The 72,089-nt window shown below is 42.3% G+C and overlaps 1 long non-coding RNA gene across 1 annotated transcript; it reads left to right on the forward strand.

Moving 5' to 3' along the window:
* The first annotated feature begins 22,677 nt into the window (after positions 1-22,677).
* LOC121832185 (uncharacterized) lies at positions 22,678-57,698 on the forward strand. The gene is made up of 3 exons (XR_006075716.2): positions 22,678-22,801; positions 51,622-51,861; positions 57,410-57,698. It is a non-coding gene; the product is annotated as an uncharacterized LOC121832185 (long non-coding RNA).
* Positions 57,699-72,089: the final 14,391 nt, after the last annotated feature.

Genomic DNA, 72,089 nt, shown 5'->3' on the forward strand with positions numbered 1-72,089 from the left:
GCAGTCACCTAATGTTTCTCAGCATTGTTGGTGCATTCAAATTGGCTACAGGCCTAGAGTATCTGACAGACCATTTTCATAAGCAGGAATTCTGAAAGACCATCTTACCCTGTCTTGGCAGAGTACAGTGGTGGCTTTCCTTGTGTCTCGTTTGTCCAGAAAGGACAGCATTATATTCGTACTGTCAGCTGTCAAGGCAAGGGCAGTTCTTTGCCAATAGGCCATTTTGTGCCAAGAAGACAAACTTACAAATGGAAATGTCTTAGAAGCCCAACATTCTCTCGGGATCAAATTGGTGCAGCCAGGAGCAATTGTGTCTCACGTCAACAGAATTCTAAGTTATTTAAATGCCATATCCTCTAGGTCTATGAAGTGCTTGAAGATTACCTATCTATCTGAAATATATCTATGTATACCTAGAATACTTAACTAACATGGCTACAAATATGATTATCATAGATGACTAATTATTAATCTATTTTTAATTATCCATTACAATTTTAAATGAGTTAAACATAATACCTCAAACAAGAATATATATATATATATATATATATATATATATATATATATATATACAGTATAACAAAATTAACTTCAAGTTTGTATCAATAAACTAAAAATTATACCAATGTAAAACATTTTAAACATCAACTAAAATCTATACCAATGTAAAACATTTTAAACAAGTTGTTCTTCAAAAGTAGGTTCATTAATCTACCCTTTTATTTTATCATCTCTATATCCTCCTATATATCTATATCATATCCCCTTTTGTTTTTTAGAAAGAGATCACATTTATAATCAACCTGTTTTAAATACAAATATTGGTTTTTTTCTGTCCCACACCAGAGGGCTCTTCTGATTTGGGACACAAGAATCTCTTAACCATTTTTTTTTAAAGCAGTATGTCTGGGTTTAGAGGGGGAGTGAGCCAATTCTACCTCTAAAGCCAGGTTGGTATATTTGGGAATTTAGGCATAGTATCTCTTACTACTTCCTGCTGGAGGGGGGCGCTGTATCTTATGGGGTCGCAAAGAAAATTTTAGGCCTATGGGGTAGTCCGTGAGGCTGTATTGTGTGAACCAGTTGTCTTGAAACCGCTCTGGATGTTGGATCATCTGGGCCATGGTGTCATCGGAGACCTTTCAGGGGTTCTTGGCTGGTGAAACCTGATGTATCTTAATCTGGAACAAGTCCACAGCCTCTGGCTTTCTGTGGAAACAAAAGCAGAACCTCTTTTCCAAATCTAAATTTTGAAGTCAAGGTACCTTTAAAAAATACATATTAGTTTAATTCAACATCTTTTTCCATCAAATGTTTTTTTGCAGTTAAAAATCCCAAAGACAACACAATCCAGATTGTCTGTGTAATATTCATCTTTACATGGCTTTTTTATATTAATTTATCTTTTTTTGTCTCTTTTAAGTCTACGTATTGTGAATCTATTGCTTTAAACTGCAGTATTCTAAGACTGAAATGGCGCTGTGGCTGCTGGCTCCGCCCATTTCAGCTTCCCAACATGGTGTTTTCTGCCAGTTCTGTGAGTCATCAAGTCTCAGAAATAGTGGGTCTAAGCTTTTATTAAAGCAGCGTGTAGCCCAGAAACTTTTTTTTAATACTAGTAAAGACTAAATCTACCACACAGCGTAATGTGCTGCTGGCAGACACCTCATTAGCGCCATACTGCCGGTCAAACGCAAACGCCAGGAACCCGCCAGTGTTCAAACCTGTGTTTTAAGGTGTCTAGCTGCCTGTATGAGACATGAAGCAGGAACCTGGTCTTGGCTCTGTTTAGAATTGGTTATTAAATATTCTCAGGTTTAAGGTGGAAACTCGAGCCGTTGGGCACCATTTGTTGCTGGAGGGCTTCTCTCCAGGTTCCACCAAGCCCCACAGTCCCATAATCCATGTATAAAATAATCACTCAGATGCTTATATTACTTATAAACTGTATGGCCATGGCAGGCTTCTTGCTAACTGTTCTTATATCTTAAATTAACCCATTTCTATAAATCTATACCTTGCCACGTGGCTGGTGGCTTACCGGCATCTTGACATGCTGCTTATCCTGGCGGTGGCTGCAGTGTCTCTTCCCTTCTTCCTGTTTCCCCAATTCTCCTCTCTCCTTGTCCCGCCTATACTTCCTGTCTGGTCACTGGCCATCAGTGTTTTATTTATATAGAGCATTATCCACAGCATTTATAGACTTATATCATACTTGGAGGGTCTTAGTCACAAGTGCCAACTCTCTTTTTCTGTTTCCTGGTGCCAGGATCTGGGCAGTTTTCCTCACTGCTTCTGCCATGTGACTGTCTTTCCTCTGCAACCTCAGCAACCTGGCAAGTGTGCAGCACATACATCTTTTCTCCTCCAAGTTGATTTTTTCAGGCATTTTGTCAGACTGACAGGAAGCTGACTAACACAGAAGCACATCATAATCACTGAAGATAACCCTTAATGGAATGTCATATCCAGAATAATGCAATCTCAAAAGACCTAGTCTCTAAAGTCCACAATGCAGAAAGATAGAAAACTTCAACGCTGATGTCTTAAAATCCAAAATCTTGAAAATCACAATTCCCATTTTAAAAAAGATACATGATAGGTAGAAAACTGGATTTTAGTGAAGAGGTCAGTTAATATATATTATAACATGGAAGCTGATGGTGAGGTCTGGGAAGGAAAAGGGAGAGCAGCATGGCTGGGAATCTGACCAAAGAAATACTATCACCCAGGTTTGGAGCCTCTGAGCTGCATGGGCATGAAAGACCTTACCATACTGCCAAAGCATGCAAGGCTTGTTGAAAGAGGCTGCTTAGAATCTGTATTATTTATGAATCTTTGTCACAGGCTTGTCTTGAGAGTGGCTCAGGCAGCAGTGGCATTACCTAGGAAGGTAGCTCAGAATCTGTACCTTACTCACCCTCTGGATGGTCTATGTGCACTGTAAAGTGAGTGTCTCAAGATTTAAGAAGATTAGTCATGGAATTATGTTCAGGAATAGTACCCCAGCCATAATACTGAGGAGAGACTATAGGGATCAGCAGTGGGTCTAAAACAACTGAAGAAGCCACTGAATGGTCCTACTTAAGAGACCACAGCCATGGTCGCAGTGTGAGTGGGTTCCATGTTCCCATTGTGAGTGGGTTCCATATTTCCAGTGTGAGTGGGTTCTATGGTCCCAGTGTGAGTGGGTTCCATGGTCCCAGTGTGAGTGGGTTCCATGGTCCCAGTGTGAGTGGCTACCATGGTCCCAGTGTGAGTGGGTTCCATGGTCCAAGTGTGAGTGGATACCATGGTCCCAGTGTGAGTGTGATAAACCAGCTTGATTACATCTTAAAATCATTAGTTATCTTGTTACAAGGTCAAAATAAGTTTGTTTCTGTTTTCTATAAAACTTAAGTTTCTATGTCTTAAAAATTGACCTGATCATACTTTGAACCGTGCTGGAATTTGACTTGGTCCATACCTGGCTGAATCTTGACTTACACTTACCCTCATAAGATAAGGTATACTGCCAAGTACTTTTCAGATGTTCTGCCAAGTTCCCACATAACCAAAATTCCTCTGGAAATCCCTCAATCCTTGGAAAGCCCTAGTTTGCAGTTTTTGAGCAATATAAACCACATTTTCTTGTGTGTTCAATAATGCCCTCTCAAATCCCTTATTTAGGGAGAGACAGTTGCCTGGCTAGCTATAGTGTAACATATAATAAAGATGGCTATAAATTTGGCTGCACCTTCACTCCTGGAATCCAGAGTGCACCCAGGAGGTGCACACCCTGAGGATGTTCCAAGGCTCTGGGGATTGCTTTCAGTCTGGTGGATTTTTGGAGTGAACTGCTACACTAAAAAAGAAACCAGCAAGCATCTGTCTGAGGAACCTTCCATCAATAAGTCATAGAAAGTGTCTCCTTCTATTACATCTGGTACTGGTTCTGGTGGGATCCCATCTGGGGACAGCAAGGTATCTGAGGAGGTACATGAACTCCTGTCCAGGGAACTAGCAAAACACTGCACTGTTGATCTTGTTTTTTGATGCATGATTCTTGGCACCATGTGTTTTGTTCATTTCTTGCTCAGGGCACTAGTGAGAAGCTGCACTGCCCATCTGGTTCTTGGATACTGAGGGCTGAGACAGAAATCAGTCAGGCTCAGTTAAATGTATGACTGAAGGTGGCCACCTCAAGTTTTGTTTTTTGACTGGTCTCTTCTGACTGTGTGACTGTTCTGTGGTCTATGCTTATTGGTTTTATTTTTGTTGTCTCTTTCCTTTTAAATCCTCAGCTTGCATTCCCCCTCAACCCCATCTTGGTCTGTTCCAAGGTCGGATGCTAGGCAGTAGCTGGGATGAAGCATAGGCAGTGGCCAGCCCAGGGCAAATGAGCACACAAAGGTGTGTGTGTGGGACACAGTGGGGGAAGATCAGCCAGTGAGGTGGCCACTTTGGCCACTTGCCATGGCTGCTTTAATAACCAGGGCTTGGACTTTCTATCTCTGAGCCTTCTCTATTCCAAGGGTGCTCTGGGCCCTCCTGCTGACCGCTGGTTTGAATTTTTAGTTACGGATAATACTGAAATATTGCTTTATACTGTTCTACTTATTGAAAGGCTGGCTCTGGAGTTGCATATGGCTTCTCCCACTCTAAACTCAAGGATGTTTGTTTAAAAAACCTCTGTTCTATGTTAGGCGAGTCACCTAATTGTGTTACCTACCCTCTGTCAGGAGAAAATCTCCTAGCTGAAAGTCTTAATACGAATCAAAAGATACGGCTGGATTATCCAACAAAGATTTTCAAAAGTATGGGCAGAAAGCAAACCCCAGGGAATGGCCCAACACCAAGTTCCTGTAATTGTTCAGCTAACCAGTTTAGTTACCTCTGTCCATACTCAACAATATTTAATAAAATACCAAAACTGCACCTCCACATGTTTATATACAAGAATGTACCTCATGCTGGCAGCTGAACTTTGAAATGTAAGAGTCACCCAGGTGGTACTGGTTTTAAAAGCATGAAGGGCTCATGGAGAAGAGCTGAGACTTGGCACTGTATGGCAGGACTGGAGTTCCTGAAGGGAGCCCAGGAGAGGCTAGTGATTAAAATGCTGCCCCTTTGCAACAAGGGACCCCAGCAGTTTTTGAGATGCCAGTGCTGTAGGATACCAGCCATGACAATGAGGTGGAGCCAACTAGAGACCAGGGGACTATTGTGGGGCTTTCATGAGAGAAGCTGCTGGGACATGGATTAAGCCAATAGAAAGTCTTTATTAGCTGACTGGTGACTGCACTGGGTGTTCATACTGAGCCTTTCTCAGGGTGAGCTTTTAAGCACAAAAAACATATCCTGGGTTGACATACTTCAGTTAATAAGAACACTTAGCCAGAATTAGAACTACAGAAGCCAAAAAGCAAGGTTATTACTTTCAGAGACTTTCCCAGAACTATGATCTTTGATGGATTAGGCCTTTGTTTTAGTTTTGGCAGGTGGTGCTATCTATGTGTTGAATTTTATGTCATGAATGGTACTTCCACCATGGAGTTAGTTGTGCTAAGTTCTCAGGACTTACTAAGATCTGGGGTCCTGTAACCTAAACAGGCTATATATGTTACAAAGAACAGAGCCAGAGAGGTGACCCAGGCCCCTTGGAGGAACCACAAGGGATCATGAATGAATTTCAGATAGTGAGCATTGAATTGTTTACCCTGTTGGTATTATGTCTTCTCTTGACCAGATTATGATTGTGACATGTTTTTTTTTTCCCTTCTTGATAGATATAATGGGGCCCACAAACCTTAACACAACTGATTCCATGATGGAAGTACCATTCAGGCAATAAAACTCAGCACATAGCCAGCCAAAATGAAAACAAAAAGCTGAATAATTAGGACCATAGCTATGAGCCCCAAACACTAAACACTAGAAGCTGGGAATTAACTAGTAGATACCATGCATGGTGATATTTTATTTGTACTGAAATGTGATTTTATTTGTATGTTAATAAATAAAGTTGCCTGGAGGTCAGAGCTAATAGTAAGCCATAGTGGAGCTGGGCATTTGTGGTGCATGCTTTTAATCCCAGCACTTGTTAGGCAGAGCTAGGCAGATCTCTGTGTGTTCAAGGATACAGCCAGCATTGGAGACACATGCCTTTAATCTCAATACCAACCATAGAAGACCCGGAGGTCTATACAGACAGGCAGTGACGAGGCAGTCATGTGGTTGGGTTTATAACCAATGAGAAGGCAGAACAGAAAGACTATATAAAGACAAACACACACACAGGAAGTAGCTCTCTCTTGGCTGAAGAGGCTAGCTGCAGCAGACGGGTAAGGCTCTTAGCTCTGATCTCTTGGCTTTCTTCTTTGCATTAGTTCTGTGTTTCTTATTTAAGACGATTGGTTACATCTACAACCATGGTCCTAGTATAAGGGGTACCATGATCCAAGTGTGAGAAGCTGGCCACCACCCAGGGCCAGGCCTTTGGCAATGTGCAATCTTGCTGTCAGGCAGAACTTGAACTTTAAGAACTGTCACCATTTGCCTTTTGATTTACTCAGAAAATTCATTTTTCTCATCCTTGAGTTTCCTAAGGATCAAATGAAACTATATATGAAGAACCTAACACATAAAATGCCAGTCATGGAAAAGCACTCACCAAATACAAAGATTTTATATGTTAGAATCAACAAAGGTTTTTCTTTTCTTTGTGTGGCTTACATACAAGGAGCCTCTTGAATCAGCATTTTCAGTGGTTATTAGGCAATAGATGCAGTAATTAAGAGAATACATGTTTTCAAGATCCACCCTGGATGGATTCACATGATTGCCTATGCAACTCAGTTTAGTTAAGCCAATTAACCATTGTGAAACCCTTTTACGGTATAACATGCCATAAAGTGCCCACAATTTGATTTAGTTTTTATTATTGCATGAACAGTTGGGCTACTGACACCCCATTTTCTACAACAGTAGGTGAAGACTGAGAAACATTCAGCTTTTTGCTTGAGATCATACCGTTAGTGGAAGATACAAGTGGCATTTGAGTCAGAGTAGGTGTGATTTCAAAGCTTGCATGTGATTCAGAACTCCACCCCACTAATTCTTCAACATGTTGCACTGACAAGTTATCTTTGCATCTGGCTTCAGTTTTCAAGCCTGTGATGCTGTGTGACTTCTTTCCAAAAGACTGGGGAAAGGATGAATGTAAACTGCTGACAGCTGGCATTGTCTACTTTATTCTCTGTGTCTGGATTAGTATTAGAGTAGCTGAGTAGTGTTTAATGCATGTTTGCCAAAAGAATATGCAAATGTGCTATAAAGCATAATACCCCTGGTGTGTTTGGGACATAGTTTCATTTAATATGGGGATAATAATTTTTCATGTTAGTTTGCAATTGTGGTTAATTTGTGGGTTGATTTTTGTTGTTTCTAGTAGGAATTAGTATTTTATTATAAAGCTTTTAACATTGGGTAAAATTGACTCCAGAATGAGAAAGCAATTGTATTCATGGAGACAGTGCTTGTTAAAGTGTTTATCTATAGATAAATATGAGGTGATGTTTAATCATTATTGCTGTTTATCTACAGATAAATACGAGGTGATATTCAATCATTATTGCTGTTTATCTACAGATAAATACAAGGTTATATTCAATCAATATTGCTGTTTATCTACAGATAAATACGAGGTGATATTCAATTATTATTGCTGGTGAAGGGGATCAGAACATGCCACCCTAAACCTTGCCACTTTTGGAATATAAGCAGTTTTGAGCTAAAAGCTGATGAGAATCAACAGATGCAGAAAGGCTTTTGAGCATCCCTTTATCTACTAAGAGTAAACACTTGTGAGAGATAAATACTGCTCTCTAGGGGAGAGTTTTATGGCTGTGAAGGCTATTTTGGGTTGCTAACTTGACCACACCTGAAATTAACTGTAACCCAAGTGGCCAAGTACACCTGTGAGGAATTTTCTTAATTAAACATTTGAAGTTTGACTACCAACCTTTAATCTGGGCCACAGCTTCTGGCGGCAGCCTATATAAATGATATGGAAGAAAAAAGGTTTTGCTCTTTGCCTGCTTGCCCTCATTCTTACTACTAAGTCCATTCCTCCACTGGCATTAGAATGCACTTCTATGGGATTCCAAAGTATACTGAAGACCAGCGGAGATATCCAGCCTCGTGGACTGAACACTACTGGATTCTTGGACCTTCTGTTAGTAGACAGCCACAAGCCACAAGACAAGCTGTGGACCACAGCTTGTGAGCCATTCTAATAAATCCCATATACATAACACAAACATAATATATTATATAAAATGCATAATATAACATGTATCATATGTTATATATGAGATATATTAGGATATATAACACATACAGAATATCTATATATGTGTTATATACCATGTGTCATATTATATAATAATTACATAATATAATATATATTATGAACACACACATATATTCACTCTCTAAGTTCTGTTCTTTAGAGAACCCTGGCTAATACAATGGCCATATAGAAGATGGAAATTCAGTACCAAAACAGGCTTGCATAAGTAAGTTTACTTAATAATCTTTCTCTTCAACAACTCTCTCATTTTACTTACCTTCCCCAATCTACCACTTCTAGACATGCTTCCTTTGGTTCATTATTTCCCACAAATTTATTATCTTTTGTAAAATGGTATATAAACTTCCAGTTCTGCTTGCTCCCTTTGAGTTTTCACTTTATTTCTGTGAGGCTCCCCATATGTGAATGAAAGACCGTTTTCTACTATGAATCTGCCTATTGTCATTTTAATTTGTGGGCCCTATACAAACATAAAAGGGTACAGAGTAGAGGAAACTTTTAAAGCAACATAGGTGTCCCTTACCATAATTGTTGGCATCATGAAACTGAATGAATTAAGATGAGAAAAATGCAGAAGATATTTAAAGGTATGTTTAATAGAACACAGTTCCTTTTATAATCTCATTTTAATTTATATTAGTCATTATCAATTTGGATTGTACTGCTATCCAATTGCCTTCCTGAATTTCTTTTTTTTTTTGAAACAGAATCTTACTGTGTAGTTGATCTAACTTTGAACTCACAATCCTCCTGCCTCAGCCCCCTTCCTGATAAACATGTACTACCATGTATAACTTGCCTCCTGTTTTCTGGTTTGAGTTATTCTCTCTCCCTCTTACCATGGTAGCAGAGATTTTTTTGTTTTTGCCCCCTGTAAGTCCCTAAAGTGCCAGCTCTGGGGCGCTCAAGAGTATTTCTTCTTATCCTCATCTCCTTCCACCGTCTTTTGTTCTTCTAGTGAACAAAGAACCAGGGCTGGTGATCCCGCTTCATAGCAGAGTGCTTCTGCACCACAGAGTTTTCTTATTGAAAGCTTTGTGATGCTTTAATCCAATGTGTCAATCAACTTTTCATTGCTTTGAAATATGTGAAAGAAACTATCTCTATCACCATTAATACTGATTGTCAACTTGGTAGACTCTGGAATCAGGCTGAAGAGAAATCTCTGGGCATGTCTGTGAGGGAGCTTTTAAAACTGAGTTAACTGAGGTGGAAAGACCCACCCAAACTGCACAGCAACATTTCATGGATTGGAGTTCTGGACTAAATAGAAAAAGGAGAAAGCTAGCTGAGTACCAGCATGCACCGCTCTCTGCTTCCTGACTGCAGATGCCATGTGACCAGCTGCCCCAAGCTCCTGCCGCCATGGCTTCTCCACGATGGGTTATACTCATGAACTGTGATCCTAAATAAAGCCATCCTTCTTTAGGTGGCTCTTGTCAGGTGTTTTGCCTGGCAGTGAGAAAGTGACAATACAAATTTAAAGAGGTCAAATTTATTTTGGCTTATGGATCCAGAGGCTTCAGCCCATGGCTGTTGGTCTTATGGAAAGGCAGAATTATCAAGGCAAAAGGACATGACAGGGCAGAGCTGCTTATTTCATGGAGGCCAGAAAGCAGACAAAGAGAGGAAGTGACTGGGTAACAAGGCACACTTCACTATCTACTTCTTGTATCTAGGCCCCCTCTCATAATAACCAACTCATCTATGAACATCTGAGCAGTGCCATCAAGGAAGTGGCTAGCCCATTGCTTTTATTATATCCCATTGACCAGGAGAAAGTCACAGATTCAGCAGTTGCTATGGTGTAGGGATTATGCATGGTTATGTCAGCCCCAGTTTGCCCTCTGGTCTCCAGGGATTAACATCTCTCCCAAATGTAAATGCCTGAGTGTTCCCTTTTTGTTGTTTTACTTTCTAGGGTTTCAGTTACCTACAATCAACCACTGACATTAAATAGAAAATTCCAGGGACAAATAATTCATGTGCTCCAAATTGCATGATGTATTGAGAAGTGTGACAGAAATCCTAGGCCATCTGACCCCTTGCCAACTGGGATATGAATCATCATATGTTCCAAGTGTTTCATGTTTCAATAATTCTCTGCCTGCTAGTCACTTAGTGCCCATGTCTGTTGTCCCATTGATTGTTGTGATACCAGGTGCTTATATTCATGTGACCCTTCTTTTACTTAATAATGGCACCAAACCCAACAGTGGAGATGGCAATAATTTCATTAAGTTTATTATTATAGTTATTGTGTTTTATTATTGGTTTATTAATTTCCTTTTGTGCTTAATTCATAAATTAAACTTTACTATAGGTCTGTATGTATAGAAAACACAGTATATGTAGGGGTCAGTATTATTTATGGTTTCAGATGACCACTGGAAATCTTCAGTGTGTTACATATGAATAAAAGGGGACTGGTGTAAGTTGATTCCATCTCATGATCCCTAAAGTCCCATTACATATCCTCTTTATGTCTCTCTCCATGTCTCCTCTTCAACAGAGTTGGTTTTATGCTTTATGCTATGGGTGATGCCGTTACAGACAAATCTGTACAGACCTGGGTTTCCTTAGTCACTCATGAGGACAATTTAGGAATACCATGCATTCACCTCTAATCAAATGCACATTGAAGTGAATTCATAGATTATACAGAGGGCTTTGCAAGGAGTCTATTCCACTGTGCATGTGAAAAGTTATTCCTCTATTCTCTTTTGATTCCTCAGCTCCAGTCCAAATGTCTTATGCCTTGGAAACACCGATAATTGCTAACTTTCTACTCCATCTCTTCTATCACTGACTTCTGTCTTCTCTCCTCTATTTCCAGCCCTTTCTTAGCCACACATACACAGTCTCCTCCTCACATCTGGGTCCTCCTTTCCAGATCTCCTTTTCCTTATTTCAATTTCTCCTTTCCTCTTCCATCATTTGCAACCCCACTTTTAATACTGATTCAGCAAAATCAAAGGTCCTTCTCAGTACTTACTGTTTTTGGAAGTCAGAGTTTTCAAATGCCTACCAAAGAATCATTTTCCCTTATCAGAATAACACCTTCCACATCTTTCTCCCTTACTGCTACATACTAGATTCACATATTATTGAATGACTTAATGAGTATCACAAGATTTTATGTGGACAATTTAACCCCCCTAAGTCTATACTTTGGCTTTACTTGCTTTGCCTTTATCCTGAACTAACAAATCTGTAGTGTAAATTGACCATTTGCTACAGTTAGCATCACGGTGTACCCTGGAATCTGACTGGGGAAGAACTTGTCAGAAGCATTTACTCTGATGCTTGAACCCCCCATTTCACCATCCTCATTTGGTTCTCTCTCTGTTACGGACAAGTCACTATTTCCCTCCAAATGACTTTAGGCAGAGCATGTGAAAACATGGAAAGGACCACTGTGGTGGGAAAAATGCTGTTCACTCTGGGCATGTAGTAGAAAGGTGCTTCCTTCCTGCCAAAGATCATGTGGGGCCATTTGACTTGGACCAAGGAGAAGCCAGTAGGAAGTGATGTATGACACCACCTGCAAGAGCTTGAGCAGTTGTGCATGACCTCCATGTCTGATTTTCCCTTTTCGAGAAGTATGTGTGGAGAGGAATTCATTTTTAGCCTGCACCCTGGGGAAACTCCACCTCTCCCTGCTGCTCCTCTCCCACCCTCCATTAGACAAGTAGAGTGAGTGAGAAATGCATGCTTGCACTCTGCACTGAGCCAGGGGAATAGCACTCTTGTTATTCTGACTGATATAGTAACTAAAATTGGCTTTACCGGGGTGAATACCTTTCAACTCATCTGCTGAGTAATTTGATAGAATCACATTTTCAAATCTTCTGAGGCATATACAAATATGTTGGAGAGAGCATTTTCCAACACGTTCCCGGCTGACCTGAAAGCTTTTGTTTACAAAGAATAAATTTGCTTTTTGCTTTCTTTATTTTTTTTCTCCTTATGTGATCTTTTCTCAGGAAACAGTGACTCTGGAAGCCCAGGGAGGGTGGTCTCTGGACATAGGATGAGATTTGGAGAAAAAGCACAGGACCCAGTCCTGCCCCCTCCTTCACACAGGTGTGATTTCTGTTTCTGTCTGTTCAACATCCCTTCAGATGAAAAGTCTCAACTCTCCTCTGCATATTCACCCAGGCTTCTCTGTAAATGTGATTGGAGGTTCTGCACTTGAGTACTGAACTATAACATCTTCCTTGTGAATAATGCCTTTCACCCATGTTTTAGGTAGTTGCTTGTGTTGAGGTATGTGGTTGAAGATTTACTATCTATGGTACCCATCAAAGCTTCCATTTGGAGAGCAGCAGAGCCCAATGCTGAAGTTGATAGAAGTGATGAGAAGCTCTGAAACCCTGTGCTTTACCCGTTTAGTAATGTCAGAGGCCAGAGGAGGAATAGCAGTTAATCTATCTGGTAATCTGGTTGTTAGTCTTTAAAACAAGATAGGGAGGAAATCACAAATAACACTACTTCCACTGCCTAGGTATTAACTATAAGCACATTTGCAGACACCAGCAAGCAACTGTATTATTTATTTCTTTAAAAATATCCTGGAGAGAGTAAGCTTACTGAAATAGAAATGACATATTGAAAAGTTTAAAAACATATTATCATTATTATTTTGAAATGGGATCTTGCTGTGTAGCCCAGGCTGTTTCACAACTGAGATCCCCCTGCCTCATCTTCCTCAGTGCTGGGATTACAAATGTATGCCACCACAGCTGGCTCAAGATGTCTTTTTAAAGTGGGTTTTAAAATGTTTTATAAACACCATTCATTCATTTAAATGAGTATGTTAAATACCTGTTATGTAGTGAGTACTTTGAAAGAACTTGGAAAATAATGAGTGAATGAGTTGATTTAGCCTCATTAAGATATTTACTCAATCTGGGGGACCACACACAGACAGGTAAATCGGATGCCAAGACTGTGACTTTGAGCAGTGTGTTTGCACAACATTCTGCTGGAAAGAACTGTAAGCACTTAACCCAGACTGATGCATCAGAGGTGGTGTTTCCTCACCTGAATTTTAAACAGAGCAATTAGGACTTATGTAAACAGGAAGGAGGGGGTATGGAAAGATCTAGAAGTAAGTGACAATGTGGTGGATTGTAAAACCAGGGCAGAGTGAACATTTGAGATAAAGAGTTATGAGAGGTCTGGTAGGAAGTGGCTATGAAAGGCTTGAGGGCTCTGTTGGACACCCAAATAAAAACAGGGGGCATAAACTTATGCATCCATATTTAGATATACATACAACATACGTGCGTGCACATATATTGAGTTCCAAAGAGAGTTTTCATCTGTATAAATATGCATTTACACAATTATCATATAGAACCAGGATAAGATCATTTAAATAATGAGTGCAGATAAAAGCAAATAGAAGGAGAGTTATTAAAGAGCGAGGAAGTGATTCTTTATATTCAGACTAACTCTTTGTTACTATATGTATATATGTATATAATATATTACTACATATTCATATATCCCTCAAAAGTTTACATTTTTGGAAACTTAATTCTTGGATTCATATGTTAATGGTGTTTAAAAGTGGGGCCTTTGAGGGGAATTTAGGGTTACGTAGGGCAGTCAGGATAGGGCCCCATGACTGCATCGATGTTTTATAAGAAGACGAGGGAGATCTGAGCGAGTACAGTTGCTCTTCTGACCTGGTGATGCCCTCAGGCCAGATGCTATAGGATGCAGCATGAGGCCCTCATCTGGGGCTGAGCAGCTCCTGGCCATCCTCTTGGATTTCTTAGTCTCCAGAATCACAAACAAAATAAACTTCTGTTCTTTATAAATTATCCAGTATATAGCATTCAGGTATAGCAACAGAAAACAACCATAGCACCATTCTGCTGAAAACAATGTGAAATACTAGGTAAATTTCATAGTAAAAAAGATCATTGCCAATTTGGTAGCACTGAAGCCTTTAAATGATGGTTCACCATGAGGAAGGAGGCTTGAAGTTAGAAAGATAGTTTATCATCATTTGGTCCTGATGCTTTGCACATATGGTGGCTTTATGTGTGAGTGCATGATGGAGGAAGCCTGCTTATCTCACAGTAGCCAGGAAGCAGGAAGAAAGAATAGGAAGAGAAAGCCAGAGTTTCCCTGCTACCTTTAGGGAGCATGCCCATAATGTTTTCAGATCCTCCACTCATTAAGTCATTCAATAATATGTGAATGATCTCATCTCTTAAGGGTTCCATCACTTACCAATAATTGCATGGTTGGGCGATATTCTAGATACAAAGTGCACCCATGGGAATCTCCTCAGGGGACAGAGAAATGGGAAACCGTAGAAGGAGACTTGGGATTTAAAAATACATGTTTTTAAAAATGGGATAATTAAAAGCATTTGTAGGTTTACTTGATTTTATAAACTTTATTATAAAAACTTGCAAACATATACATATACCACACATCAAAATTAACTGTACTAAAAGTCAATACACCTCAGTGAACTTCTATATAGTTAGAATAGGCCCTTGGGACAGGAACAGCATAGCTTCACAATGAATTTTATGCTTTCAGTGTTAAATACATTTTATGCACTTATCCACCACCAAATCCCAAAAGTCCATGCTAGAATTAGAACTAGAAAAACAATTAGCTATATATTATCTTCTATAACGCATGTATGTTGATAACAATTATGAATAGAAATTGAGAAACTGACAACTCAGGATAGAGAAGGCTGTCCTTGAGTTAGCAAGAGGGTGAAAGATTAAGCAGAAGCAAGAGCTTGAGAGATAGGTGAGGACAATGTATCCATAGTAACAGGTGGAGCAGATTGTAAACACAGTGCTAGAATACTATGGGAACGTTATTATTATTATTATTTTTTTATGTTTTGTCAGAGAACAGAAACAAGCTGATAGAGGGTTTGCCAAGGTAAGAGGAGGTATAAAATGGCTTCATGGAATAATGGGGTAGAGAAATGTGGTAGGTTCACTTTAGCTAAGAATCTGAATTCAGGTCAGTTTGTGTGTATGTCTCTAGCACTGGCTAGCTGTGTGAGTGCAAGTACAGAGAATATACAGAACCAGATTCAGTTCAGGATTGTTTTTGCCAGGCAAATAGTAGAGTGAGAGACACAAAGATGGACTGTGTGAAGGAGGAAGGAAAGGAATACAAATTTAAGTTGAATAGGTAAGGGAACTCATTTGGGAGCTAGGCATGGTGACCATGGGATGGGTCAGTGGACTGAAATTCTTAGCAGGATAAGGGATTCTGAGGCATGAGGTACTGTGGCTTTCCTGGGTAGACCACAGCTCTCAGCATTGTTTGAGCATTTCCAATGTGGATGCATCTGACAACGGGGATGGTACTTGCTGTGGCCTGCTAGAGTTCCCTACAAGACCTGCTTTTCACATCTCCCCAAATCTCCAGCTCTCTTTTCTAGTGCTTGCTCAATAGTCCTCTGTGCCCTGCTAGGTCACCTGCTTCCCTTGAACAGCCTAGTCAAGCTTGAGCCTTTACATTTGATGCTTGATCTTTCATAAACAACCTTCTTCCACACATCAGCCTGGCTCAATCTTGTCTCAAGTGTTTGCTCAGGTACCTTCTGTGCCTGGCCACCATTATTAAAGAAGATGACGGTCCCAATACTTCCTAACCTCCTTCATGAGCTTATTTTTCCCTGAAGCACTCACTTATAATACATTAATTACATGAAGTATAAGCAGACCATATGCCCTAATTTATAGACTAGGACTGTAAAATAAAATCTTTTGTACACTGCTTAGAGGAAATATATCTCAGATCCCAAGATATTAAAAAGATAGGAAGACATTAAAATAATCATGTGACATTAACTGTAGGTGACATACAAAGGAATATAATTTCTACTAAGACTCTCTTGTTAACATTGACTTTGGTTAAGTAGGTATATGAATAATTTTAATCCATTAACAAAATTCAGCATTTTGAAAACCATTTTAAGAACTCTTGAAGGATGAGCAATGCCTGTCATATAATGATCTGTTTAAAGAGTGAGGATGTAGGCCATGTGAGCCTTTTGAAGGTTATACCTGGTCCCTGGGCAGAGCCCTTCCTCCCTCTCTGCTTGTCTGATATGAGGCAAGCCACCTTGCTCTGTCACAAGCTCCCTGCCATGAAACTCTGCCTCACCCCACTCAAGCCCAGAAAGAGTGGAGTCAAGTGACCAAGGACCGAGATCCTTGAAACTGGGAGCTGGAAGAAGCCCTTCTCTTGTAAACTGCTACAGAAATTCTGAATGTAAGAGCAGGATTAGAGAGTGACAAGTGGTTGCTGCAGTTGACACAGATGAGCTCACTGGCGTGATGGTGGCTTGTCCAACGCTGTGGGTCTTCTGGGTTTGGTACACAGGGACAAGATAGGAAATTAGTTTAGGATTGGCACCAGAGAGCAAGGAGGATCTTTATCCCATTGCCAGGCCCAGTGGTAGGAAGCATGGCTGTGAGAATCACTAGCCCTGGACAGTCACAGGAAAAATGTGTTTTCAAGGAATAAAAGTTTTAATAAAGCTTTTATAAGTAAAATGATTTTCAGGAAAATAAAAGGATATTGAAATAGAGATATTTTTGTTTTGTTTTTCCCCCAACAACACCTTATAAGTGTGACTCTATAGGCCACAGAGAACAGCTATCTGGAGCTAGGGCAAAATTAGGGCTCAGGAGAGCTTTGAGAAGGGGGAAACCTGGATGTGAGGAATGAGGGAGATTTGGGATTGCTAGAGGCACCTCTTCATTCTGTAATATTCACACAGCTTCCCAGGGGGATTACTTTGAGGTCACCATTGTTCTTAATTCCTGTTGGGGAGAAATAAACTGAGATATAGAAGGTTTAGGAACTTTCCTCATTACGGGGAATATTCTAGAACTCAAGTTAAAGCACCAACCCACTTTGATAGCACAAGCTCGTGCCTGGACTACAGTGGGCTCAAGAAAATGTGGTGTACCAGTGTTTATGATTGCGTCTCTGTGTCACCAAAATGAAATCTTACAGACAAGAGAAGAAAGTTTATTTACTGAGCAAAGAATAGGACTTCAATATTTATTAATTACATGTAACTGAAAATTTCGCCTCTCTCTGTCTCTGTCCATCTCTCCATCTTTCTGTTTCTCTTTCCCCCTTCCTCACTCACCCCTGCTCTCTCTGTGTGTGTCTGTGTGCTTGTCTTGTTCTTTTGGAAGCATTTCAGCTAGATGAGCTGGTCAGCAAGCTCCTGGGATCCACCTGTGTCTGCTCCATCAGCGCTGGGATTACTGGTGCTAGCCTTACTTCATGCAGTCTTTACATGGGTGCTGGGAAATCTGAATTCAGGAATTCATGCTTGTACAATAAACATGTTACCACTGAATCATCTCCCCCAGTCCCTTCATGGCCCTAAAAAATTGCTCCCTGAACAAGTTTATGCTGTGAGTATTCTTAGTCCTGTTCACATGGATGAGGATGGAGACATTCAGAGAAGAGAACATATGACTTAAAACCTATACTGTTTTTTATCATACCAACCAGTAGCATTGTGGGTACTATCACCCTGGGATAGCTGTATTCACTATGTAGCATGTAGAGGCCAGGTGAATGTTAAGGGTATTTACTATGAGAAGGTACATTAGTTCCAAAACAGAATTCTGGGACAGGATTGAGAATACACTCATTGCTTTTAAGATGGCGACATTGAATGGTGAATTGTTTTACTTTTTATATACTAAAACTATTTGTTCTTGTGGCTTCATTTCACATGATTCTATTTACAGTGCTGTTCACAGGTTGCTATGTCTGGAAAGGCCATCTCTTAATGCTTCCTTTCCCACTTAGCAATTAGTTCAATGCTTTATGTTTGAAAAGTAATGGCATATGCCAGTTACTTTGAGTCAGTCTGTTTGTTCTCCCTAAAACTCTTCTTACTCTGCACTTAGAGTCTCAGAAAACTTGTTGCGGTCCCTTCTTACACCATGCACTTTCACTTCTTCAGCGTTGACATGCATGGGCAAGGTCTTTATCATACTAGTGAATTATATTAGGACACACTTATTTGCTTTGCATTTTAAAACCATCCAAGGAGACCGCAAAGTGAGTGTTTGGTTATTTAGTATAGTCCCGATGTAGTTTCTACTTCAGCATTCTGTCTTTGCTGACTGCACCTTCACCTAGCTCTCAGCTCGACTCCACAGAGGGCTGTTTGGCTTCTTGAACTATCTGCCCATCAAACCAGAAGCCAGGAGCCAGAGCCCAGGCCCAGTGCTGTCCAGAAGATGTCTCTGTTTAGTAATTCTCTAGCAGATGATTCATTCTGCCATGGGTAGCGGCTCCAATAGAGCGTTTACTTCAGATAGTGAAACAGCACCGACCCTTAACTCCGTGGAACTGAAAGCTGAATTTTTGGGCTGCTTCACTCTAGATGATATTATATTCACAAGTCACTGGTTCCATTACTGATGTAGGAAGTGATATTGCTCAGCATCGGGACACCAGGTCTATTGAGAGGCCAGCCCTGACTACAACTGTCAGGCTCCCTAGCGGCAGCCTGTTCCTACTGGAACATTTTGCTTATTGCTTAACAAAGCCTAGTGAAAGCTAAGCAACCTCCAGGTTAGGATTAGCATGGGGGGGGGGGCGCTAAGGTTAGGGTTGGGGGGTTATGGTTATGGTTTGGGGGATTAGGGTTGTTAGGGTTAGGCTTGGGGAGTTAGTGTTAGTGTGAAGACAAGACTTACTTTGAGCTTTGATTGGAGAAGCCTTTCTTTGCAGTGAATTATAGTGAATGCAGATTCTCATGGCTGCTCAAGTGTTAAGAGTGAATGGTGATACTAGTTGAGTATAGTTCTAAATAAGACATTAATACCCCCCTTTCTAAGGCTCTCAAGACATCTCTAAAGTGGAGCGAAAGAATGTTAAGAGCATGAGGGTGGAGAGAAGGTCTATGAAATGCTATCTTTTGGGCATTACAAGGATGTTGTAATCATGCGCTCACAGCAGCTGTGGTTACCAGCACTGGGCCTGTTTGACTGAGTCTGTCTGCAGTCACTCCTAGATGGGAAAGGGACTCATGAGGCTCTATATCTCCTTGTTGAACTATTGGACACTGGAAGATCCAGGGAGTTGGAAAGCTATTGTCTTCACTTGTGTACCCTAGTAAGTCTGCTAGACTGCAATGCATAGTGCCAAACCCGCAGACACACAGACAGTCCTGGTTGAACTAAGTGAATCCTAATACAATACAAGAAGACATGATTGTACGAAAGGGATTAGTAGGGAGGTACAAGATTTGATATGGGTGGGAGGGAGGTAAGAGATGGTGGGGGTTGAAGTAATCAGAATGCATTATATGTGTGCATTAAATTGTCAAAAACAAATTTAATTTATAGATAATCAACTGAGGTAAAATTCACCTGTTATCAATTATATGCACTTAGATTGTACAGTACCATCCAAGGATGCTTTTCTTTTCTGACAAACACATACACCCATGAGACATTGCTTCAATGAGCACAAACAACACTGTTTTCCACCCTAAAGATTTCTGCATGCCATGTTTCAGCCCAGCAGCTGTCTCCACCTCCCCAGCGAACTGGACTGCTTTCTGTCTTCACAGGTTAATTAGCATTTTCTAGACGGGTATATAAGGGGACCCTGCAGTGTTCACTCCTCTGTATCTGGCTTATTTAATGTAGGACAATGATGCTGGGATGGCATATGTACTTTATGATACATATTATATGTATTCCTTCTTCTCGTGTCTTATTCCTTTGTTCCTCCTTTACTTCTCTTTTGGGTCATTTGAATGTGTTATTTAGAATTCTCTTTGTATCTATCTTCTGGTGTTTATGCACTATATCTGTGTTACTTTTTGGTAATATCCCTAGGTACTAGATTCTACCTTTGAGTACTTTATCAGTTTACTGCCTCTCACTTCCAAGCCAGCCTGCCTTCCTTCCTTCCTTCCTTCCTTCCTCCCTCCCTCCCTCCATCCCTCCCTCCCTCCATCTATCCCTCTCTCCCTTCATTTATTATCTATTTATTTATTGCTGTGAATTCTGTCATCCTTATTGGAGCTGGAACCACTAAGCAGTCCTTTGGCTGGCTCAGGTAGACTTGGCCAATAGAGGGCACTAGAGGGTTGCAGTCTGTGGCAAAGGCAAAGACCTCTTTTTCTGGCTCTTGAGTTCTTCCTTCTGTGTGGTTGCCAGCATAACAGCATGCAAAAGGTTCAGAGGCCCCCAGCCTCAGAGGACATTTCTGTCCAGGGCTTTCCCTGCTGCCTAGCTCAGGCCCTCTGGCGTCCTGGCGGGCCACGTCCTGTGCACCAGCTGTAACTAGCTTACATACTTTGCTGAATTTCTTAGCCCTCCGGAGGCTTTCTCCACAGACCACCGTATTCCACACATGCCAGCCAATTTCTTTGCTTCTGGAAGGCTATGTGTTCCTGCGGTGGCTCCAGTGCCTCTAAAGAGGTCTTAATCTCAGCCTCAGAGGGAGAAGGGTTCTTCTGAGTTCTTACCAATTACTTGTGTGATCTCCTACGTTGGCTGTAACTTAAAGCCCACCTCTGGGCATTTACAAAGTTAAACACATTTTACCGATTAGTAACTTTTTTCTATTACATTTTCTCTGTTTCGATAACTAGCATCTACCATTTGTCTAGACCTTAACTGACACAGTATACTTAGCTGTTTACAAGAAAAGGTAGTATTTAACAGAGTGTACAACCACCCCTCTTTATATTATTCTTGTCACATGTGTTGGGAAGAAGGCAACATTGTATCTACTTCATTGAAGGAGCACTTTCCATTTACTTACACTTTTACTGTGTCTCTTCATTCCTCAGTTTCCCGCAGCACCACTTCTTTAAAGCTAGGAGGTTGCTTTGCATTTCTCAGCATGCAGGTGTGTTTCTGTCCCATGCCCCTAGATCTTTATTTGCTGTCTGTACTTGTCTTGATGCTGCCTTCGTCCTAGAAGGATATTTTCAATAGGTATAGAACTCGGTTGCTGTGGCCTGTGGTTTTGGACAAGAGGTTTAAAGTCATTTGAGGGTTGATGAGATGGCTCAGCAGGTAGAGGACCTTTCACCAAGCATGATGACCTGTGTTCAATCCACAGGAACCATAGGGTGAAAGGAGAAAACTGACTCCCACAAGTGTCTTCTGACTTCCATGCATGTGCACACACATGCACACAAAATAAATAAATAAATGAATAAATAATCTTTTTAGCAGTTTTATTATACACCGCCCAAGTACATTTTTCTTATCATCTTTAATAGGGGTTTTCTCCCAAGAATTGTGTGCATTAATAGCTGTATTTGAGTAAGAATTCTATACAAATACAATTGTTCCAATAAGGAAATGAAGGAAGAAATGTTTTATGATACACAGACCATTTACGTGATTCGATCAAGTTACTCCTTTGGCCAGATATTTATGTTTACGACTATTAAAATGCTGAAGTCAGTGCATATGCTAGCCACCACACCAGTCTGTCATTCAGTCATTTGACACACATCTGTTTCCAAGGGAAAATGTGACATAGCGTTAGGGTCATAGGAGCTATGTTATATGAAGTTATGGGTTTCCTGGCTCTTGCTTAAAGTCTCAGCTAACACTAATACTGCCAGTACTTTCGATTGCTGGTGTTTTGAACATTTGCTATTTTGGGTTCATTATGGCTGATAACTGAATGCACTTGCATTTCTGAGGGTGCCATAGCCAACTCAATGTCCTGCCTAGTTGTAAACATCACTCAAATGGCTCTTTTGAGTCCTCTTTCTCCATGGCATCTAACTCTGATTGGAAGTGCTAATTGTGTCTTGGCCATGGCTATCAGCTGCTACACAGACAATTACATCTGTGTTTGAGTTGAAACATCTCCATTGTGGCCTGATGCTTGCCTGTCCCCCTAAGTACCAAACTTGGAATTAAGATTTTTATAAGTCACCATCTCTACATTAGATCCAGTAGTAACAATAGTTGTAATGACTTCTGCTACATGGAACCCAGCACCCAACATGTAATCCCCATATCAAATCCTCATTTCTCTGTTTCTACAGAGACTGGAAAAAAAAAAACTTCAGAGAAAGCCATATACATGATAAACCATCGGTCCTCCCAGGTGAACCCCAGAGACAGTTCAGGCACCACCACCTCCTGTCACCCTAGCCTCCAGTCTGAGGTGGTCTCCTTGAAAGTCTGCTCAGCCACTGGCTTCCATGTCACACTTGCTTGCTTAGTTTTGTTTGTATTTGTAATGCTTAGAGTTTGCTGAACTTCTTGAATGTGTAAATTTTTTTGTCTTCCAGGCTACCCTAGTCCCCAGTCCCCTCAGAAGTGGGACAGAAACGGGAAAAATGCTCATTGGACATGATGCCAGCCACCAAGACTTAAATATTTCCATGCTGCCCCTTTCATCCTGTTTCTGAAGGTAAATTAGACTGCGCTTGTCTCACAAACCCATTGGCTCTTGATCTCCTTTCTTGATCTTTTATGTCATTGCTTTTCAAATTGGATACTTTTCTTCTTTATGGTCATTGACTCTTTTATTTGACTTATTTTGATAATAAGCTCATCCAAAAGATTAGCTATTTTCACATACATACTAGTTTTCATTCTAACATTCCTATTTGGTTCTTTTTGTGTTTTCTGTTCTTTGGTGACACATTCCTTCACTGGGAGACCATTTCCTTCACTTCATTGATTGTAGTTTCAATAGCTGGGCTCAAGTCCCAATCTCAGTCCTGTTTCCAGCCCTTCCTTTCAAAGTGAAATGTTAGTGGTTGGTCCTGCTAGTTGTGGCCGCAAAGTATCAGTGACTGGACAGAGCTCCACAGAAAGGCAGGTCCCTCTCTTTTCATTTCCATGTCTTTTGGAATGCCCTTTCAACCTCCACTAGATTTGAAGGCATTAGTTCCTTTTTTCCTCTGAACAAAGAAATGACAGGTTTTCTCTCAGTAGTCACCAGATGCCAAGGACACTCTTACAGCTCACCCCTGGACCAAAGCCACAAAGGTAGAGAGTGCACTTGGCATCAAACCCACCTCACAAGTTCTAGCCTCCTTGTGAATTCTGGGACTTTCAAACCTCTCTACAGAGCTTTCAGTTAATGTTTTAATATTATGGGCAAGGTTTATAGTGGTCATTTTCTAGAGGTTCAGTCTGAAAGGAGATTGTGCCTCCTGTCTCAGAGGAAAACTCTCTTATCCACTACTTGTCATTATCTGGCTAGAAGGTATGACTCTCAGTCCATAAAAGCAGTTAGACAGAAACCCGAGTATCCATCTTCGGTAATTTTTTTTTCTACATGATACTCCCAACCTCAGGCTAGTTTTGCAGTTCAGGGTCATGTGACACTCCATAAACATTAATCCAGATGGACCACTGTGGAGTCATCTCTTGTCGATGTGTATGTGGCCCTATCAAATCATTTGGCTTTCTGCTACTCCTACCTGCACTGGTATGGCTACCTAACTTCCAGATGCCGAGACAGACAAGCTGCCATTTCTTCTCCAGGGTCTCCAGCTCCCTAGTGGTACCACAGAGAGGGACAGCTGGGCCCTTCCTCTCTCCAGACTTCCAGATATCTCTCTTCCCATGTCTTTCTCTGAGTGGTACTTCCTTGGTTCAGGCTTGAACAAATTCTTCCTTCAAGTCTCTTAGTGACAGACTATTGTTTTCCTGCAATGTCTGAAGTTTTCTTAAGAAGTTATGGTTCTGGAGCATCATAGCCAGAAAGATATAAGAGCTGCTTTTGTTTCTACTAGGTCAAATGTTTCCCCTGATGTTATGAGTTCAGAGCTGACCAATAGCTTGCATAAAGCAGAAGGAGAAAGGCCAGACAAAGAGAAAACATGAGCAGAGGAAAAAAAATCCTATAGTTTGATATCATAGACTATGATTCAGAGAAGAAAATATTTTATTCATCTCTAGGTCCCTAGTATGTATCCTAGTGTCTGGCATATGGTGATTTTCTAATAAATGGCTATTAAATGAATGAGCTAATTTTCCATATAACATGGGGAAACCTCATGACATATAACCTCTGTCCTCTGAGCTAGAAAATAGAGATAATAATGCTGATGGTGTTGTCCAAGATTAAATGGCAGTATGCCCACTTTGTGAAGATGGTTCTAATTGGAATGTGTTGTTGCTGTTGTTATGAATGTTTGCTGAGCTGAGCTAGAGCCTGGCATCTTTGTCTAAACCCCTGTGAATCCTCAGGTTCAGTCAACTGGAAACATGTATTCATCCCCGCCCTCCACCCCACATCCAGAGAAAATGTACCAATTCAATGTATTTCTGATGCTCTCCGAATTACTTACCCTCCTGATGACAGCTTTTATGTCAGTTTGCTTGATGGTCACTGGATGCTGTGAATCGATTTTAGATTAGATTTCACTCTGTATAGAATGACTAACAAGCCCTGGGCAAGTGGTGATAATATTGTGCCTCACCTTTAAAAAATAATTTGGCTATTTTCATATTTTACTTAGAATTGAAAGTGAGTTCTGATTACACATGGTAAGTACTTTTTGAGTGTTTATAGCAGGTTTTGTTTGTTTGTTTGTTTTTGCAGAACACCTGATGTAAAGTGAATGAGCTTATGTGTCTGTTGAAACTTTTATAAATGGTGTCTTAGTCAATGTTCTACCGCTGTGAAGAGACAACATGACCCCAGCAGCCCTTATAAAGGAAAACATTTAAATGGGTGGGAATCACAGTGGCATGTAGGCAGACGTGGTGCTGGAGAAGGAGCTGGGAGTTCTACATCCAGTCAGCAGGCAGCAGGAAGAGCCAGCCACTGGGCTTGGCGTCAGCATTTGGAACCCTAAAGCCCACCCCCAGTGACACATTTCCTCCATTAAGACCACACCTCCCTATGAGCCTATGGGACCACTTTCATTCAAACAACCACATTCTACTTCCTGTCTCCCGTGGGCTTGTATCCATATCATAATTCAGCTCAACTTCAGCAGTCCCCATCCATCACATTTTCAACTCTGTTTAAAAGTCCAAATTCAATCTCTTCTGAGATTCATGGTGATCTCTTTATTGTAACTCCCTGTAAAGCAGACCACATACTTCCAATATACACAATGGCACAGGGTATCCATTACCATTCCAAAGGGGTGGAAAGGGAGCCTAGTGAGGAAATACTGGACCAATGTAAGATCAAAAACAAGCTGGTCTGCATCTCCATGTCTGATGTCAAAGTGCTCTTCAGATCTTCAATTACTTTCAGCTTTGTTGATCACAACACTTTTTTCTCTCTTGGGCTGGTTCCACTCTCTGTTAGCAGCTTTCCTCAGCAGGTATCCCACAGTTCTGGCATCTCCAACATCTTGGGGTCTCCAAGGCAATCCAGGCTTCATCTTCACAGCTTCATACAATAGCCTCTCTAGGCCTTCATGCAGGGACACTTCTGACACATGTCTGGGCTCAGTGGCTTTCCTTAGTTGGAGAGGCAAATTCCGTAGCCCCTTTCTTGTATCTTTGACTCTAAAACCAGAACCACATGGCAAAAGCTGTCAAATTCTGCTAGGTGGGGCTGCAACATGGCCTCCTCACTCAAATACATTTTCACCAGCTTTCTGTTTTCCATGGTTTCTTTTACAGCCTAAACTTGGCTGTCCTGGAACTTGCTCTGTAGACCTGACTGGCCTTAAACTCAAAGATCTACCTGCCTCTGGCTTCCAGGTGCTAGGATTAAAGGCATACACCACCACACCCAGCTCTAAGCTTTTCTTTAATTTCTTTTTACAAGTTGGAAGCTAGATGAGTTGAGTCTTGCTCTGACATCATTACCCCCTTTATTCCATCTAGCATCAGGCTTTTCAAATTTTTTATTTTTTTATGCACTGGACTTCTTAGCTCCATTATACTTTCCAGTGCTCCTTCTCTCTTCAAACTACATTTCATATTTTTCTATGCTCAGCTTGCTCCTTTTCATTATATAACTGTGCCAGACTGGCCACTAATAACCAAGCAACACAGTTAATACTAGGCTGTTTTGAAATCTCCTCTACCAACACCATTAATTCAAAATTCTTCACTTTAGCCTCAGGCAGACTTTTTGAACAAGGGCCAAAATATCAGAAGAACAAGCTCTAGGGAACATCTTCTTCTCTGAAACCTCTTGAACTGGACCCCCACAGTTTAAATCACTCTCAGCACCATTGTCTTCCATGTTGCTACTAGCATGGCTGATAAAACCCCATTTAAAATGTTCAATAACTTTTCTAGTTCAAAATCCCAAAGTGTTCCATATTCCTCCAAACAAAAGCATGGTCAGGCCTATCACAGCAATACTCCAGTTCCTGGCAACATCTTCTATCTTAGTCAGTGTTCTCGTGTGGTGACGGGACACCATGACTATGGCAACTCTTATAAAGGAAAACATTTAACTGGAACTGGCTCACAGGTTCAGAGGTTTAGTCTATTATAATCATGGTGGGAAACATATGGGTGTGCAGGCAGGCATGGTGCTGGAGAGGTAGCTGAAGAGTTCTATATCTGGATTGTCAGGTGGCAGGAAGAGAGAGCCACTGGGCCTGGCTTGAACGTTTATAACCCCAAGGCCCACCCCCAGTGACACAGTTCCTCAATCAAGGCCACACCTACTCCAATAAGGCCTTACCTCCTAATCCCTGTCAAGTAGTGCCACTCCCTAATGACTAAGCATTCAAATATATGCGCCTATGGGGACCATTCCTATTCAAATACCACAGTGGCAAGTTACTTATTAATAATTTCTAATTTTTGATGTTTTTTTTTGTATAGGGAAAAAGCATTACTCATTTCTAGCAAATTTAGCTATAGGAAGGACTAGCCTAAACCTTAGTATCTCCCAGGAAGCTCCTCAAACATGACAGATTGCACATGAAGAATCTTGTATCATTTGTAAGCCACTTTTGGCAAATGGACGGACCTAGAAAAGAGTATATTGAGTGTGGTAACTCATACCTTGAAAGAAAAACACTGCATGATCTCTCTTATTTGAGGTTCATAGGCCCAAATCTTCAGATATATGTTTAGCTACCACCCCTCATCAGGGAACCTTCTCTTCACAACAAATAGAGATCATCACAGAAAACCACAGTTAAATGCAATGCAGAGATTAATGGATCATGGAGAGCCCAACCGCAACGGGTACATCTATACCACAGCTCCTGCATCTATAGCTCAGGGGACGTTAGAAGAGGATGTGGTGTAGATGTAACCAACCGTCTATTAAATAAGAAACACAGAAACAATGTAAAAGAGAAAGCCGAGAAGTCAGAGCTCAGAGCTAAAATCTCACCCTTCCTCCTGCTGTCCCAGCTTCGCGAAAAGAGACCTACTTCCTGTCGGTTCGTTTTTTTATAGTATGTTGTTCTGCCTTCTCATTGGTTGTAAACCCAAACACATGACTGCCTCGTCACTGTCTGAATGTACAGCCCCCTAGGTCTTAAAGGCATATGTCTCCAATGCTGACTGTATCCCTGAACACACAGAGATCTTATGGGATTAAAGGCGTGTGCCACCACCGCCACACTCTTGCTATGGCTCTACTAGCTCTGACCCCCGGACAACTTTATTTATTAACATACAATCAAAATAATAATTCAGTACAATTAGATTACCACCACAATGTGGAAAGATGTAAGAGCCAGAATACCAGCAGTCTGCTGTTAAACAGTTTCTTCTAGAAATTATTAACATAAGCAAGACTGGAACAGAGACAATATCAATAGGCATGCTAATACAAAGAGGAAAATATCATAGGGTCCTACCCCTAGACAAATGAGCTATGGGCAACTAATGACTACTGAGAGAGAGAGAGAGAGAGAGAGAGAGAGAGAGAGAGAGAGAGAGAGAGAGAGAGAGAGAGAGAGAGAGCCTCTTCCTAGGAATGAGTCTCTAATTGGTTTTCCAATACATGGTAGTTATCCTGAAACCATATACACACAACAAAAGCAGACCCAGAAGTTTGTATTATATTATCTGTGCATTCTTATACATCCACATATATGTAACACTAATCATCAAAGAAAAAGAGGCTATCAGTTCGAAAGTGGGAGCATTGAAGGAGTTGGAGGGAATGGATTTGAGAGGAGATGGAGGAGGAAAGGGTAGGGGGAAAGCGATGTAATTATGTGTTAATTAAAGTGTATTAACGACTTGTACCATGGCACACAGTATCTCAGACTTAAGATTCCGGTTCAACCATGGAAGCGAGGCTGTGAGGAGGACTTCAGAGAAGGCTAATGGCTTGTGAATTTTATATAATGTCTATCAAAGGGTTGACACAGGCTATGAGGGTTAGCAGGCAAGTTGCAAAGCAAGTCCCAGATCTCAGTGGTCTCTCCATGGAGAGATGGGGGTAAAGAGTGGTAGAAGGGAGAGTATGAGGGGACATTTATGTTGGGGGGTTCCATGTGCATAGCATGGAGATCAAGATCTACAGGTTAGAGATGCTGAGGAGTTGAACCTTGACTTCATGAGGATGCCTAGCCTTTGGGCAAGAAGTTTTAGTCAATAAAGAACTTTTCAGGAGCTTCCTTTATGTAAGACCTTGTACAAAATGCTAAGATTTCACATACACCTTCCAAAGTATTTTTAAAGTTCTCCCTCCACCTCTCTCTCTCTCTCTCTCTCTCTCTCTCTCTCTCTCTCTCTCTCTCTCTCTCTCTCTCTCTCTCTTACACACACACACACACACACACACACACACACACACACACACACACACCCCAACTCAGACGTTTTAAAAAGGAGAGCCTTCCTGTAGATTATATAGAATGGATTTTGAAGGTACAGTTTGATGTTGAAAGCTGTGCTTTCTTTGGAAAATTATTTAACTTTTCTGTGCTTCAGTCACATTATCAGTAAAAATAAAATGATGTTATGGCAAGTGTGAGGATGAAAAACGAGTGCTTTTGTGCTCAGTTTTAGAATGGTAGTTATGTTCTCAGTAGCTGCTGTCTATTTACTGTTATTTTGTGGAATTGGGAATATTGGGAGCCAGCTGTTTGCAAGGCTAGTAATGAGTGCTTATGAGTAATTTTGCTGAGATAAATACACTTGAATTCAGTGACAAGAGAAACAGAGGGGAGTGAGTCAGTGGGAAAGCTGGGTTTGGATTTAAAAGGAGGCTCAGAACTAATGAGATGTCAAAGGTCTCGATCTGGAGAGGAAGCACAGTTGGGCACCCCCGTGAGAAAGCCTACACAGGGCTTAAATATGGGATCAGAATGCCCCATGGAGTCTAGCACCTGAAGATGGTTATCTGATACCTGAAGTAAATAGAGACCTGCTACTAAACAACTTGGTGTTGGGTCCTTGGGACAGCAGCTTCTGTTTTACTTGCCTGTCATCAAGCCTTAGGTATGTCCTGCAGTTTGCCTGTGCTAAGATTGGTCATTGAAACCTGAGTTTGACTAGTAACAGCAATCCTGTAGCTGCTCCTGTTCCTATTAATGATAGTATCTACTGAGTGCATGAGTCAAGTTTATAACATGCTTTATTTGCACAAATCCCACGAGGGACCACCTTATTTCCATTTTCCAGATGAGAACTTTAAGCACCAAGAAATTGTTTTGAGAGATGACAGGTTGGAAAGAGAGATGGTTAAATCTCTGCTCTTCACAGGTCTTCAAAAATCTGGAAGAACAGAGCTCTTAAATAAGAGAGAGAGAGAGAGAGAGAGACAGAGAGAGAGACAGAGAGAGAGACAGAGAGAGAGAGACAGAGAGAGAGAGACAGAGAGAGACAGAGAGAGAGACAGAGAGACAGAGACAGAGAGACAGAGACAGACAGAGAGACAAAGACAGAGAGACAGAAAGACAGAGACCAAAGTAGTTCAATTCTAGGAAACAAGTTGTTATCTAGCAGACAGAGGGCAGGAGGAAGGGGATGGAGAGAAAGAAAACTGAGAGCAGAACTGTGTATCTAGCCCAGTGTTCCACTCAGCAGATGTTGAATGTAAGTGACCATGAGATAGAGAAGAGGAGCCAGGGTCAGTACCATAAACTCAGCTGCTGACTCTCTTGCGCTGAGAACTATCCTGGAAATTAAACCCACAGTTTCCCCACTGTGTGGTCTTGTGCAGCTGTGTTGGATCACCTTCATATTCAAGGAATGAAACCCATCTCCTGTAGGGCTGATGAGGTTGGCTTGGTTGGAACTACTGGGAAGTGGTCTGTAGATCTCCAACTTTAAACTTACCTAGGAAATTGACAAGAAAGCGCTGATCATAAATAATCCTTCTTGATGAAGACACTGTCTGGTTAAAGGAAGCTCCTTATTTCTTATCCCACTGAGGAGCGGCAGAGAAAGCCTGAACAACTTAATACACTCAAAGTTCAGAACATGAGTATGAGCCATTGTGGTTTCTTCCTTCAACATAGGTTAGCCCTTGATATCTGAGGTTCCTACTTCTTCAGATTTAACCAAACACAGACCATAGATATTCAAGTGTACTGAAGATGTACATACATGTTCTCATTATTATTCCCCAAACTATAGCCCAATAACCAGTCATAAGTAATTTACATTGTATCTGGCATTATAAATAATCTAGAGGGGGTTTAAAATCTACCAAAGGCAGGACACAAATGATCTGCAAATACTATGCCATGTTACATAAGCAACTTGTGCAACCCTGAATTTTGGTGTCCCAGGGGGTCCTGGAACCAACCCACCATGGATATTGAGGAACAGTTCTATTTGAGAGTGGAGTTGATTAGATTGCTGCTGAAATCTTTTATTGTTTAGATTGCAGATTTTCTGCTTGTATTTTGCTGTGCCTGTCACAAGCTTTATTTAATTTCAATGTTTTTTTCCAAAGTGAATTTTCCCTATACACCAAAGAAACAGAAGGTGAAAAGCAGCTGAAATGCCCTCAGAACTCTCCCAGCATTGTTCAATGATTAGATAAGAGGAGAGGTCCCTGAGATTTCCATTTCAATCAAGTTTTCCATTAATGAAGAGATTGACTTATTCCCTAGTTTAAGCTCTTACAGACAGCAGCAGGTTGCTATGTTATGGGGAGCAATAAGCAATTTGTCCTATGACAATAGACAACCCTCACCAATTTTAAAGTCAATATCTTTGTAGAGGTCTAGTGACAGGAAGGTAAAGACCACCTCAGGCAGTATCTGGGCTCTGGTAGTCCAGGAGTCATGAGAGTTTTGTTGTAACCAGTTAAGACAATGTCCATCAGGAATGGGACAGTTTTCCCTTTGGGCACTGGAATATTTCTGCTGAAACTGTTTTGGGGAAGTCTTTCAGAGGACAATAGTTGAACCCAAACCTGTGGTTCTGACTGCTTCTCAGGGCTTAGCTTTCCCTGAATTTTGTCAAACTGATTTCTGACTTTTTTGGCCTGAATTAGGATAGGATGGCCAGTGTGAATTTTAAGGGATTGTTCTAAATGTCAGTAGATTTGAGAGAAACACATTTGGATTGCTCTGTAATGTTAACTGGTGGAAGCGAGGAGGAGATTAGACACAGGGAATTGGGGTGTGAATGTTCAGCAAGGTAGTGTGGTTCTTGTGACCTTCAGCTCTTTGTAGCTGTGTTATTCTAAAAGACCACGGGTCCTAGTGGCCTCTTCTGATGTCTGGTACAGAAATATCCACACACATGCATGAAAAACTTTGCACCTCCTATTCCAAACGTGTAGAGTGGCACATCTTTCTGAATAATTATGGGTAACCATAACCAAAAAATAAAGCTACGTCCAAAGACAATTTGGACAGATGTCTCAGGGCAAAACAAGGGTCATGAAAAACTTGCCTCTGTTGTTTGAATCTTAGATGGTCTTTTTAATAAAAAAAAAACCCAGAGCCAGATATCAGGGTGGAAGCTGAAAGATCAGAGAAGCAGAGCAGCCAGCCACTAGTTCTTACCTCTACAAAATCCTCAGCTTAAAGAGAGTGAGCTTTCTTATGCCTTATATACCTTCCTCTTCCCAGACATTACTTACTGGGATTAAGACATGTGTTCTTCCCAGTACTGAGATTCAAGGTGTGTGCCACCACTTCCTGGCTCTGTTTCTAGTGTGGCCTGGAATTCATAGAGATCTAGAGGATCTCTGCCTCTGAGTGATAGGATTAAGTGTGTGCCACCATTGTCTGACCTCTATGTCTAATCTAGTGCTTGGCTCTGTCCTCTGATGCTCAGGCAAGTTTATTAGGGTACACAATATATCACCACACAAGGGTCCTGGAAACTTGCCTCTGTGGTGTTATAATTTCCCTGCTCATCCCCTGTAGTTTCAATACTTACCTCCTAGAATTTACAGGCTCAAATTTATAGCCCTATACATGGTTATGGTGTTGGAAGTTGGGGAATTTTGGGGGGTAATTAGGGTTTGATAGAGTCATGAAAATGGGGTTTCTATGGTAGCATTTTATAAGGAAGAGGTAGATATTTGAGCTCTTCTTAACTTGTGATGCCCTCTGCCATGTTATAATACAGCAAGAGGCCCTCATTAAGTGCCTGTACCATAGCACATAGACTTTTACGTGAAATAAACCTATGTTCTTTATAAGTTACTTGATCTCAGGTATTTTGTTAAAGGAACCAAAAATGGGCCAAGACAGTATCACAATCTCCTGTGTTGATTCATCAAGGCTAGTGACCCATGCTATTCTTGCTGCCTAAAATCTAGACATTGGTGAACTTCCAACCCAAGTTCTTGATTAGGCCTGATTAGAAGATCATAGGACATTTGAGAAGAGAAGTGGCTGTTAGCTGTACCACTTCCTCTGCTGTGCATTGGATTCTCAAGAGGAAAAGGAGTTTGGGGATATTTGTACAGTGTGTGAAGGTGCATTTCTGTGATAGGTGTCATAAAGAGCTAAATGGCCAATAGTTAGGCAGGAGGTATAGGTGGGACTTCTGAGCAGAGAGAAAGGAAGAGGAGGAGGAATCTAGGTGTATGGGAGATCCCAGAGGAAACAGGTAGTACAAGATGGAAGGGAGGTAACACCATGTGATAGAACACAGATTAATATAAATGGGTTAATTTAAGGTATACAAGCTGGTTAGGAACAAGTCTAAGTTATAGGCTGAGCTTTCATAATTAATAAGAAGTCTCCATGTCATTATTTGGGAGCTGACTGGTGGTACAGACTCATTACAAGAAGGTGTTTGACATTCTCATCAAGCCCCCATGGCCCAGGCCCACTGAACTTGCCCCACTGAACTCCTGCTTCTTAGACACATAAAACTTTGTGCCCTGCGATAGAAATTTTATCAGAATTATCCAGGAATTAAAGAGGAAGAGTCTTGACAGTGTTTTCAATATTTCCTGGGCTGATTCTATGGGAAAATCCTGATAATATGCTCTGTGATTGGGCTTCCTTTTGGGCTGAAGAGAAGCCCCCAAAATCCAGAGTCAGCACTAAAGATAGGGAGGCTCCTTCTCTCACTCCACATGGATTCAAATACATACTTCTTTCATGTTATAGACACTATCCCCACACCCTTACCAAAATGCAATGAGTGCAATTTAAGGCTCCATTCCAGGGAAGTTAAAGAACACAATCTCAAACTGTTAATCAAAGGGAAGAAATATAGAGAATCACAGCAAACCTTTTGGGGAGAAGAATGTGGGTGACAGAGATAAGGCCAAGAACAGAGCTAGCAAGATGGAAGAGGAGCGTGATGCTGAGGACTCAGCAGGAAAAGAGAAATCCAGAGGGCAGACCAAGTGATGGGTGCTCTGCAGCTCTGAACAGTGCCTCTCTGAGCTGCTTCCTTTAGGCACAGTTTTCTGTTTATTTAAATGGTGGGATTTGAGCTCTGGAACACTAACAAACTGATTAACCAGAATCAGTTCTATAATTGCCATTTATTCTTAATCCTTTGAATGGGAAAATGTTCACCTGGCCAGATGGGAAAATGCTGATAGCTGGAGAGGCCACTGTGTGGCAACTTGATCACCTTATTATGAGGGGGAGGAAAAGGGGGTCATATTTCTTGAGTGCCTACTTGTTAGGGACAGTTATATTTATTTGAATAATTTTTAATAATAACAGGCATTCTATGAGTTTGCAAGAAAGGTTCGAGGGAACATGTATTCATTAAGTGGCTGGGAAGGTCTTGTACAAATATCCAAACACTTCATGGTCTCATGTATTCTCTCTAAGATGGCTGTGGACATAAACTCAAAGAATGCTTATTGCGGGAAACATTAAATGCTGAAAATTGTGAGAGAGGAGATGAAATCTCAACTGTCCAACCATCCTGATTCTTCACTAGTAGAATAATTTTTTTATTTTGTTAGATTTCCTTAGATGTTACTGTATTTAAAACAACTTTCTTCTCAGTATAATATTATTAAAATTTATGTTTATCTTAAAACATGGCAACAAGAAACATAAATTATTTTAGTGCATAATGAAAATCATAAAACAAACACAATTTGGAGCCAGAAGGCTCAACTGTATGAATGTCACTTCAGAAACTGTATGTGCAACACAGTTGACCCCAATACAAAACATAGCTTCATGTTTTGAAAAGATTTATTTATTTGTTATGTATGCAGTGTTCTGTCTGCATGTCTGCCTGCATGCTAGAAGAGGGCACCAGACCAGATATCATTATAGATGATTGTGAACCACCATGTGGTTGCTGGGACTTGAACTCAGGACCTCTGGAAGAGCAGCCAGTGCTCTTAACCTCTGAGCCATCTCTTCAGACCCCCTTTTTAACATAACTTATTTATTGATTCTTTGAGAGTTTCACATCATGCACCCCAATTCCACTTATTTCCCAGTCCCTCCATATCTGCCCTTCACCCCTGCAGTGTCTCACCAAAAGAAAATAAAAGTTTAAAATAAAAACAAGACATAACAAAACAAACAAGTGAAACAAAACAAAAAACCTTTTCCCTCCTTTGTCTTTCCCACTTTTCCAACACCTCTTCATTCTTCCTGGTGGCACTGGGATCAGAGGTGAGTCACAGAGTATACCCTTTCGTCCAATCATCTTTACTTGCAAATGTTCATTGCAATTAGTCCTTGATCTGGCTCAAAGCCTCTGGCTTCTGGCATAACATCATCACTGGACCCTCACTGAAACTCCTCTCAGATATCCTGTGGCCACTCCGTGTCATGGAGATGCTTCTGGTATTGTACCACAGGACCAATCCCTTCACACATTCCAATAGGTCATAGATGGGGTAGATGTTAGGGTGGGCCAATCCAGGGCCCTGGATATGGGCCTGGGTGGTAGTTGAACTGGTCAGTCCAGGCCACTGGGGCCACCCCCATCAGATGAGGGGTGGTACCATCGTTCCTGAGCGCAGGGGGCTCAGCTGTCCTGTGGGGGTTGCGGCCAGTTCTCTTGCTGCAGTGTCCGGTGAGGATCAGGGACAGCAAAGGGCAGGGATGGCTAAGCAAGGCCCTTTGATTTCATCACTCATGGTTCCTATGGACTCGTGAGGTGATATGGGCCCCAGACATCAACACAGACCTCAGCTGCATCAGGACTAGGGACCCAGACATGGTAATTGGCAGTAACTTGGGCCTGGACAAATCATGACCCCACTCTGATCTATATGACCCTGGCTGCATCATGGCCTTCAGACTTCAACAAGGCCACAGGTTGTGACCCAGACCCTGGGTTTCCATGTGGCCTTTGTTGGCAACATAGGCCATGGACTTTAACACAGACCCTGGATGTGGTAGGACCATAGACCCAGACATGGTCCTCAGCAGCAGCCTGGGCTTGGATGTCACCACAGCCTCAGGTGACAGTGCAGGCCACTCAAATTGGCATGGCCCTAGTGGCAGTGTGGGCCCTTGGACACCAACATGCCCCTAGGTGGCAGCTCAGACCCCAGGCATCTGCATGGCCTTTGATGGCAATAGGAAACTTGGATATCAATGGGGACCCTATCTGCTATAGAGCCACAGACCTGGATGACACTAGGGCCCAGGCGGCAGCATAGGCCACTCAGATCCATGTGGCTCTGGTGGTGGCACAGCCCTTGGACACCAACAAAGCCACAGGTTGTGGCCCAGACCTGGGGCTTCTATGTGGCCTTTGGTGGCCCATGGATATTAACACAGACCCTGGCCTTCAGCAGCATCCTTGGCATGGGGTGGGGTGGGGTGTCACCATGGCTCCAGGTTGCAGAGCAGGCCACTCAGATCAGCATGGCACACCTACAGCATAGCTCATGGACACCAACATGGTCTCAGATGTCAGGCCAGATCCTGGGCATCTGCATGGCCTTTGATGGCAACAGGAACCTCAGATATCAACAAAGACTCTGGCTATGGCAGGCACAAGGACCCAGACATAGCTCCAGCTGCAGTCTGGGCCTGTATGATGCTATGGCCCTAGGTGTCAGCACATGTCACTCATGTCTGCATGGGCCCAGCAGTATCACAGTCCTTGGGCACCAACATGGCCACAGGTGGTAGCCAGGATCCTGGGCCTCTGTGTGGCCTTTGGTGGCAACTTGGGCCATGGATATCAAAATAAACCCTGGATGTGGTAGGACCATAGACCCAGACATGACCCTTATCAGCAGCCTAGGCCCAGACCTCACTCTGGCCCTGGATGGCCACATCAACCTGTTTCTCACAACCTTCACTTCTTCAGTTCTGCCTCTTTCCACAGCATGTGAACTGTTCCACTTCTCTTTCTCTCCCATTTCTCCAACACATATTTACTCATCATAATGGCACCCACCCTTTGGGCACCACAAGGTACCAGGCAGGTCATGGATGTCTTAAGGACCCAGGCTGGCCTGTGGTGGCTAGCTCCCACCTGATCCTACCACATGGGCATCAGTTGGGCCCATGTATATCTTCCCACCAGCCCAGGCCTTGAGGATCCAGGCTAGGCTTGCTTCATCTTTTTTGATGTTGCAGATGTTTGTATTTTGAGTAAGAGATTCTGCAGTCACATGGTCTAGAAAAAATGGCTGAATATTGGGGGAATTAATTTGGGATAATGCTCTTGTACAATGGTTTAATAAAATGCTGATTGGCCAGTAGCCAGGCAGGAAGTATAGCCAGGGCAAGCAGACCAGGAGAATTCTGGGAAGAGGAAGGAAGGGCCGAGTCAGGAGTTACCAGACAGACACAGAGTAAGCAAGATGACAAAGCAGAACTGAGAAAAGGTACCAAGCCACATGGCTAAACATAAATAAGAACTATGGGTTAATTTAAGTGTAAGAGCTAGTCAGTAATAAGCCTGAGCTAATGGCCAAGCAGTTATAATTAGTATCAGCTTCTGAGTGATTATTTTATAAGCAGCTGCAAGACCACGGGTGAGATTTGTCTGGACTGTGTGGGGCCGAGCCAGACACAGGAAAACTTTTGTCTACTGGGAATATTATTAATTAATTAATATTATTAATTAATGTGTGTTACTTTTGTTTATGTTTCATTTGTTTAACTCTGTGAAGCTGTGTTATTCTGCCTGTGTAAAACACCTGATGTTCTAATAAAGAGTTCAATGGTCAGTGTCGAGGTAGGAGAAAGTATAGGTGGGGCTGGCAGGCAGAGAGCAAATATAGAATGAAGAAAAAGAGATGGAGTAGTGAAGAAGAAGCAGCCAGAGAAGGAGGAGGACTCCAGGGGTCAACCACCCAGCTACACAGCAAGCCAGGGAATAAGAGTCAGATTTACAGAAGTAAGAGAATGGAATAATTTAAGTTAAGGAAAGCTGGCTAGAAACTAAGTCAAGCTAAGGCTGGGCATTCATAATTAAGAATTAGCCTCCATGTGTGATTTATTTGGAAGCTGGGTGGTGGGCACCCCCAAAAGACCAAAGACCAACCAGCAACAGAATATCCATCAGAAATTATGGTCCATAGCAGTTCTCATTGAGAGGCGAGGACCATGATGTTCTGGTAGAGAATGACTTAGAAAGTCAGAGTTTTATAGATGCTATGGGAGGGTCTTTCTGTATGCTGTGAAAATGTGTTGCTCTCATTAGTTGATAAATAAAGCTATTTGGCCAATGGTGAGGCGGAATAAGCTTAGGTGGTTACATTCAAACTGAAGATGGAGATGAAGAAGGGTGGAGGAGTCAGAGGAGATCTTATTCAACTGCCCAAGGAACTAGATGCCAGTAGTGCTGTGGGATGGTCTTTTTGTACGTGTGAATATATGTTGCTGCCATTGGTTGGTTAATAAAGAAGCTGCTATGGCCTATGGCAAGGCAGAATAGAGTCAGGTGGGTTATCCAAGTAGCGAGACAAGGAGAAGAAAGTGGAGTCAGAGGAGATACTAAGTGCTGCCAGGGGGAGCAAGATGTAATGGAACACAGGTAATTCCCACGAAGCCATATGGCAAAATATAGATGAATAGAAATGGGTTAATTTAAGATAAAAGAGCTGGTTAGCAGTACAGTAAGCCTAAGCCATAGACCAAACAGTTTATAATTAATATAAGCCTCTGTGTGTTTACTTGGGATGGAGTGGCTGTGGGACACAGGAAAACTTCCAACTACACATAGAAGCCATGAACATAGTCAGATCACTTGACATAAAAATATAATTTTTCTGTGGTTTTTACCTAAGAATTAAGGAAATAACTCAGAGAAAAGTCATGTTATATGGCAAAGGTACTCATTTTTATGTTGTTTCTAATGATGATTAATTGACAACAGACTTTAATAAGTTAAGTGGACTGTTAAATAAAATGATGCTACTGTGCATTGTGATACGATTCAGGCTGAACATCCTTGATCTAAAAGCTGAAATCCACATGCCCAGAATGTGAGACTTCCTGAGCACTCACAGGATGCTATAAGTGACACTTTCTGGTGGTTCGCCATGCACAATCTTACTTTCATGCATAACTATGCATGGTGATGTGTGCGCCTATAATCCTAGAACTTGGGACCTGTGGCAGAAGGATCTAGATAGAGTTCCAGATGAGTCTGGGCTATACCACAAGACCTTGTCTTAGAAAAACAGAGCAAAACAAAACTATGTTGAATAAGAGTGCCTTTCAGATATGTGTACATGAAACAAATAATTTTTTTTTGTTTAGACTTGTGCCCCATCTCCCAAATGTCCCATTTTATGTATGCCAATATTCTGAAATTCTTGAAGTGTTTCAGATTGGAAACAGTTCTGGTTCTAAGTATTTTAAATAAGATGGCACCTATCTATTGGAGACTGGTAGCCAAACATACGTGTGGGAAAGGGACACATGGGGAGGAAGGATGTTAACAGAGGTGGGAGGGCTAGAAGCAACCCAAATGCAACATGGGAGGGGTGAGAGCAATTGTAATGCATTGTATACACGTGTGATTTTTTCAAAGAATAAATTCAATGAATACAAAAACCACCTGCTGCTTCGTGGCCTACTGGCTAGATCAAAGACAGGATAAAAAGGCACCTGACTCTGTGGAGAGCAGCCATTAACTATCTGGGCCAGTTGCAACACAGTAACAGACCAAAGATGAACAGAGTGCTAACGATCATGCTGACTTTGATTTGCTTAGTGCTGACCGTCTGCTGTGCTCTGGACACACATTATACTCTTTCATCTCCCCTAAACCTTTGTATTACTATTATGAATATTTTTCTCATCCAAAAGAAACTCAGGCTCAGAAATGTTCCTTTGCCAAGGCTAAAAAGCTAGAAAGTGAAAGAAGGCCTTGTGCTGGGTATTGTGACACTAGATTTTTATTTTATTTTATTTTTATTTTTTACGATACTATTCAGTTCTACATAACAGCCACAGATTCCCTTGTTCTCTCCCTTCCTGCGCCCCTCCCCTTCCCCCCAGCCCACCCCCCATTCCCACCTCCTCCAGATCAAGGTCCCCCCCCCCCGCAGGACTGAGATTGACCTGATAGACTCAGTCCAGGCAGGTCCAGTCCCCTCCTCCCAGATTGAGCCAAGCGTCCCTGCATAAGTCCCAGGTTTCAAACAGCTAACTCATGCAACGAGCCCAGGACCTGGTACCACTGCCTAGATGCCTCCCAAACAGATCAAGCCAATTGACTGTCTCACCTATTCAGAGGGCCTAATCCAGCTGGGGCCCCTCAGTCTTTGGTTCATAGTTCATGTGTTTCCATTCATTTGGCTATTTGTCCCTGTGCTTTATCCAACCTTGGTTTCAACAATTCTCGCTCATATAAACCCTCCTCTTTCTCACTAATTAGACTCCCAGCACTCCACCCAGGGCCTAGCCGTAGATGTCTGCATCCAGATTCCTCAGTCCTTGGATGGGGTTTCTGGCACAACTATTAGGGTGTTTGGCCATCCCATCACCAGAGTAGGTCAGTCCCGGGTGTCTCTCAACCATTGCCAGCAGTCTTTTGTTGGGGTATCTTTGTGGATTTTTGTGGGCCTCTTTAGCACTTCATTTCTTCCTTTTCTCATGTGGTCTTCATTTACCATGGTCTCCTATTCCTTGTTCTCCCTCTCTTTTCTTGATCCAGCTGGGATCTCCTGCTCTCTTTGCCTCGACCCTCGCCCTTCATTGCTCCCACTCATGGCCAGGCTGTTCATGTAGATCTCATCCATTTTTCCATCATTGGGTGATCTCCGTGTCTTTCTTGGGGTCCTGTTTTCCAGGTAGCCTCACTGGTGATGTGAGTAGCAGTCCAGTCATGCTTGTTCCACATCTAGTATCCTCCTATGAGTGAGTACATACCATATTTGTCTTTCTGAGTCTGGGTTACCTCACTCAGGGTGATTTTTTTTTTCTAGATCCATCTATTTGCCTGCAAACCTCATGATGTCATTGTTTTTCTCTGCTGAGTAGTATTCCATTGTGTATATGTGCTACAATTTATTTATCCGTTCTTCAGTTGAAGGGCATCTAGATTGTTTCCAGGTTTTGGCTATTACAACCAATGCTGATATAAACATAGCTGAGCAAGTGCTCCTGTGGTATAATTGAGCATTTCTTGGGTATATGCCCAAGAGTGATATAGCTGGATCTTGGGGGAGATTGATTCCCAATTTTCTAAGAAAGCGCCATATTGATTTCCAAAGTGGTTGTACAAGCTTGCATTCCCTCCAGCAGTGGAGGAGAGTTCCCCTAGTTCCACATCCTCTCCAGCATAAGGTATCTTCAGTGTTTTTGATCTTAGCCATTCTGACAGGCATAAGGTGGTACCTCAGAGGTGTTTTGATTTGCGTTTCCCTGATGATTAGGGATGTTGAGCAATTCCTTAAATGTCTTTCAGCCATTTGAGTTTCCTTTGTTGAGAATTCTCTGTTTAGTTCTATAGCCCATTTCTCAATTGGACTTTTGGTCATTTTGATGTCTAATTTCTTCAGTTCCTTATATATTCTGGATATCAGTCCTCTGTCAGATGTGGGGTTGGTGAAGATCTTTTCCCATTCTCTAGGCTGTCACTTTGCCTTGTTGACCGTATCCTTTGCTCTACAAAAGCTTCTCAGTTTCAAGAGGTCCCATTGATTGATTTTTTTCTCTCAGTGTCTGTGCTACTGGTGTTATATTTAGGAAGTAATCTCCTATGCCAATGCGTTCAAGACTACTTCCTACTTTCTCTTCTAGCAGGTTCAGAGTAGCTGGATTTATGTTGAGGTCCTTGATCCACTTGGACTTAAGTTTTGTGCACGGTGACAGATATGGATCTATTTGCAGCCTTCTACACATTGATATCCAGTTATGCCAGCACCATTTGTTGAAGGTGCTTTCTTTTTTTCCATTTTACACTTTTGGCTTCTTTGTCAAAAATTATATGTTCATAGGTGTGTGGGTTAATGTCAAGGTCTTCAATTCGATTCCATTGGTCCACATATTGGTTTTTATGCCAATACCAAGCTGTTTTTATTACTGTAGCTCTATAGTAGAGCTTGAAGTCAGGGATTGTGATGCCTCTAGAGGTTGTTTTATTGTACAGGATTTTTTTGTCTATCCTGGGTTTTTTGTTTTTCCATATGAAGTTGAGTATTATTTTTTCCAGGTCTGTGAAGAATTGTGTTGGCATTTTGATGGGGATTACATTGAATCTGTAGATTGTTTTTGGTAAAATTGCCATTTTTACTATGTTGGTCCTGCCTATCCATGAGCATGGGAGATCTTTCCATTTTCTGACATCTTCTTCAATTTCTTTTTTCAGGGACTTAAAGTTCTTGTCATATAGGTTCTTCACTTGCTTGGTTAGTGTTACCTCAAGGTAGTTTATGTCATTTGTGGCTATTGTAAAGGGTGATGTATCTCTGATTTCCTTCTCAGCTTCTTTGTCCATTGTATATAGGAGGGCTACTGATTTTTTTGAGTTGATCTTGTATCCTGCTATGTTGCTGAAGGTGTTTATAAGCTTTATCAGTTCCTGGGTGGAATCTTTGAGGTCACTCAAGTATACTATCATGTCATCTGCAAATAGGGAAAGCTTGACTTCTTCCTTTCCAATTTATATCCCCTTAATCTCCTTATGTTGTCTTATTGCTCTGGCTAGAACTTCAAGTACTATATTGAATAAGTATGGGGAGAGCAGACAGCCTTGCCTCGTTCCTGATTTTAGTGGAATCGCTTTGAGTTTCTCTCCATTTAATTTGATGTTGGCTGTTGGCTTGCTGTAAATTTCCTTTATTATGTTTAGGTATATTCCCTGTATTCCTGATCGCTCCAAGATTTTTATCATGAAGGGGTGTTGGATTTTGTCAATTGCCTTTTCTGCATCTAGTGAGATGATCATGTGGTTTTTTTCTTTGAGTTTTTTTTTTTATATGGTGTATTACATTGATGGACTTTCGTATGTTGAACCACCCTTGCATCCCTGGAATGAAGCTTACTTGATCATGGTGGATAATTGTTTTGATGTGTTTCTTGGAGTCTGTTTGCCAATATTTTATTGAGTATTTTTGCATCAATGTTCATGAGGGAGATCGGTCTGTAGTTCTCTTTCTTTGTTGTATCCTTGTTTGGTTTAGGATCAGGGTAATTGTAGCCTCATAGAAGGAGTTTGGTAATGTTTCTTCTGTTTCTATTATGTGGAACAATTTAGAGAGTATTGGTATTAACTCTTCTTTGAAGATCTGGTAGAATTCTGCGCTGAAACCATCTGGTCCTGGGCTTTTTTTGGTTGGGAGACTTTTAATGAATGTTTCTATTTCCTTAGGGGTTATTGGACTATTTAAGTAGTTTATCTGGTCTTGATTTAACTTAGGTATGTGGTACCTATCCAGAAAATTGTCCATTTCTTTTAGGTTTTCCAGTTTTGTGGAGTAGAGGTTTTGAAATATGACCTGATAATTCTCTGGATTTCCTCAATGTCTGTTGTTATGTCCCCCTTTTCATTTCTGATTTTTTTGATTTGGTTTCTCTCTGTCTGTCTTTTGGTTAGTTTGGATAAGGGCTTGCCTATCTTGTTGATTTTCTCAAAGAACCAACTCTTTGTTTCATTAATTTTTTGTATTATTCTCTTAGTTTCTAATTTATTAATTTCACCTCTCACTTTTATAATTTCCTGGCGTCTATTCTTCCTGGGAGAATTTGCTTCTTCTTGTTCTAGAGCTTTCAGGTGTGCTGTTAACTCACTAGTGTGGGATTTCTCCAACTTCTTTATGTGGGCATTTAGTGCTATGAATTTCCCTCTTAGCACTGCTTTCATAGGTGACACTAGATTTTGCCTGCCCAGCTGTGACACGGCTGAAGCTTGCTCATAGACTGTGAATCTGTGACTCCATAGACGACGGATTCTGGGGTGCATGGCTTGAAAATGACCTGTGAGCCTGAGGAACTTATTATCTTCATTGGTCGCCAAGAATGTTGGCTGCTTAAAGCTCACAGGTGAGTTCTTGGGTCATTGCCCTGGACAGAAAGGACCATCCTTATCTGAGGTGGTGTTTTTACCCGGAGGCAGCTGGAACTCCCTAACGTGTTGGGTTGGTGTATAAGGTAGGTCCCTGTCTTAACCTGCATCAACTGAAGAGCTGTCCTGACTTCTGAGCTGCCCCAGGGTGGATGAAGCTCTCTGTGACTATGTTGCAGCCTTACTTTTTTCCTCTGGCCGATTCTTCTTCCCCCTCTCTTCACAAAGGGTGCTATCCAGACCCAAGTCATCTCTCCTAGACTTCCAGAACAGGGATATGACTCAGACTTTGTTTTCCCCGAGAGCTAGAGCTAAGAAATATATTTTGGTAAGAGGTGTAGCCTTCGTAACCCAAGAGAGGGCCAGGACTCGGAGGAAGGATGGAAAGGGGAAGCTGTTTATGCTAATTGGATGTAATTATGGGTGATGCACTATCCTTTCAAATGTGTTTGTTTAAATGTACACATCTCACCAGAACCTGGGCCTTCCTGTTAAGGTTAGACCTGTTTCCATCTCCCCGGGGCTGTGATTGCAGTAGTGTATGAACTTGTCCAGCTCTTTATCTGGGTGCTGGGGGTCAAATTCAGGGCCTCATGCCTGTGCAGCAAGCACTTTCCGGCCGGAGCTACTTCCCCAGACTCAGCCTTCCAAAACTGAAGACAAAGCAATCAGTTCAACTAAAAGATAAACGTTATACATAGTTACTGGAGTGAGGGAGGAGGAGGAGAGAGGACATTGCACAGAACTGTGGCTACTGCAGAACATCTGTCTCTTTCTTAACTGCAGCGTTTCTGGAATCTCCAGTATCTATGCCTCCTTCTGCTAGGAATCTAAAGTGTTCAGAAACCTAAAGCCCTTGGTTCCAGAAGGCATAACTGGCTAGTCATCGTAACTTCCTTAGGTAGGGAAATTTCTTGATTAGTTGCCCTTCAAGAGATGGAAGGTAGATGAGAGGATCCAGTGAAATATGGGACTCTGAGGAAATGAATAACCATGTCACCTTTCTGAGATTTATTGCATGCATGTCCCAGAGTCAGCTCTCCTCTTGCAGGAGGAAAGCTCTGGGCAATAGTCATAAAGTGAGATCTTTTTTTCTCTCTGTATCCTGCCTGCTTCCGGAAAGTCATCAACATGAAGGTCAGCAGCATCTCCTGGGGTCTGCCTATGCTGGCTCTGTGCAAGGTGGCCCTGGGGAAATAGAGACCCTGGGATGCTAGCTGAATGCTTTCTAGGGGGAATATTATCTTCCCTGGTAGGGAGACATATGCATGAATGTGCCGTGTTTCTTCTTCCCTGATTAAATTAAAATCTCGGCAGAACCAATGAGCCTGCTCTGCCCCTCCTCAAGTCACTGCTTCATTGACTGATCTTCTACCTCTCCCCTGCTGACTACAGCAACCTGCTGTAGTTCTCTCTGCCCTGTTCTCTGCCCTGCTCTGCACTCAGATCTCCATCTGCTTCCGCAGAATCTTCCCAAACTGCAGATATGTTATGTACAAGCTCTTGCTTCAAGGCTTTTAATGGCTTTCTCTGTGTTCAAAACCAAACAGGGTACAGAAAAATCCTTCGTCTCTCTGGCTACTTCATTTGCTGCCATCACCAGCTACTTTTTCCTATGCTCCTAGTATTTCAATCACATTCACCTTCAGTCCCTGAACAGAGCCTGCTCTCCTGCTTCTGGGCTTTTGTGGAGGTTAGGAAGACCTTCTGGGAGCATTTAACTTACATTATTGCCACTGAGGAACTTTAATTTTTTTCTTCATGTAACCCTGGATAGTCTTTACATGCTAGAGTTAATTTACACACAAGTTATTGGAAGGGGTGGGGGAAGAGATCCCAAATTCACTTCACAGCACCAATTCCTGGCACCACACTATGGTCTGTCTTGGCAAAAAGCTGCTTTTCTTTTGGTCCCAGAACCATACCACCTCTGCTGACATCCATCTCTGCTGAGTGGGTACCAGTACCCTCTCCTTACATGTGACTCACTTGTTAATCTAGTTTCATATGGATGTGTCTGATTGGTAGATACAAAGTTGTGTGCCTACGTTCTAAAAGCAGGGGTGGAGAATGGAAACATTTCCTATTTTGATTCTGTGTTGAGACAGTAGAATTCAAAATGTGGACATCTATCAAAACACGAGGGATCATGAATGACAGCTCCACTATGTTTCTCTGTCCAAAAATTACTGTGTCTTTCTTTCGTTATCTTTCTACAGATGTCTTATGATGGTGCTCATCTTGACAAACTTAGGTACTAGGTTGAAAATGTAGCTCATGTACCCCAAGCTGCTGTGTACCTTCCGTTAGCAGCAGTGTGGCACGGTATGACAGGGCATGGCATGGCGCCATCATTCGTCCTTCTCGTTGCCTGGCTGACTGCTGACTGCTGCTACCCAACTTCAAGATACTATACTAATATCTACCACACAGGGATTATTTGCAGCATGGTGTCTGCAGAGCTCCTGCACCAACAATATAACTCAAAATATTTTAAGTCAAAGCCTCAAGAGTTGAGAACAGTCTGCACATGTATGCTTTTTTTCCTAAATCATGAATTCCTGTTCAAATGATATCATCCTCATTCTATACCCAGGGTGTTCTGGCCCAGTGTCTGGCAGGTCAGTCTACTTTTGATGATCTTGAAAAGGATAGAGCTGTGAGGATTTTCTCCATAAAAGTTGGCTTTGTCACTTGTAGAAGGTGGTAATCCAGTCTTAAAAACTGCATCGACTCAGTTTGCTCTGGAAAGCAATAAGCCAAACTTTAAAGTGTAAGTTGCAGGAAACCAGATATTAAATACCGTTTCAAGTTTAGCTGCCATGAGTGAGAATACAGATTATTTGCTTGTGTTCAATGGTTCTTTATACACCATGGGCTACAATAAACAAAAATGGGCCTTCAGCAGAGGATGAGACTGGGGGAGTTTACCTTTAGTGCTCTTTGCTCTCTCACCATGCCCATCTTCTCCCTGTAGCACCTTCTTGCTGAAAGGACCACTATAACTTTATGCATTTAATGCCGAGCGCTACCCTGTGTGGTCTATTATCTCTAAGTAATAGTGAAGGTGACTGGTTGGCAACTGCAGCCCCAGGGTCCAAACTGCTGCAGCCTGCATTTGTAGATAAAGTTTTATTTGCAGTGTAGACATACCCATTCATTTATATATTGCCTATGGTGTTTTCTGTGTGTTGTCTTATGGCTATGAGGGCAGAGTTTTGTATTCACTGACCTGCAAAGTCTAAGGTATTTATTATCTGCCCTTTATAGAAAAATTTATTGGGTCCTCGTCTAAGCCTCTAGGGCATAGGCATTCTGTGAAATTCTTCGTGTGTGTCAGGACTTGTAATCAGGCCTTCTGATACAGGATGCACTCCAATAAACGTGTGGAATTTTTGGGGAGTGGGTGTCTCTGACCACAGTGTCCTTTGTCTCTGTTAATCCATCTTGTTGACGAAGGGGATCATATGTGAAGTTTATAGCACACAGGGACATGGGTCTTTAGCTCTGGGGTCTGGAAGTGTAGATCCCAGAGTATTAAAAGAAAGAGCATTGGGTGACTTGGGCAGTTAATACATATTTACTGGTCATGCATGGCCTGCAGTTACTAATAGTCTTGTGTTTCCACTTATAATCTTTCAGGGTAAAAAGGTATTTTGGCTATTTATTATTGCAAACATAGTAGCTTAAAAAATGCTGCCTAAGTACATATTGCTTTTTTAATTTTTAAAATTTTATTTTATTTTGTGTGTGAGTGTTTTGCTCAAATGGATGTCTGTGTACCACATGTGTGCATGGTGTCCATGGAGGTCAGGAGAAGATGTCAAATCCCCTTGAACCTGAGCTATGGACTGTGGTGAGCAGAGTGCTGAGAATCAAACCTGGACCCTCTGCAAGAAAAGTGACCTTGATCACTGAGCCAGTTCTCCAGTTTCCTTTTCTTGCTTTTTAAGTTAATAATTTGGTAGGACAGTTCTTGTGTTCTATGTCGTGTTCTCAAAGGAACTTCTTGGTCATTGTTTTGTGAATGGTTTAGATGGTGAAAGGTGGTTTCCACGATTTAGATGGTGAAAGTTAGTTTCAAGCTGTTGCCTTGGTGGACATGGCTAGAAAGCAAGGCTGACTAGAGAGGCTGTCAGCCAGAGCATCTACACGGAGTTTCTGCATTAGGGAAACCTCAGAGTAGTCAGGACTGTTATATGGTTCCTCAAGACATTCAGAATTCCAAAAAGGCATAAAGTTAAAACTTAGATGTAGGGTCTGCACTGTAGATGTGCCAATTGAAGTTGGGCACCCCATGGCATCACCTACTCTGCATTTTGACTAGGTATAGATCTCTGTAACAGTCTCTCTGCTGAAGAAAGAAGGTTCTTTGATGAGGGGAGAATGCTGCCTTTATCTGTGGGTATAAGGATAGATATTTTAAATACAGTTAGAAATTGTACTGCCTTAGGAAGAAGGCAGTAATAGGTTCTCCTCTAGGGTCAATGGCCTCTCCACTGAGTAGTTGGTCAGACTTCCAGTACCAGGCGTGAGCTCCCTTCCACTGAGTACTTGGTTAGACTTCCAGTACCAGGCGTGAGCTCCCTTCCACTGAGTACTTGGTTAGACTTCCAGTACCAGGCGTGAGCTCCCTTCCACTGAGTACTTGGTTAGACTTCCAGTACCAGGCGTGAGCTCCCTTCCATTGAGTAGTTGGTTAGACTTCCAGTACCAGGCGTGAGCTCCCTTCCACTGAGTAGTTCCCAAGTCTAATTAGACAGCTCTTGGTTACCCGCAGGATAAAAGTGTCATTATTAGGCCATTGGGAATATCTTGTCTGGTCAGTCATGATTGCTGTCACAGGCTTCACAGATGGATCAGACTGCTGATTGCTTTTCTCCCTTGGCAGCTTACACAGTACCTGACACTACTGTGAGAACTAGTTCCCAGGGAGGAGAATTCCAGGTCAGTTCCAGCTTGCTCGAAGTCTTATGTCTGAAGTGTGTGGTGGCTCAGGAAACATAGCTGAAGAGGGGTTGGAAAGATCAAGGCCCCTGCTTCACAATAGTGTCCTGTAGACATGACAGGAAAGTTGATTTCATGAAAACTCAACAATATGGTTGCCTAAGCAAGACTTTCATAAAGACATCAGCTGTTATACTGATGTGAATGGGAAAAATCTCATAGGGCCTCATCGCTAGATGGAGAGCTACATGCAATAAGTGATTGCTGAGAGAGGAAGAGTCACTTTTCTGCAGAGACAAGGCCTCTGATAGGTTATCCAATCCCAAGTGATCAGCTCTAAACAATGTACATATAAGCAGCACTAAATGAAGTTAGTAGGTTTGGGTTATCTATCTATCTATCTATCTATCTATCTATCTATCTATCTATCTATCTATCTATCATCTACCTATCATGTGTGTAACAATAATAGATAAGAAGAGGTCATGAATTTGAAAGGAGTCAGAGGGACACAGGAGGAGGAAGGGGTAGAGATGATGCAAACACAGGGTACATACAAAATCCTCAAAACAAAACAAAACCAAAACCAAAATCAAGAATAAAACCCTGTGCACTTTTAAAGAAAAAGAAAGTAAAAACTGCCAACATTTCACTCTTAATATATATGTATTTTTTGATCAATGTGGTCATAAAACTATTTAGATTCTAGGGAAAGGATATAGACTCTACTTTTTTTAACCTTAAAAAATCTAATTAACATTTTTCATTTATTTTACATACTGATTACAGTTTCCCTTCCCTCCTATCTTTCTGCCCCTCCCCCCAACTACTGCCTTCTGCATCCACTCCTCCTCAGTTTTCATTTAGAAAGGGGGAGACCTCCCATGGGCTTGAACAGAGCATGGCACATCAAGTTGAGGCAGGACTGAGCTCCTCTCCCTGCATAAAAGCTGGTCAAGGTAATCCAGCATTGGGAACAGTTTCCTAAAGGCCAGCTAAGCACCAGGAACAGGTCCTGATCTCACTGCTAGGAGCCTTACAAAGAGACCAAGCTATACAACTGTCACACACATGCAGAGGGCCTAGGTTAGTTCCATGCAGGCTCCCTAACTGTTGGTTCAGAGTCCATGAGGTCCCACGAGCTCAGGTCAGCTGTCTCTGTGGGTTCCCCCAACATGACCCCCCTTGCTCATAAAATTCCTCCCCCTCTCTTTAGTGGGACTCCTGGAGTTTAGCCCAGTGCTTGGTTGTGGATATCTGCTTCTGTCAGTTACTGGGTAAAGGCTTTCTGATGACAGTTAGGGTAGTCACCAGTCTGATTACAGTAGATGGCCAGTTCAGGCACCCTCTCCACTATTGCTAGGAGTCTTAGCTGGGGTCATCCTTGTGGATTCCTGGGAGTTTCCCTGGAACCAGGTTTATTCTAACCCCAAAATGTCCCCCCTCCCCATCAAGACATCTCTTTTGTTACTCTCTCCCTCTGTCCTACCCCCAACCTGCTCCCTCAAGTTCCCGGTAGTCTCTACTTCTTAGTGGGAGGCATTATAATGAATTTGTGGTCATTCTTATCTCACCACAGATGTGGGTTAAAAGGGTTTAAAACTCCCATAAATATTTATATGGAGAGTGTGCTGTTGAAGCCCAGGGAAGGCAAGACACAACTCCACCTGGAGTAACAGCTAGGGAGAGAGGGAGGAGTTTGTCAGGCATCTCAGAAGGAAGAACATAAAGTCCAGGAACCACAGAGAGTTGGGCATATTCAGTGGATCAGAAGTGGGATATGCTAGAGAAGGGAGAACATGAGAGGAGAGGAGGGGAGGATGAGGACTGTGGTGCTGCTGTGATGAGGGCCTGATGAAGGCGAAGACGAGGACAGGAGAACCACTCACACATTCTGAAGTTCCTGTTTCAGACTTCTCCACAGTGAAGGCCACACAAGGGAGGTGGTCTTCTAGACTCCATCCTGAAAACACACCACACAGTTTACTCTGAAACAAGGAGTGGAACTGTGGGAAGAACAAGGTCCCAGGAAGGTAGATCTGGTCCATATGGGATCACCCAGGAGTTTTAGCCATAAAAGTTTAGGAACCATTCAGAAAAAGAATAAGGGTGGATAGATGGGTTACTGTGGTACAGAGTCTGTGGGGCTTTCAAGAAAGGCTAGGATCTGGGTAAATGGTTTGGGTTCTGAGAAAGAATGGGGAAGACAGGATAAATGATGGAACATATAGATCATGGCCTAATGGGTGATAGATACAGGATAGGAGAGAGGAGGGGATGCCTAATCACTTGATGTCAGGGCTCCTCTTCTAGAAGCTAGCTCTGTAGTTAGTACAGAAACAAAGGGGAGAACGGTGGTGGTGGTGGGGTGGTCCATCACAGCTCAGCAGAGGTTCTAGCAAGAGGGCGGGCAGGCAAATCTTTCTCAGCACCAGATAGGAGAGGGAATGTAAATTAAGTTCTCTCTCTCTCTCTCTCTCTCTCTCTCTCTCTCTCTCTCTCTCTCTCTCTCTCTCTCTCTCTCTCTTTTTCCTCTCAAAGTCATCTCAAGTTACCACGAGGACAACAATGCTGTGAAAAGGACATCTTCAAAGAAAACCCCGAACAACAGTTTTTAAAAGAAGATAAAGCAAATCCAATTTGTCGAGATGTTTCTGCTGTTCTCAGAGATAAATTACATTATTGTGTTTTATCAGCAGATTGGTGGACAGTTTTAACAGCTTAAAACTGAAAACAAAATGGAAGGGGCCTCTAGTGTCTCCGAAGAATCGGCTATTTCAGGTGGGTTGCTGGACAGTGTCAGTCATGTCTGTGTGAGAAACACAAAGCGATTATGTAAATTGGGGCGGCCTGAGAGGGAGGGCTTTCAGAGGGATGGGAGGGGAGTAGGCGCACCGACAGCAGTTGGTATGGGGGTGGTTCTGTGTTGGAGTGGATGCTGTGCAGGATGTAAGTGCTGAGTACAAAGGGACCCAAAGCTACTACGGAGTCCAACGTGACAGTGGTGCCTCTCACTGAGGGTCCATTTCCGGGTTCACAGTGGTTCAGAGTGTAGGTCTACTACTATGACACTGGGTGATTTTGGTTCATCCATAGGCCAAATGGAGATGATAATTACCTGTCTCAACTGATTATTATGAATACAAAGTGAGGTAATTGATACAAAGAACAGGAGGATTGCTGTGAGTCTGAGGCTAGTCTGGGTTATATATAATATGTTCTTGTTTCAAAATCAAACAACACAGAACCAAAACAAACCAACCATACAAGTACTCAGAAAAGATTCTGATGTCGCTTACAGACAACATTCTATCACAGCTATTGGTATTTTACGTTTTTTGTAGGAGACACACACATGCATGAACTCTTATAGCCATGTTCCACCCTGATTGCTGTAATGAGACAGAGTTAAGTCATGGATCTCTTCACTGCTAAGTTTCAGTCATACAGATCCCAGCAGCGTGCCAGTGGGATAGACATCCTGAATCCCTAAACAGGAAACCTTGTTATTGAGATAACTTTGGGGCCCCCTGGGTCTTCACTATTCCTGCAGATGTGAAGGCCAGGTCCAGCAAAGTCACTGGTGCACTGAAGCCCTCACGATGGAGTTGCAGCATCATCTCTGCCACAGAAGGACTTGTTGTCCTTGTCCTAATTACAGTGTCAAAGGACTAGTAGTCCCTTGGCATGGGACACACAGATCCTTTTGATGAACCCACAAAGCTTTTGCTGCCACTACTTTGATGTCCTGTATACTCTCCAAGGCTACACACATATTTTTATGTGTTTATCTCCTCTACTAGGTGATTAATTCCTCAAATATTAACCAAAGTATTATAAATGGCATTTAATCAGCATTTATATTTCTCTAGTTACAGTATTAATATTAGTATCTTTTGGCTCTCATAGTAGTCAGCACATGATAGCACTTAAAAATATGCTCTCAGCATGAATAGATAAGCCCTATTTGAATTAGATATGTACTTATCTTGGGAAATTGGAACCATTTTCCTGGCCTCTCCAAATCTTAACTTGTCAATTATTTCTAGCATACATTAGACCATATTCACCAGCTTGAGGGACAAAAATATTATGAGACATGATTATTATAATTCTGATTATTCCCAGATCTGTGTGCTGGCCTCCATGTAGTTGTATGGATTTATGTGTATCATTTCTGCTCAGTTATACAGTGGGCATCCAGACACTATCTAATGTCCAGACATGGCAGTTGTTTCATCTCATAGTTTCTTCCTAGCTTCCCCATCTAGTCAAATGGTACTGCCACCTACCCAGTTGCTTAAAACAAAATGTAGGCATCCCTCAAAAATGTTGAGTTCCCTGATGTGGATGCTGGGAACCAAACCCAGTTTCCCTACAAGAGCAACAAGTGCTCTTAAATGCTTTTACTCTGCTTTTTCTGGCCTTCAGGATCTCAACCACTCTCAGATCCTTCCAGAGAAATGATGGGTGCACTGGGCATGGTAACTCTTCCTGAAATCCTGGGGGAAAGGAAAGGCAGTATATGAGGAGTGTGTGTATATATGTGTGATGGTTAATCTCAGTTGTCAACTTGATGGAAACTAGAATCACCTTGGGAGACTGCTCTCTAGGCATGCTTGTGGGAAGAGCTTGACTAGATTGGTTGAGGTGGGAAGACCTGCTCACTGTGAGTGGCATTATTCCTTGAGCTGGGAACCTGGACTGTATAAGAAGGAGAAAGTGAGAATTCATCACTTTCTGATTTCAGATGCAAAGTGATCAGCACCTAGTTGGTAGGAAGGAGCTCATCCTGGAGGTGAACTGGGTAGGCTGGTGGCCATGACTGCCTGCCCTGAATCAGCCAGAAAGGCTGTTGAAACAGCTTGTCCATTCATTAGGCCTATAGTGTTTTACTGAGCAACAGACACTGAACATTTTCTTCATATAAGTTCAACAATCCTACTCTTTCAGTGGTGTTAAATATATGTAGTAGGTAAAACCACCAGACCTCAAAAAGCAATGGGTTTAGTTAGGTATTTGACCTATCCGTTCACTTTGCCCACCTTCCAGAAAACCCCAAATTTCAGGCTGTGGAGGCTGGGTAGTGTGTTTGTTGAATGAAAATCATGTTCTTGATTCTTATAAGGACGGATAATAGACCATCCAAAGGAAGGACTCTAGTGAGCATTCACAGAGGGTCAAACGTACCAGAGAGGACTGGCTCTTTATATACCCACCACAGATCGGCCTCGAGACCTTGAGAAGCATCCTATCATCTCTTTATTTGTAGCACCAAAGCTGCATGATGACGGCAATAGAATTTCTATAGCTTCTCATTGTACCCCTGTGTACACAGATCCCCAAACTCTTCCGATTGGAGATAACGTGACAGTCTGATCCTTTTAGAGTGAAGATAAAATGCAGACAGCCTTAGATTTCTCGGCTGCAGACCTTAGCTTAATGTGGATAAACCCCAGGCCAAACATGAACTTCCTGTTTTCGCAGTATATTTAATTGAGAACTGTGGCTTATTTTGTTCCCTGAGCTAAATTGGCATTGGTGCAAATAAAAATTGTGCAGAACCACAGCTGCAGGCTTAGGTGAGTGCTGAAAGGAGAGAGTGAAATTGTGTTATAAAACCCCAGGATTGAGCTATTTTTCTTTCTTATGATTAGTCTCCCATTTTTTGGTCTTTCCTGATTGCAGAACCACAGCCAATGAATACCATTTCTCAACCATCTGCATGGAGCTATGAGACCAGGAACTCATCCTTTCTTGGTAGCGTTACCAGCTTTAAGTCAAGGTGCACAATGTGTCCTGAACTATAAGAAAGGTGGTCACTCATCCTCTCTCCTTGAGGTGGAGGTTACATCTGCTCTTTCTTTCCTTTGGACCCTTGCTAGAACCTGCATCTAAATGTATAATACCTTTTGAATACATGTGTAACATGGACCAGGCCAAGCTTTTAGGTGAAAGACTTAAAGAACCACAAATAATTGTAGGCATTAAGTAAAAAATCTAGAATTTTGTGGAGTTGCATCCTGTCTAAAAGATTATTATTATTATTATTATTATTATTATTATTTTTAAAATATTTCTGGCAAACCAGATTGCTGGGAAGTTTGTGTCTCAGAAATGAGAGGTCATCTTAGTTGAATATATCATTTCCTCCAGTGTTTATTTATGTATTTGTTTGTTTGTTGATTTGTTATACAATACTGAGGCTCACATCCAGGGCCTTGTGCATGCTAGGCAAGAGCTCTACCCCACATCTTTTCACCAGCTTTTCGGCTTGAAAAGCCAAACCCACAACAAGGAAGTCTTGTTGAAAAAGAAAATTCTTAACACCATAGTAGAGGTGGTAAGGGAGGTCTGTGCACCGGCGTCTATCTGGGCTGCTTATGGTTGCCAGGGAAATCCCCTGGACCCACCTCAGCCATGCTGCCTTACGCTTTTCAAGCTCATCAGTGTCTCTGCAGCATTCAGCCTCAAATGCCAACTGGAAGTCCAGGAGATGAGACCACACTGTGACCGTCCACCTGCAGGGAGAGGACTCTTTGATATTCATGTGCTGGGGCCCTTTCTTGCTGCAGAGACCACTGACAGCCCTTCCCAGGGGGGCTCTGGGATGCTTGGATGTGCTGCATGCTTTTGTTCTGTAAACAGGCAGGAGGCATGAGCAAACCGCTTGCCTGCATCTGAATGAAGCCTCTTCCTTGGATAGTGGACAAGGCTCTGTGACCTTGTTGTACCTTTTCTGACCAGCAGAGATAAATGTGAGAGGAAGCCAAGCCAAGGCATCAGGAGGAAGCCTGTAGGTCTTGAATACATGATCTAGTGCTTTTCTTATTCCTCTCCTTCTCTCCCCCCATTCCTCTTCCTAAACTATAGCAAGAGTACTTGAAAAAAACGGTGCAGAGAGAAACAGCCAAGCTAGACATCTTTAAAGCTTGCCCTTTGTAAATCATCACCATCTGTAGTCACAATACATGGAGGACACAGGGCACAAGCTTCTGCCTTCTTTCAGTGCTCAGTCCCAGGAGGCTGTAGGCAGAGGAGAGAAGAGGCTCTCTTGAGTGCTGGCAAAGGCAGACAAATGGCTGATGAATTTGCTGAGATGTGGGCTGATCCCAGCAGCTGCTCAGACCTTCAGAGGGCTGTTTAGAATGTGCTGGACTTTCCGATCAAGCTGTTCTGCTACTGATGCTGGCATTCTAAAAGCTGCCTGTCTGACTTGTGGTCCTGTGGCATTTTAACAGTTATGAAGGCCTTCTGTACCCATGCTTTTGTTTCATGCTCATCAGAGTAAGGTATGGACTATCATTAATCACTGCTATGTAGGCTAGCAAAAAAAGCCATAAGAAGGATAAATGAAGTGCCCCAAAGCACACCCAGTAAGTGTCAAGAAACCCCACTGTTCATGAGCTTGCCTGACTTATCTATTAATTCATGCAGCTCACTGTCTGATACTTTTCTAGTGCATGAATCAGTGGTTCTCAAACTTGAGTGTGCATCAGAATCACTGGGAACTCTCGGTGCAGCACAGGCAACTGCTACCCACAAGCTTTCTGAGGTAGTGGGTGAGCTTGAGAATTTTCATTTCTAACAATGACTTCCAAGACTGATGCTGGCCAGCATCATCCTGGCATATAGGTACACATACATCATCTATCTGTTCTTCTAGTCTCTGTAAGTTGTTGACAGCCAAAATGTTCTTTAATATTCAGCTTAAACGAGGGAAGGAACACATCCCAAACCTCATGAGTACATGCAAAAATGTGAGGGAGTAGAGAGCCATGGCATTGGTGGGATTTAAAGAAGGCACAGGTGGAGCAGATTTATAGAAACAAGGACTCATGGTTGGGAAAAAATCCTGGGGAGGCAAAATAAACAGCTGCCTTCCAACCTGCCTCATCATTTAGACTAGGTAGGAGCACTGTGGATTGAGGGAGAGAGCTGTTGGTGTCAAGAAGGTTGACGCCGGTGGAACCTGAAGAGAATACTGGGAAATTTATGCTATATATGGCCCTGGAATGGTGGACAGACTCTAGAGGAGAAATGGCAGCAAGTCCCACTAGCAGTGGATTATTAGAGCTAGTGAGTAGTAGAAACAAGCCTTGAGCCTGACTGAAGACCATGGGGCAAGGGCGACCCAAGGCCCACGTATATGGACCTGTCGGGGCTGGGCATCTCCACTTACACGGATGACATGGAGAATCCGGGATTTTCCCTTTGTTGCCGCCTTGATACCACAAAAGCCGCTTGGAGATTATCTTATCTATGCTCAGCTGAAACTGAATCATAAAAAGTTAAAATATTTTAGTTAAATACTGCCTTCCTCCCACAGGCTTGTGGAACTTCCTAATTGGTAGTACTGCTTTGGAAACTTGTGGAGCCTTTGTGATATGGGCTTAGCAGATGGAAGCAGGTTTCCAGGGAAGGCATTTGAAGGCCACACCTGCCTCCGGTTCTGGCTATTCACCCTGGTTCCTGGTTGTGTCAGTGAACAAGTGCTGCCAAGTACTCCAGTCCCCACGTGGTCCTCCTCCTGCAGAAGAAGTCTCTACTGTGATGGACTCTGCCATCTAAAACCATGAGCTGAAACCAATCCTTCCTCCCATAAGATGTTCCTGACAGGTATATCAGACAATGCAAAAAATAACTAATATAGATAGTTGTATTCGTTTTGACACCTAAGTTTTGGATTAAGACTCAAGTTTAGTACACTGATTAATTTCACTCTAGGGTGTGAGAGCCATGTGGAAATGAAAACAGAGCAGGCAGAGACTAATTCTCAGTCAAGGTCACCTTTCAGAGGTGTAAGGCTTGAGCTACAAGATGACAGATAAATGTATGTTTAACATGTTTTAGATAAAGACATATGATTAATGATATTTCCATTTTAACACATGATCTTGCAATCCCCTTTTTCCAATTACAGGATTTTCCAGGACTGTAAGCCGATGCTTACTGAGAAATTACAAGAGATTCATTTTGCATGTAATACCATTCTCCTCTTTCAAACAATTTTACGCATTGTTAGTGCCAAGATCAAGTCCTCCTTCTTGAATACTTGGCTGGCAGGCCCAGTCCAAGCTTCTCCTTCCCTCCCTTTGTGTTGTTCAGAAAGATTGTCAGTCTTGCACATTTTCAGTCATACATCATGTGGGCTGATGCTCTGACTGATGTGTTTCAGTTCTGTATATCCCCCTGGATTGATGATTACTCTGAAGGTTTCACTGAGCAGATGCTCTGGATAGGCCAGGGTTCCAGTACTTTTACAAATTTATGCATGTGAGTGTTTTTAATCACATGTATGTCTATGTGCCACATGTGTGCAATGATGCCCACATAGGACAGTGATGGCATTTTATCCCCTTGAACTGGAGTCAGAGGTGGCAGTGAGCTGCCATGTGGGTGCTGGAATCCAGCTTAGGTCCTCTGAAAGGGCAGCAAGTGCCCTTAACCACTGAACCACCTTTCTAGCCCCAGACTACTTTCTTATTTTAAATTTACTCTATGCTTTTAGAGAACTTTGTACACACTGAAACTGCTCCAAGTCTTCTGCAGACATTACTGTAAGCACATATGATAGTTATTAATATTATTCCCATTTTACAGATGAATGCACGAGTCAGGAGCCCATTGGAGATGGTCACCAGAACTTGGGAAGTGACAAAAGAAGAAAGACATATTGCAGCAGTTGGAATAGAGTCAATAGTCCTGGATTCATTTGGCTAAACACTCTTCTGTTTATTAATTTATTTTGTATGGGTGTGCGTGTAGGTATGTGTGTGGGTGCACATGTGCTGTAGCATGAATGTTGAGGTCAGAGGATGTCTTGCAGGCATCAACTGTTCTCCCTTTCTACCATGGATTCTGAACTCGGTTCCTTGTGCTTGGTGGCAAGCACATTTACCCCTGCTACCAGCTGAGCTATCTCCCCTCTTAAACTCCCATTTAAAGATTCTCTCTCAGGTATAGGTACAGGTACAGGTACAGGTACTGGTTCAGGTACAGGTACAGGTACCGGTACAGGTACAGGTATGGGTATATGTGTGAAACAAGGTCTCCTGTAGCCTAGTGTTCTGGCTAGTTTTATGTCAAATTGACACAGGCTAGAGTCATCTGAAAGGAGAAAAATCTCAATTGAGAAAATGTCTCCAAAAGATCCTGCTGTAAGCTTTTCTTAACTAGGGATTGATAGGGGAGGGCCCAGTCCATTGTGGCTGGTGCTACTCCTGGGCAGGTTGTTCTGGTTTCTGTAAGGAAGCAGCCTGAGCAAGCCATGATGAGCTAGCCAGTAAGCAGCACCCCTCCAATAGGCTCTGCATCAGTTACTGCCTCCAGGTTCCTTCCCTGATTGAGTTCCTGTCCTGATTTCCTTCAGTGGTATATTATGATGTGGGAGTGTAAGCCAAATAAACCCTTTCCTACCCAACTTACTTTTGGTCATGATGTTTCATCACAGCAATAGCAATCCTAACTAATACTCCAAGACTGAGTCCACATTCACTACAGAGGCAAGACTGGCGTTGAATTCCTTATCCTCTTGCTTCTGCCTCCTAAGCAGTGGGGTTATAGCATGCATCACCAGACTCAGCCTTGAAGAATTGTTTTGAATAAAGATTGAAAGTTAACATTAGAATCTCAGTGTGGGTTTGTTTTCCTTTTTTTCTATGTGGGTTATTTTGAAGTTAATGGTCTATAAACAATTTTCTGGTTAGACCCTGTCATTCTCAGTGAATCATTTTGAACATAGCCCCAGCAGTGGGTGTAAAAACTGGGAAGCAGGTTCAGCAATGCCTTGTTGCTCTTCCAGTGAAATTTCACTGGGCCCCATAGGGGCCTGGAGGGAGCAGTCCCTTACTGAGAAGGATCTTAGGGGACTCTATTCCCATCTGCATAGGTACAACATGGGTTATTGCAGTTCCTGCTGGCAGATATCTCTACACTGTGTTTGATCTGCTTCCTGTTTACTCCAGGGGAATTAAGGGAATGAGTAAACACATGACACCAAGCACTAGAGATGTGATGCAAAGGCCATGTATTATTAATCACACATTCTGAGAGCCTGAGGGAGGAAGACACAGGGGCAAAACAGAGTTGAACTTGGGAGCAGAGGGAACATCAGGGATGGTGGGATGATGCTACACACCAGATTCTGTAGTATCAAGAGAGTAGAATAGTCCCTGGTTTCCTTGGGGAGACATGTTTGAGTTATTTAAATGAGTCCATGGATTGCTACAGAACTGAGACTTTGACTAGAAATTAGAAGGGACTCAACATGATCTTCTTGGTAAGGAAACCTAGGTTTGGCCATGGTTCAAAACCCATGAGGAGAAGAGGAGGGCCTTGTGGCTAGGCCTTCAAAGCTCTCCCAGTTTTAGTGAATTTTACTATCAGGTCTTCAACTCATGCTGAGAGATGTCCTCACATGATGGCTCTTGCTATGTCAGACTACCTTTAATCATCACATCAAAAACATGATCTTTATCCTCTTTATGACTGGCAGCTCCAGGGCGTAAATATTCTTCAGCCAGGGCGTAAATATGTGTCAGTCAGGCCTTCTCTGTCTGGGACAAAAATGGGAGAAAACCCACAAAAGGTAGGAATTGATTCTTTTCAGCCAGCGGTTTGGATTCTTTAATCCACAATCTTTTGTTGTGTTGACGCTGGGCCTATGGTGAAGTGGAACACCTTAGTGTCGGGAGCACGCGGCAGAGGCTATATGCTTCATGTGGGACTGGAAGTCGGGGAATGGACCATAGACTAGGGGTAATCTTCAAAGGCATGCCCCAGTAGGTGCCTCCTCCACCTAGGCCTGCCTCTTTAAGTTTCTACGACCTTGAAAACAGCCGCTGAAGTGGATCACATATTCAGTGCATGAGCATGTGGGGGACGTCTCATGATCAAACTATAATGCTAGGCTCCAGAGTTTTGCCAACGATTTAGTTTACAGCAATATTCTAGTTTCTTGCCGGCTTGGCGTCAGGTATTACTGAAGCTCGGAGGGGACAAGGAGGGCGGTGCTCATCTTTCGGCCTTCAGTGGTTCCAGGTTCATGTCATATTTCTCACGCTAGACCGCTAGGGGGCTCTGCTTGCTTTACGCAGATTTCCATGAGCAGCTAGGCTTATTTTGGTTCCATGGAGAAGGAATCGGCAGAATTCTCCAAGAGCACAAAAAAGGATTTCTGAAAAGCACACGGATTAGTTTCAGGGAGCACAGGACAGAGAGAGATGTGGCCTTCAGGAGCGAATGGGGAAGCGCAAGCTGATAGTCACAGGCTTTCTAGATCTCACCCTCCTCCCTCTTTCCCAAGGTACTCATTTCATTGCCTTTGTAGACTGGCTTTATCTGTTCCAGGCCACATGGTGAAAAGCGTGATAAGTCCACAGCCTGGACCTGAATTTTACTCTCTTCTTTTCCATAGATTGGGCTAGACTGGCTTCCTTTAATCTCAGTTTGAAATTTCCTGGGCGGGAATGTGTGATTTGTTTATCTTGGATCACTTATGGACCGACAGTTTGGATGTATTAGCCTTCTCCAGAGAAGCAGAACAAAAAGACACAGATGATTACAGAAACTGGGAAGTCCCGTTACTGTACCCAAGCAGGAGCTCCTGGCAGCAGCGTTTTAGTCCATGCCTGAAACCTGGAGACCCACAAGAGCTGTTGGCACCAAGTCCAGCCCACAGGCCAGAGATCAGTGTTCCAGATCAGGCAGCGAGAGACAGTCTGAGAGAGCTAATTCACCGGCCATGCCATGCTGTTTTGTTCAAGTCCTCAGTTAATCAGGTCAGTCATTAGGGACGGCCACGTTAACCGAGCTGACAGCTCTGTAGACAACTTCACAGACACACCTACGAGTCATGTTTAATCGGATACGGGGCATCCTGTGACCCAGCCACACTGACGAATAAAATGGGGTGTCTAGCTCACCTCAGACAACACAAGTCAGGAGCCTTGCTATGTTCATGTGAGTTGAATGGGTCTTATAAGAACGTGTCTCATAGAATGTTCTTATAGACGAACTGTCTTATGTACTATTTTGCCTTTGCGTTTTAAAACACTTGAATTTAATTTCTTGTTCTACTCTTTGTACTCTGCTTTATTTAATGTGGATGAGTGTTTTGCCTGAATGCCTTCCTGCACACTGTGTAAGTGCCTGGTGCCCACAGGAGCCATTGGAGAATGTCAGATCCCCTGGAACTGGGGTTACAGATCATTGTTGGTGCTGGAAAGCACACTCAGGTCCTCTGAAAGATTGCCAGTGCTCTTAACCACCGAGCCATCTTTCTAGCCCCTGCTCTTGCTTTAAAACAATGTTTTTACTAGTTCTTTGAGAATTTCATACAGTTTATTTCGATCATATTCTTTCCCTTCCTTCAGCTCTTAGGAATAAGTTTTAGAAAACGGGTTCGTTGTCAGGGCACTGGTGAAACAGTCTCCACTGCTGTATTGCGTGCCGATCTTTGCGGTGGTAACATTTCTCTTGAAGACACCATTAGTTATGTTCTATGCTCTACATAGACATTCGTGTAGCTTTGAATTTTGTCTGGCAACGAGCTTGAATTAGCGAAGTAATTTAGCCTCTTTCAACTTTGTTCTCATTAATAAAACAGGGATCAGATACAGGATTTTCCTAAGTATTAAATAACATATTGTATGCAAAGTGCTTGTCCTTCAAAGGCTAGCTGTTATTATCACTAATTTACTACTAATCATTATGTCATGTTGCCATGTTCTCAGACCAACACTGACAAAGGCCATTCAAATAAATTGAAGCTTTCCTTTTGACTGACAGCGACAACAAGGCCACGAACCAATAGGTGTTCTGAAAGGCACGATCTCTGCTTCCCAAACACATAAAACACATAATTATGTTTTCATGCTAACAAGGACTGAGAAGCAATAATCTTTAATTTTTTCATTTGTTTGCAGTGACATCAACTAACCCAGACCAGTGTTCTGTGGTGAGGAGACCACATAGTGATTGTCCAGTCTTACATTAGCTGTAAATCTGTGGGCCAACTGAAGCCTGTCCTTTCTGTCACAGAAATATAATGGGGAAAAACACCTGTCTGAATCTCTGTGTGCTTTTTGTTTTTAAAATGCAATTTAAGGAAGATGTGTGGTTAGGACAAAGATTGTGTTACAGTTTGTGATTCAATAAAGATAGCAAAGGGGGGCGTTTTATAATGTACTAAGATGGAGATCTGAGCATGCTAGTTTTCTTTCATTCTAAGAACAGTTCTTTGAAGTCAGCAAGATGACGTGGTGAGTAAAGAAAGGCACTTGCCTGAGGAAACAAACCTGAGGACCCGGGTTCAATCCCCAGAATCATCTGAGGTGGAAGGTGAGAATCGACTTCACAAAGTTATCCCTTGAGCTCCACCCGGTAGCACCACAGGCTGGCATGGCTTTAGTGGGACTTCCAGGGGTATTTATTCAGGCCTTTGGTTAAATTTAACAGGATGCTTTATTTACTTTTGAATGTTCTTTCATAGTCTAATGGTGATCAGTTTCCTGAGTGTCTGTCTGGCAACAGCATTTTAAAGATTTCTGGTTCTGCTGTGAAGGGCAGCTTTCCCTGCGGTAGGATTTTTTTTCTTGAGGGGGAGTATTTTTCTCTCAGTGTTTTGAGTCTATCATTTCACTCTTTCTGGACTTGCAGTGTTTGTGCTGAGAAGCTTAGGACAGGCTCCTGGGGATTCCCTTGCATAGGAAATGTTACCTTTCACCTGGATGCTTTTGAAGTCTGCCATCTGTGACTTCTGACAATTTGATTATGTCTTGGTGAAAACTTCACTATGATAATTTTTTGGTAATATTTTAGATTTTATGAATCTGGGTTTTCAGTCATTCTGCAGGATCACTTTCCTCTTTCATTCTTTTCCCTTTTTGATCTTCTAAGTGGACAGCTTCAAAGGGCCTGGCCTCTCATTTGCTGACTTTTTTCTATTTGATTGAGATCTCCACTGATTCCTATTTTCAGTTTAGACACTATCTTATTCAGCCTTAGAATTTGTTTCATTCAGTTCTTTGGTGTCTGTCTGTGTTAAAATTCTCACTTTATTCTTACACCTTTTTGCTGATTTTGTTTAATTGATCACATACATTTCTTTGTAACCTCCTCAGCTTCTTTAATAAAACCGTGATGATTTTTTTCAGACAGTTCTTCCATTTCTATTTCTTTGGGGCCAACATTCCTCAGAAATCATGTGAAATGAATTTGTGTTTGTCAGAAAAAGCTGTTCCTTCCCTTATTCACCTCCAATGATCAACTATCTTGGGCAAGGGCACCTAGCTCCTGATTAACCCAAGCACCCTACAATCTATCCAGACCCCCATACTAAACCCCAGGCTGTTCTGACCTGCACCTCTCCTCCCACAACTACCTGTCCCTATAAAACTGACAAGGCTTTCCCCAATGTTGGCTGTTCTGGCATTTTGACCACCAAATAATTCTCTTCTGCTCACAGAGTAATCCAGTTCAGGGGTTTCACTATGTCTTTGCTCACAGAGGCAACTGCAGGGTTCTTAAAAACAATCTATTGTGTGTTCTGTGGGCAGAAACCTTGGAGTCAGGGAGCTGGTGAGCAAAAACTGTGCTTGGATGCTGCAAACTACGTGTACTTCTGTGCACAGTTATCTCTACAAGTCCTCAGAAGACCCATCTGTGCAGATTGCCTCATGTTTCTAGGTTGGGAATCACAGAGTAGACCCCTGGGTCAGTGTCGCACAAGATGGGGATGCAGACAATCTCTTCATCCTCACCACCTTTCCTCAGGAGAGAGGCTACTGCACAGGGCTCTGCTGCTCCAGGAGTGATGTGAGGAGGAAAGCAAAGCGATTTTTGCCTTTCTCACTGCATACACTCTAGACTTTGAAGTTTTGTTGGACACTGGAATCTCTTCAGTAGAATCCAGGGCTCAATGATGCATTCTCATGTGTCAATGGCCATCAAGATGGGGATTTCTCCGAGTGGCAAGGGATGAAAGATGGAACCTTCCAGTCTCCATCATCTTATTGGACTCTCATTCGGGCCAAATTGGACATTGAGGTGATACTTGGTAGCAGAAAATTTGGAGGGTGGAGGAGATTAGAAAGGTGTGTAGGGGAGGGGGAGATGTGAAAAAGGAGCAAGGAAAAGAAATATTTCATGAGGATTTAAAACCGTGTTTTATCTTTAGTGCTTGAGTTCATTTTGTATCAGTCTCCCAAAATCTTAAGTGAAAATCAGTGCTCACTGGTGTGCACACAGGTGTATCTACTAGGCTAGAGGCATAGGCATTTAGTGTAGCCATAAACGTAATAGCAGAGGTCCTCTGTAGTGGGCTCTCCCTCTCTGGAGGACACCAGGAGTCAAGGTCTATCTTTCATTTTTAACTCCTGGGAAGTTCTCTTAGAGTCCCAGAGAACTGAGAGTCTTTATTTTTATTTTATTGAAACAAATTCTCATTATTGTAGGCCTGACTCTTCCAGAACTCACAATAAAGACTAGGCTGGCCTCAGACTTACAGAGATCTGCCTCCCAGGCACTGGGATTAAAGTCATATGCCACCACACTGAGCCTGGTGATCATTTTTTTGAGCACTTAGCTCATTAGATAGCAGTAAACAAAACTTGTATCTGGATTTGTTAGAGCATACATCTGTTAGACCCTGAGTTAGTCTTAAGCTTTTTTTGTGTTCTAAGCCTCAGTATTGACAAATGCTAGGCTTAGAATGGGTACCCAATAAATAGCGATCAGGATTAGTTAGCTTGAGTTCCACAGGCATCATGTTTAGGTGCATTTATTGTTGGTACTAGTGTGATGAATAAACACTTACAGTGTAGAGTATTTAATGGAACCATACTATGCAGCTGTCAGGTCTTCTTGCCTAAGTCATCTAATGCCAGGATGCTGTTGCTAAGGCTTTCCATGGCTTTGCAGTTTGCTTATTATTCTAATAAGAATGTTTACTTCTCTTGGTAGCAGCTGGGAAGCTGTATTTTTCTTGGCTGCAGCTGACCTTTTAACCTCATTTGGGAATTAGGCCTGAGGATGTGCAGACCGAAGAGTTGGGTTATAACCAGGTCAGACTTTGTCTTGAAATAGCCATGAAAAAGAACTCCTAGGTAAGCTAACTGTGGAGAACGTTTCAGGGCCCAGTGGAATAAACAAAGGAGAAAAATGAATTCATAGCTATAAACAGAGGAAAAGGAAGGGCAGAGCTATGTACTCAGTGGAATGACACTTGTAACTTGATTGAAAAGGAGAAGGTTCAGAGTGTGTCAGCGTGTAATCACTGATAGCCTTTCTGCTGTCCTTCTTGGCAAAATTGAGGTCAATGCATCTCTGTCTACGGTGAGGCTTTGAGGGAGGCATACTGCAGTATACCAGGAAGCTTTTTTGTTGGCCTAGTTGAAGACTTCCCTGAGTCAGTTATTTCTCTACCATTATTTAGTTAAGTAAAATTACCATGAGGAAGTAAAGGTATAATACAGAGGTTAGAATCCAGGACAAAGGAGCCAGAGATGGGGATGAGTGATAGGATGTCTGAATACAGTTGCCTTCATGTTAAAGAGATATTAACGTGCCACATGAGGCCTTTTTATCAGGTGGAAATTTAAGAGTTTGATGTCATGACAAACATTATTCATAAGCAATCTACTCTCTAGGGTTACATCTCAGTTTTGTGATTTTTTTTTTGTAAGTTTCTTAGATTTTGTGTGTCCCCACTTCCCAGACCATAAAATAAATAAACCAACACTCTTCTTCGTTTATTGTGGGATCAACTGAGTAAAAGAGTATTTCATATTAGGACCCCAACACAGAGTTGTGGGAATGAGTATCTCACAGGGCTTCTAACTATATTTTTATTTTTATCTTTTTCCTTTAGGAACATTACTCTGGTACAGATTAGGGTCACAAGATGTTTAGACAACACCAGTAGACAAAGCTTCCAGCCTCTTTTGCATCTAGCTTGAATATGTTAGTATCTGTGGCTACATGGTGAGCTGAAGAAGATGGGTAGACAATTTAAAAATGCTTTTTTTATTTGCATTTTTTCATACAATAAAGGAGATATATCTCATAAGTCCTTCTTTGCCTCTTTCTTCCTGTTCCCTGGCACTCAGAGGTACTGGTAAGTGTACTGGCAGCCACTTTAGCTGTGATGTGACTTTGAAAATGCAATACACAATTTCAGGAAAACAGAACAAAGATAGCTGGGCATGGTGGTGCACACCTTTAGTGCCAACACTCAGGAGGTAGAGGCGGGTAGATATCCGTGAGTTCAAGGCCAGTCTAACCTACATAGCAAGTTCCAGGATAGTCAGGGCTACATAGGAAACCCTATGTTAAAAACAAAACAAAACAAACATCCCAAACAGAACAAAACAAAAAACCCAACCCAAACAAACAAAAATAAGAGAAAGACAGAGTAGGATCATAGGTAGCTAGATAAAGATTGGAAGCTCAATCTTCATGCTACAATGTTGTTCAAATCTTAGATGGTCTTTTAATTAAAAAAAAAAAAAACAGAGCCAGATGTCAGGGTGAAAGCTGAAAGCAGAGCAGCCAGCCACTAGTTCTTACCTCTACGAAATCCTCAGCCTAAAGAGAGTGAGTTCCTATCTCCTCACGTCTTATACACCTTTCTCTGCCCAGACATCACTTCCTGGACATGTGTGCTTCCCAGTACTGGGATTAAAGGTGTGTGCCACCACTGTCTGGCTGTGTTTCCAGTGTGGCCTTGAACTCACAGAGATCTAGAGGGATCTCTGCCTTCCGAGTGATAGGATTAAGGGTGTATGCCACCACTGTCTGGCCTCTATGTCTAATCTCGTGTCTGGCTCTGTCCTCTGATCCTCAGGCAAGTTTATTAGGGTACACAATATATCACTACTATATAATACAATATACCACACTACAATGCTTTACCAACATCTCTTTGAGGTGGGAGAATTATCTTTTTAACTCATAGGGTGATTTCCTTTTCCTTTTTGAGTGGGAAGGAACTCACTCTGTTGCCTAGGCTGGCATTAAACTAATCTCAGCTTTTGGAATAATTGAAACTACATTCGTGTCTTATTTCACCTGGCTATAGGAATAAAAAATGAGTTTTAAGTAAATTATTAGTTCATTGGTTTGCATATGTGTATAGTGTGCGTTCATGTATATTTATGTTCACATGTATGTGACCATATGCATGCACGTCTATGTGAAGGTCAGAGGTTGATGTCAACTGTTTCCTTTCATTGCTTTCTGCTGTGTTTCACTGAGGCAGGGTTGCTTTCTGAACCCCATGTTTTCAGATTTGGCTTGTCTGTCTAGCGAGCTTGTCCTGGGCAGTCCTTGTCTCTTCCTCGGTGTTAAGATGACAGGCATGCTGCCATTGTCATTCAGCTTTTACATGGGTGGTGGGTGGTGGGTCTCTTGGCTTCATTCCTCATGCTTATGCTGCAAACATTTTATCCATTGATCATCTCCCCAGCCCCGGGCTTTTTATTTTACACACAAACAATGTTTTTTAATGGGAAACAATGTGAGGATTTTGCAAGAGGCATGTTTTAATTTGCTGAAAATTTCCAAGAGTTACCTTGCAGTGGGTTGATTCCCGCCTGGGCCAATCAACTAGACCAGTGTGCTGAGGGAGCAGGCTGTAACACAAAGACCTAAGGGTTGTGTTTGTAAGGATGATGGCTCTGGAAGCAGTCAAGGAAAAGCATCTTTAGGCCAGTATTTATCAGCTGGGCCACCTTGAGCCTGTGGAATAGCAGGCAGTTCTGAGTTCAGGCTTTGTGTCCCCTGAGGGCTGCAGCAGAGATAAGTGAGATAATTATTACTTGAGCTGGCTCATTGTAATTATCTAACTGCTGTTTATTTCTACTGATTTATTAAAATAGGTCCGTAGTAATCCAAAAGTACATGGGCATTTTGTTTTTCTTGTATAGGTTTGCATAGTTTGACAAGCACAAGATCCACTGTTTCTTAACTAGAATTGTTCCCACACTCTGATGTGGTGTGTGGTCCCTGACAGGCCTTGGCTCGCCTGAGCTTATTGTGAAGGAGGCAGAAAGAGAGGGTGGACACCAGACCTCAGCCCTCTCTGCTGAGCCCTTGCCTGTCTTGGTCCATTGCAGACTGGATGACTTTTCTTTTTCCCCAGGGATGTTTTGCTGAACACAATTACATGCAGCATTTGACAACAGAGCTGGTAATTTATGTGCTGCTGGAATGGAGAAGGAAGAGAATCGGGATGAATATCAATGTGCTCTGAGAGGATGGTGCATTTTTCCCCTCACTTTTAGGAACTGGGGCTGGTTATAGAAGGGAGGATGCTAATTAGTCACTTGGTGAATTGACCGAGAACACATCTCCCTTTAGAATGATGTGTAAGGGAGATGCTGTACCCCTCCACAACTCTGTGGGGGTTGGAGGGGGAGGAGGGAAGTCTGGGTCCAATTGCCTCATTGCAAGCATTTGATGAAATTTCTGACTTACTACTAAAGATCCTTATTACACCTTTCCACATATCTGTTTTGTTATTAGTAAGTGAGAGGTAACACTGTCTGGTTGGGCTGTTCTGAGGGCTAAGTGAGATAAATTATATATAGCACCTGATAGATGGTTAAAAAAATGTTCCCATTGTGGAACACAGAGATGGCTCAGTGAGATACCTACTGCCAAGCCTGAAGACCTCAGTTCGTTCCTGAAATCTATAAGGGGGAAGGAACTGATTTCTTCAAGTAGTCCTCTGCTCTCCACATACAAGCAATGGTGTACACACACACACACACACACACACACACACACACACACACACACACACACACACAAACACACACACACTAAATGTTTTTTAAAAAACTATGTTCCTTTTGTCTCTTATCATCCAAAGATGAAATTTATTCCTTTTGTGAAAAAAAAAAAAACTTTCTTTGAAAAGTTTTGATAAGCAAAGGGGGATCCTTTGATTGCATTACTGAATGCAATTTAGTTTTATCATAAAAACTCACTTCAAGGAACGTATGTTTAGATGTATATATTCAAACATCTTACAATATTTGTTTCCTTTTATTTACTTTAGAAATTAAAAATACTATTATCATGTAATTATTTTTTTCAATGAGGTTCCTTTTTCATTTAAAGCCAGGTTTCTTCCTCTCCATGTTACCTTAATATAAATTGAGGGGGGAAATGTATATTTGAGTACATATAAGTTCTTGGGTTCAATCTTTAACACTGGGGAAAAAATCTTTAGATGGTTGAGAAGTAGAGAGCTCAAATTGTCTTCTCCCTAGAAGAAAAAACATGTTATCACAGGATTCGTAGAAACTGATCTAGGATGTTGTTCATGTTTGGGCTCATTAATGCCTTTTTCTGTGACTGACATGTAAGCACTCCCTGGCCAGACTGGAAACTATTCAAACTCCCCTGGGAATGTGAGGACAGCTTTGGTATCACCAGGAGAAACTGAGACCCCCAGGAAAAGATAACCTTCCCTGCTTTGAAGAAAATCTGTGATGCCTAGTGTTATCAAATTGCCATCACCCGACCATGGAGAGGTGCTTCCGGGACCGCGCAGTTAGGGGACTGTTTTGACTAAGTTTACTGATGTGGGAGACCCGTCTCGACGATGGGATGGACTATTCCTAGGGTACCCCAACTGTATAAAATGGAGAAAGTGAACTGAGTGTAGCTTGCACTTGTCACCATGCTTCCTGATCCTGGAGGCAGTGTGACCACCATCCTCCGGCTTCTGCTACTGTGACTTTCCTGCCATGGCAGATTGCAGCCTAGAACCTGGAGACAAAGAAACCCTTTCTCTCCTGAGTCGCTTTTGTGGGGGTATTTTACCATAGCAACAGGCAAAGCAGCTGAGAGATTCCCCTAAGAGAGAAGCCTTTTCCTCCCAGCTCTGGTTTCTCACCAGCTGCTTAGGCCCTGGAGCCCCTCTTGCCACGGTCTTGGGCTTGGCTCTCCTTTGCTTTCTTTTCTCTCCTTACTCTCCCTGGAGTTTGTACTCAGATCTCCAGCTGATTTCTCCCTGCTCCCCGAAGTCTAGGGCTCTCAGTTTGTCCTAGTGAGACATTAGCTCTTTGAATTCCCAGAAGAATTTGAGCAGATCCAGCCCCACCAAAAGCCCAGAAGACCTTCATTGCATACAGTGATGGAGCAGTGATGGAGGGTTTTGTCTTCTCAGACCCTGGGCAGGCCTTGCCTGAAGGAGGCAGTCCGCAGATATAGGCGATTGTTCCTTGGCTTGCCTTTTTGTTTTTTAAAAGGAGATGCTGGTGTCAAATGCTTTCCTCCACCCAGAGTGAAGTCAATGCTCCCTTATGGTTTGTGTGTGTGTGTGTGTGTGTGTGTGTGTGTGTGTGTGTGTGTGTGTGTGAGAGAGAGAGAGAGAGAGAGAGAGAGAGAGAGAGAGAGAGAGACAGAGAGAGAGAGACAGAGAGAGAGAGAGAGAGAGAGAGAGAGAGAGAGATATGATTCACATGCAGCAGTTGCCTAGTCTCTTTGTTGCAAAAATTTGAATTGAAAAATTCCTGTGCTCCATTCCAGTGGCTCCCGTCCATGCTTTATCACTGGAACTGAAGCCTGCCCACACTTCTGCTCCAGGAGTTTGGGTTCTAGCCATGGCATTTGGACCCAATGATGTTGCTGACTGGAAGTGCTTTCTCGGACTTATCTGGTGTGGCTCCCATGCCCCTGTCAGTGCTGATTTAATTTTGACAGTATATGGATCCAGGTCTTAGCCTATCCCACCTGTGTGAGAGGAAGGACATCCTATGTCGCGCTCTTCTTTGCTCTGGAGGCTGTTCCTGCTGGCTCCATTTTCCCAGCCATTCTGTATCTTAGTCCCCTCCCCTCCCCAGGCTCAGCATGATTATTGTTCCAATGTGTGCTATGTTGTGTCTAGGCAATCATGAAGTAAGCCTTTAATATAAGACTTTGATGTCCTTTCTCCCCACTTTGGTCACACTCACTTTAAAAGTGTCTTATTTGATTTCTGAATATTTCTGGGGTAG

This window comes from Peromyscus maniculatus, chromosome 9, assembly GCF_049852395.1.
Source record: "Peromyscus maniculatus bairdii isolate BWxNUB_F1_BW_parent chromosome 9, HU_Pman_BW_mat_3.1, whole genome shotgun sequence".
NCBI lineage: Eukaryota > Metazoa > Chordata > Mammalia > Rodentia > Cricetidae > Peromyscus > Peromyscus maniculatus.